General features: G+C 34.2%; 1 protein-coding gene across 1 annotated transcript; it reads left to right on the top strand.

Annotated features, from left to right (window-relative positions):
* Positions 1-24,573: 24,573 nt before the first annotated feature.
* LOC132544169 (uncharacterized) lies at positions 24,574-53,494 on the top strand. The gene is made up of 6 exons (XM_060207742.1): positions 24,574-24,644; positions 31,871-31,991; positions 47,843-47,916; positions 48,039-48,045; positions 52,430-52,504; positions 52,793-53,494. Exons 1-6 carry the CDS (start codon positions 24,618-24,620, stop codon positions 53,209-53,211), a joined length of 723 nt encoding a protein of 240 aa, XP_060063725.1. The 5' UTR covers positions 24,574-24,617; the 3' UTR covers positions 53,212-53,494.
* Positions 53,495-72,089: the final 18,595 nt, after the last annotated feature.

The raw sequence follows: 72,089 nt of genomic DNA, 5'->3' as shown, positions 1-72,089 counted from the left end.
TGGACACATTTTCACCAATCTGTATGATAAGCATGATGATTTCAATTTCAATGAGTTTCCCATTTCTGGTTAGCAACATCCATGCGTCTTCAACCTGGTATTTACAGTCACAGTTGATTCGATAATCAATGGCTTGCTCTCATTATCACGATTTTACATGCAAGAAGTCGTTAACCTACGGACAAACTCATAACACAATGTTTCAATATGTTTCAATAGATGCAAGTTTCTGAAAACTGTGGGGGAGTTTTACGGTCATCATATTAATGATAGTGAGAAGTATTCTATTCAAACGCAGGACTTGATATACCATATGTTTACTTCTCTTACAAACATATTTGTGATAAGAGAAACGACACCGATGGATAAGAATACATAAGATTTGTAATTTCTATCATAAAAACAAAATACTTCATATCGGCGACCATTTCCCTTCATATATACAGAAGACGTTACAAAAGGCATTCATTTGTCAGATGTCAATTCTCTAGAAAATACAGAACGTACAATATTTTCAAACGATTCTTATTTTGGTGGTTACAAAAAGGCCTTCCGGTCAATGTCAAAATGGGAGTTAGCTCGTTCCATCGTTGTTCTCAAACTTTGTGCCAACAACAAAATAGTCGAAAATAGCCTCACGGTAAGTTACAGTTTGTTTAAATAATTGACAAATATTTATTTATCTATGTTTTTCATGCTCGTTGCTTTGGCTGCTGGTCCCGTTGTGGTAAATATTGTTCTCATAATTGAATAAGGAAGTCGGGAGACTGTACTTAATTAGATACAATTCCTTCATACCAGAAACATTCAGAAGACTGTTTATTCACTCATCCTCGATTAGACAGTTTCAAAACTTGTACTGTCAGCTTCTTGGAAGTAGTCAAGACTTAATGGACGTTAATCATAATATATCAAAACTTCCCTTTCAACAGCTGCGCTAAAATGAACGACAGAGACAGGTTAACCAAAAATTTACCATTTAACGTACAGATATGTAAAGAACCTTGTTCATATATAAAGGCAAATGAAAAAAGTATTGACGAATGGAGAGCAGATATTAATTAAACGTGTACCATAGAATAAAACGAAGGAAATGTTAGATTGAAAAGAGAAGGAACAAAGAGATTTCCATCAATTTGGTGTTAAATTAAAAAATAACATTCCAATAGAATATCATATTTGGCAAATATATCATTTGATATTGAAAAAATATAAAACAATAAACCAAAATTTCACGTCATAGAGCGTCAGAAAGAAGATAATTTAATACAAAAAAATATAATTTTCTCATTGTTAGATATGGATTGCTGGCAGCTCAATGGTATATTGCCGCTGTGGGTTTATTTATTTTATAACTGTCTGTAAATGATAAAGACATTTTTCAAATATAGCAGTTTAACACAAATGTCATCTGGAACGTGATGGGATTTCATGTTTGATTACATCCTACTGTTATACTGTTACTGGTACTGTAACTTATACTGGAATACTAGTTAATATCAGTTAACTGTTACCAAGTGACAAGCTGTTAGATTTCTGATGATATTAGTAAATGATTTATCCTTAATTACAAATGTTTTATATATATCTTCACATCTGATAATATACACTAATGAAATTTATCCCTTAATGTTTACGACACATACACTGTCACTTTCCGACATTAAATATAGAATGCAATATGATATTGATGTCTCCAAAGTAACCAAACGACGTTTCTACTTAAGTATAACCAGCAGGTGTCACCTGTCTAACAATCACGGGATTCATAGTATAGTTTGTTATTGTCAATGCAACTTGATATAGCTCTGCAACACAAATTACTGGAATATTTCTCGTTTTCAGAAATAAGTGAAATTTTACAAGTTAATTTGCACATCTGTGTAGAAATTGTCTTACATTCAAAAATTATAAAAAAAAAAAAATATTTTTTCTAAAGGAAATGTATGTCAATAATACTAGAACCAGTGCCAAAATTCATTATATGGTAACAAAAATCAATGTCAACCCTTTTATGCTCTTCTTAACTAGAGATTGTGCAGACTTCATAGCACATCATGATTCAAAGAGGTAAGGCTATTATCCCACAATTATTCTTTTGTCAATGTTGTCGATCAGAATTTCTGAGTTCCTCAATCAATATATGTATAAAAATGTATTAAAACAAGGAAACTTTCCAAAGTGTTCTCGTATAAACATCTAGCCAATTTTATATATGATTACAAAACTGTAGGAAATGATAAGCGTAGCACACATAGAGATATAAATGACACTGTTAATCTACAAATGTGAGTGCTATTTGCGATGTCTGCCGAATTTTCCTGCCTTCCAAAGTCTGAGTTACCTTTTCAAATATTGCTTTGTCGCAAGTTTACGTATCGGTGTCTATTGAGAGAATTCTACGATATTGTCCGAGTACTCACTACAGTTTCGTGCACTGGTTGAAACCTGTCTTGATGTTTTTTAATTACATGCTCACATCAATGTTGAGTATAGTGATCATAAACGTTATCACAAAACTAAATATCTGTTTTACCAATGCAATTATTTGCAATGAAAAGGTGTTGATTACAGTAGTCAAATAAACAAAGTGAACCGAGGTTTTATAGAAACCTATTAAATCGGAATTCTAAAATAATAGTTCGGCAACAAATTTATTCATTTGATGATTTTCATGAACTAATCCTCGATATATTCATAATTTCCTAATAAAGGCGGCCATCTTTCAGGTGACGATAGACATCGACATTGGTGAAACTTGATATAACGACATACTAAATTTTGACATCAAATTTGAAGGGGAGAGTACGGTTATGATAATCTTTGTGACAATATTCCGATTCACTTTTCTATGCTTCCAGTGAGTTTGAAGGTAGGCCTAATGTTTGAAAGTCGATAATGATGATAACTGTTATGATAGGCGACATTCTCAGTCAACTGATCAATTTCATCATAGAGAAAGATACATATGTCCAAAGTTCCTTTTGAAAGAAACGCACTGACAACTTCGGTTGAATTCTGCATGTACTTTAGTGCAAAAAATACCTTCAACGTTCAGAGATAGACATGACAAATCTATGGCATGCACACCAGGAATCAACGTAAACAATTAAGACAGATAAACCACGCTGACAAACACTTAAGCCTTTTGATATGCCTCGACTTAAAGCATGATCCGAAATTATCGTAAACATGCCTTTCTTCTACGTCATCAGTGCTTGATAAAAGTCATTTGATTGGCTGTGACATTCTATGGGACCATTTCGAACAAAATTGCAGAGGTCTTGGTTTTTGTTGCAGTTCCTTAGTATTGGGATAATTACAACATTTTAGACATTATTTTAGAATGGGGATAGTAAGCTTCTTGTTCTTGCATATATTGGAGATCGTGGATTTTGTCGTTTTAACACACAAGTCTCGTGATAATACAAAAACTCATAATAAACATAAACGAACTATTCCGAAAATTCATTACTTAATCCCAAGTATATGCCTTAAACAAGCATAATGTTCCCGAATTAGATAATATGCATCCGTAGTTTCAGCCATAATATGAAAATCAGTTTGTCATTCCATTATGGTTAATCTTGCAGTCATCTGGAAATGTGACATTACGTTCAAAGATTGGTCAAGATTTACATCGCGGTCAACCTTCCTTGGTTTATTTCCCTTGTACGTTCAGAATGGTCTCCATATATATTTCCCTTTGTTCATATGTGTTGTCTCCGTTTCATCGATTCTATGTTTGAATTGTGATTCTGTTGAAATGTCTGTATTTTCTTTGTTCTTTTAATCAATTCATCTCCATTGACCTGTTTTTACTGTTGCCATCGGGGAAATTACATTCTGTCCGGAATTCAAATCACACACTTTTAGCTCACAATACTTTAGATTAGTTCATGAAAACAAAATAAAGATGAAAGAATCAATGGCTCGAAACAATAAACTATGGCACCAAATCCTCTTTCCAACTTGCTCTAGTCCTGCTGTTCGCCTTTGATCTTATCCATAGCATGGAACCAGATGCACCTTTGAAAAGAAATGTTATGAACTAAACATTTGTGATGAGGATGGCATGCTTTTTAATGGAATAACAATTAAAAAAAATTACCATTGTTATTATTGTTTTACTCCTTGCACGTTTCAAATCTGGAGAAACGATAATCTGCACATATAGTATCGCGTAAGTATGAATTGATGGTATATGCATACTTTAAAAGCATCAGAAAGATTCACCATCAGTGGACATAACGTTGTTTTGATTTTGTACTCGAGTCGGCAGTTTTCTTTTTTCATAGACAATAGAAAAGAGATACACTGGATATTGTACAAAAAGCACATGAATACACACAAGGGAAACTGAAACCATTACGCTTATCATGCTTATCCTACAGTGTGAGTGAAAGTCGTCCATGCTGTTGTTCATTGTGCGTTATTTAATCCTTGTATGGGTATATTAACTACTTATTGGTAATGAACATAACCATTATATCATTGAAATACTTTGTGTTTCGTAACAGCCTTTTCTGTACATATTGTCTTTTACGTTATACTCATCTATACAAAAATAGACATGTAGAAAGTTAACGGATTAGGTTATCATGGTATTTAACATAAATATTTTCTCTGCCATGGTTGCCTTTCCTACTTCCTTCTTATTCTCTATATATCCTCACATACCACTTTTCACTTATTCTATCTCCAAGAGTGCGTTTCGGTATCCCAATAACAGCACTATTCTTAAAAAAGGTATTTGTGTCCAATGAGTGTTTAAGACTGCTTGTTCGTTTGCATTTTTACATTCACCTTTCAACTACCGACGTGTTCTGAAGATACAAGGTGATGTACTGTAACTTTTGGTAATTAGACTACAATATTAGTGACACATAACATCTCAAAAGTCCCTAATGGCAAACAAAACAGGATACAGCTGTGTCCTTCGTAGGTGCTTTCGGGGATGCCGCCATAGTTTTGCACGACATGAAACGTTGACCCTGACCGCGAGGTCAGCTATGATTAGTCCGTGAGCCGTTTATAGAGGTGTATCGTGACTGGTAAGGAACACCAACTCTGATAGAGAGTGGTGATACATGGAGTTGTGATATAGGAATAATAATATACTAATATCACACCGTTTATTGTAGGACATTTTCGATAGGCAAACAGTCACGTTTTATACACATGTAAAAAAACAGATTCCTCCGCCGTTTTGTTAAATAACGTACACTTTGCTTATCTATGCAGATTTAAGACTTAAATTAGATAATATTTAAGTTTTATTGGTAAATCTTTTATCCAGTACACAAGGATAGTAGGATCCTTCAGTTTAAAGGTAGGTTATGAGAGAATCAAAAGTTTAGTTAGCCTTACCATGTGAAGTGTTTAGGTTTCGAAGTATGAGATTTTTTCGATTCATCTATTGCTATTGTTGCTGTATGCATATACTGAAATTAACCATGCCTCGAGTTGTGGTGAGCTTTCATATTTCTTTCAGAAAATATCAGAAGTATTAGAAATCAGTTGAATAATATTGAAAATATAACAGGCACATGCGATATTGAATGTCTTACCGAAAGTCACTTGGATGACCAGCTATGCACAGATGACTTGCTTACACTACGATTTCAAGCCCCTTGTAGATTGGATAGAAACTTTGCTTGTGGCGGTATAATTATTCATGTAAATACTTTATTTTAAGTAAACCGCTTAGTAGACCTTGATTATCCACGTGATGAATTAATTTCGGAAACAGGTCACCTTCACACATACTAATTTTATTATTTTTACTATATACCGATCCGAAAATTCAATCTTGCCATTTCGAGAAAATCTGCGAGAATTTACATAAAATCCTATCGACAATACGATATCAGTGTTGGGCATTTAAATACAGACTTGCCTACTGTTATTTCATAAAAATGTTTTCTCGATATCATTTATTTTTAATATTTAAAAATCATACTGAAGCCTACGAGTACAGTTCAAACTATATCCGCTTTACTTGATGCAATCAAATTGAGCGATTCCCTGACCAGTATTGGTTTCTCTGTCATGTATGAAAAAAAATTGCCACTGATTATGAAAGTTGTAATATTAGAGTAAAGACTACCGCGTGCCTTGAAATCTGTGTAAACACGTCAGGTTTGGTAATATACAAGAGCCGATTTTGTTATGCTGAGTGATACTGGATCATAACATGGCTTAAGTTGTTTCTTATTAAATGTTGAATTCTTAGATATTGCGTGTGAGACTTTAATCAATGTTTTATTAATTTACTGGCTACTTAAGAAGTAATAATAAGGCTATATGACTTCTGAATTAGGACAGAACATTAGATTCTGAGATCGATTGCATAAAACATCCTTGTGATATACAATAATTCCAAAGTCAACTCAATAAGGTAAATAATATGAAAAAGTATAGTCGTCTCAATTTCTATGACAATGTCCGTGACATCACTCATAACTGATTTTCTTCTGATCCCAAAGTGTACTGGTGGTTTGTTTAAAGATTGATATTTACTAGTGATGGAGATAAAATCCAAATTGGTGAATGAATATTTCTTTAGTAGAACGAGAGTAATACGCAAATTCCTGATATCGCCCCCGCAAATGAAAAAAAAAACCAATAGAATGTTTTATTCAATAAGAACGAACTTTACTGTCCTATAAATAGTGAAACTCCGCAATGCTCTGGGCCATGACGAAATCAGTCAGATGTCTCTTATCGTAGTTGAAATAGAATGGTTGGCTAATATAATAAAATATTACTTACATCAATGGCAGCGAATAGTTTGCATTAGTGAGTCTATTCTAAAACGAATCTTATTAATGCAGTGTTCCCAAAGGTTCCGTCCTTGGTCCTCTATTATTTTTTAGATAATTGTTTTTTTTAATCTTAAAAAAAAAATTGGACCAAACTTCACTATTGTTTTTAATCTTGTGAACACAGATGTACTTTTCATCGCTAATAGGAATGATAGATTATTTGAAAATTTTATGCAAGTATTCAAGCTTAAAATTTGAGAAAGATGCTAGCAGAAAAAGAAGATAACGTCAGCTCTAGTATATGATGCATAACAACCAACCCCCGGACTATCTTTCTTCCTTACTGTCTTCCATTGTTCAAAATGATGTTCGCAATCATTTAAAAAACACAGGAAGCATTTCAGAAAATGTTAATAGATTCAAACATTGTAGATTATCATCAACCCTGTTTCTTACTGTCAACGCTTCGTTATAGGGATTCTATTGACAATCCAGTAAGGACATCAGCTTTACTGCGTACTTTCAAAGTTCTTGAATCTTAAGACATAAACCTTTCTTCCTTCTTACGTTGGTATTCAAGACCACAATTTTGATATGTTTACACACGAAGCTTAGACATCAGTGGCCCGAAAGGCCAAGAGATCTATAGGGATACCGCAGCGACCGTCGTCTGTCAACATCGTCTGTAAACTTTTAATACATATTGGAACTATTCATGAACAAATGAGTGGGTCTAAATCAAATCTTTTGGGAAAGAGGAACTTATTTTGTGTAACTGATTGGACTGTACCCCCTGCCACCCCTTCCCCACCCGCACCCTCCGGGGCCTGGGACGGGGTCACATAGGGAAAATCAATCAATTACTTTAAAGTATATCTTGTACTTTAGAAATTGCACGATATTGTCCAAATTTAGTCTGAAGCATGCAGGTGTGAAGGTAAATCAGTTTTGTATATATGGTAGAATTAAAGGGGCCGGGCCCAATAGGGAAATATCTCAATTCTTTAAAATCTATCTTGTCTGAGGGAATTGCAGAATATCTCCAAGATTTGGTTTGAAATATGCTTGGGAAAAGGGAAATCAGGAGATAAACACGATTATAACTGACGATTTGTCTAGAGGTCTGGTCTCACCTCAGAACAGACTCTATCTTTGAAGCCATTGAAATTATCATCCCATAGCTTAATACATTGCTGGACATCAAGAGATTAACAACTGATCTCTGTCCACACCCTTGGGTAGTTTGAAGCTGTGTTTGTGGGGTAAGGCTCACCAGAAGAAATATTTTCCTTCTAAAGAAATGTAAAGTTCTGCATTACTGACTTAAATATCCATGTGAGCGATACAGGCCCTCTGGGCACCTCTTGTCTATGAATGTGTTAATTGTCATATTGAAAACTTAACATTCGAATTTATAAGTACCTTGTGGTTGTCATGTGTTTTTATTAGGTTGCTGAGAAATATCCTTTGAAATAACTCCTACTATTTCCTTGGATGAATTTTCATTTCCACCAACTGATTTTGAAAAAAATCCATACCATTTAATGCAAATGTAACTATCGGAATACTAAATCAACAAAATAAAAATGTGTTTATATTTAAAATGTAAAGCATTACAATATTGATCCAGATGTTAAAGAAAAAGGGTATGTGGAAAAGATGAGAACTTCGTTCGATTTCTTTAGTATGAATTTTTCATTTCTAGATAGTAACAACCCTTTTTCGCCAAACAACAGTGTTCCGTTTTCCAAGCGTTCATTCCTGATATCATGGTTTCCGTGGAACATATTGACAGCTTACAGGTAAAGTGCTGTCATGTTGACCTTATTGGGTAATATCATTTTAAACAAGTATGATATGTAAGTGAATATGTCTAAGTAAGCTTCGTGGTTGTCTTGGTGTTAGCCTTGGTCTGATTCGATAACATTATATAACTGTCATGGATAGACCAGGATTTAAATTGCGAGTATCGTCATTGACCTAGAGGACAATTACCATTCTGTAACACCTTCCTTTCCTTGTACCGATCAAGGGTTATCATGTAAATATTTCGGGGTTTTTGTTGACAAAGAAAGAACGCTGTTGGAAACGGAAACAATATAATACAAAAGAGTTACAAATTGGTTCAAAAGAACTGAGTATGATACTCTTGCATTAATGTCAACGCGAACTCAAATCTAATGTATTTTCTTCTCGTGACACAGAGAAACGGAAATGTATGCATTGTTATTGTTCCAATTATGTCATTAATCTGGTAATGAAGCTACAAGGCTATGAACATTAACAATTGCCGCCACATGCTAGTCAAGGCCCTTTGAAGGGTATTAGCATTTTATTCGTAATCAAAATCCAGCTTTTCCCAGCAGGCATTTCTAACTGTCGGTGCTACAAACCACATGTATCTAACAGTAATCATTGTCTCTATAAAGGCTATCAGACTTTGTTCCTTTCGACAATGCGTCTACTTTCTAGACTGTGTAAGGATTAAACAACAGTACTTTACTAGTATACTGTGTTCTTGAAAAAAAAATAAAATTGAATTGAAATTCTACATGTCTGTATCTATAGCAACTTACCGTTGGGCCCTTTTAAACGAAAGAAACACCGTTATTTGTCACTGTTTTCCTCCTTTTCAACCGCAACTAAGCCTTTTTAAGCTTATTTACGGCATCAGAAGTTAGGATGCCGGCACATTTTCCGAACACGTGCAAAATGAGAGAAACAAAACACCAGGGAGTCTGATGATGTACTGTGATTTGACATATGACGTAAAAAGCAGGTTCACGTCTTTTCGAAATAAAATTCCGAAGAGACACAAGAAAAGACACGAGACTAAAACAAACAAATTAAAACACGAAAGCAAAATTAACTTTCACTGATTAGTCTCATTAAAATTGTTCCCGCTAAAATGTGTGAGTTATATCTGGATTAAGCCAATCATGAACATAACATCTTGAGAAGTACAGCTGCATTCTAAGCGCATTCTAAGCGTCTTAATGTGAAAGTTCTTGATCGGTACGCGGGTGGAGGCATAGCATACGTTTATTTGCTCTTACCAAATGCTTAATTTAGACGTTATGTGGAAAAAACTGTTTTTCTGTTTATCATTTAAATCATAATGATTTAAGAGAGTGGAAAAAATATTTCCATCAAGCTTGTGATGTCTATTACAATTTTTGAAAACCATCCTACCAGTGATATATGTCTGTTTTCATATTTTAAACGACATATCGCGTTTCTGTAATTAAATAAATACTGCAAACATTAACGAGTTACAATTTTGTCTAAAAAGTTGTTCAAATTATATCATCAATTGCGGAACACAAAATTTTCAGTTTTGTTAAAGACTGAGATAAGGCTTTTCATTATTAAGATGAAACCTTATGATTCCAAAATGTTGGGTCAAAATGGGTCATATAATAGTTTTGCCCTATTGATGTCGTCTGTGAATATTCCAATACATCATCCTTGTTGTTAACATCACGTTTTTTCTGAATTAGAACTGTAACTTATTTTTCCTCTTGTATCTTCATAAATACATTGGAATCATTAAATTGGTGCCGTGTACACTGTGTACTCACGCTAGGTATGCCAAGCCACAGTCAGTGTTCTACAGTCATAGTTTCTGATATCAATTACTGAACACTCCTCTATTTGTTACACATCTCTAATTATTGAAACAAGATTATGTACATAGAAGAATATAAGTATAAACATTTATTCACAAACTACATGTACGGAGACAGTATATTCGTTAAAGATATGAAGTGTATCATTACAAAAAAAGCTTAATGATTCTTTCGATAATTAACGACCACATTTTGTTTTCGCTTTACTAAATGAAATTGAAAAGTGCGGGGTCTTTTCCCAGATTTTTCTCCATCGAAATTTAATGGAGTTTTACTTTGATGTCGTAAACAGCATTGTGTGACATTTAATTTCTTTTTATCGTCCTGATTCCAAAGAACTGAATGATGTGTATGAGGTTTAATGACTATTTAATGAGTTTTGATTCTAAACCCGACCCTGACCACCAATCGTGAAGATGAGGAAAACAGGACTAGATAACAACCTCTTCTTAAGGAAACAGAGGCTAAATCTTTCTAATATTCTGAATTGTACAACGAGCACTCGGATGAAAAACATCAACTTAAAAAAATCAATAGATAAGATACAGCATAGCCAAATGATCCAGTAGTCATTGAATATATCATAATAAATAAACAACGACAAGGACTAAGATGAAAATGGTTTCAGCTACTTTTACAAAAAGGCTAATTCAATTTCCATACATGATTATAAAATCCTTTAACTAGGTATCTGTGTATAGATATGTGAAATCCTGACTTGGCCTATACCTACATCAAACTTACCGATGCAGGTAAAGGTGAAATTGATCTTTGTGAGTCCAAGCATCAAATCTACTATAAAAGTTTAAAATTGCCTGTCTGCAATACTGCCAAACGAACATGACTACTATCTTGAGCTTGTTCAACATGAAAGGAGATTCTCAATGTTATTTGATTGATAATGGAAACTTAAAATGTTAAAGTGATGAAATCACCAAGCACATTCAACTCCACATCTTATTAAACAACAAACGGCATGCAGATGAGCAATAATAGTATTGTCAAGAAAATCTTATTTCGACCAATATTACTATATTTACCTGAAAACAATTTTTATTTAATGCAACGTAAAATCTTCAATTTCTCTCAATATTTCTATTATATAATCATTATTAATAATACTTATTTGCAAATAAAGAAATTAATTGATGTAAAGCTGGCTTTACCAAACATTTCAAGCGGTGACTCATTTTCAGTAGCTTTACATTCGCAAAATATACAACAAATAAATGAATTTTCGATGACGGGTGAGCACAAAAAAAGTACAAGTTAACTAGTTAAGTTATGATGTCCCGCGTCCTAGAGAATCTTGCTTTCTTTTATGTTAATGCAATATGTTATATTACATTGTAACTATATAGTTGTTCAAAAAAACTCTTGAGATAGCAAATACAGCAGAATTCCGGTATAAAAAGTTGATCTGGTTCCGAAAATATCAGAATAATAAGGACAGACTTATAAATTCATGTGCATACCATGTATAGTTCTATAATACCATCTGTATTCAGCCCTTACCCATCGGGAAAAGTTCGAGTTATTTGAAATGACTTACTGTCCCTGACTGTCTCGAGTTGACAAAAGCTCATAACAAATCTTCTGACCAATTCACCCTAGGAAATCAAAAGTTTTGGATTTTTCTGTAAATACTACTGTACCTCATTACTCTTGTATGAAGTTCTATGTCGCTAGCATAGAATATTAATTGTGCTGTCCAGCTGTCAATATTAGAGATTTCGTTTAGCCATTTAAGGATGACAAATTGTCATTTCGTACTTCCAAATACTCATCAAAATAGATTAACTTGAACGTCACTTCGTTTTTCCGTTAGAGTGCCGATTCAAAAAATTCATAACGCCACTTTTTAAAGAATATAATGTATGAGAGCCGATTGATCTTAAAACGATTATAGCTGCGGCAGACTGAAGCTCGTGAATTCGAATACCAATCATTTACCACGTGTAACACCCAACCAGATGGTAATTCATAGGAATTCGCACTATTCTCAAACACAGCAGTTACAACCCCATGAACTGTCTAGTTCATCAGGCCGACTCTGCGTCCTCTCCCGTTTCTCATTAGGCTGACGACAGCATTTTGCTTTATGAATACTGCTCTTCAGGTCTGCCTGACTGGTGTTTCTTTTTTGCATTCATTCTTGCAGTGCGATTTTCAATTCTTGATCAAGAAATACTTATTTAAAGACCAAATATTTTTCGTTTGTCTTATATACTTGGAAAGCATTGTGTAAATAAGTGATCTTTATCAATTTTGATGAAAACAAGGGCACACATCAATATTGTGATCAACGCAGTATTTTGCTAAACTTATGACCTTTATCGTTTCCATTATTGTTATTTCTTGGTATAAATATGGATATTGCAATTAACACTTGGTGAATGGTGAAATACGTTCAAAGGTATTAGATAAAACCAAATTGCAAACTGAGAAAAAGAAAGGTCAGATATTTAGCAAATAAGATATTGCGTGCAACGCCACATGTACTTTTACATAGTTAACAGCTCTATGTAACAACCAAAATTGAGATAGCATTTACAAGACGTGGCTTCAGATAAAAAGAAGGTCAACACAGATAAACACAGGTTGATACAGATATATAATTTGTTTCGCGGTACTAGCTGTCATAAAACAAAATTTCCCGTTCATGTATATGTATTTGTATTAAACTGTAATGACTTTATAAGATTTATATGTCACTGTTGATTTGATATTCAGCGTATTGGACGATGACGATATTTTCAAATAAATCTACACACAGGGCTCCAGGGATGCAAATTGATGTGGACTATATGTACGTTTTATTTTCACCAACATGATCACGTGATCTTGTTTTACAATATCCACTTTGTAAATTTAGGTCAAAAAAGTCATTTTACGTTTTTAAATGGGAACCATGTTTAAAACAATAGAAACAATCATTATAAGGAGTGTTGAACGCATCTAGCATCAGACAATTTCGGCCCCCAATCAGATAAAGTGAAACAAAGAGATGTAACTCTGGTAGATCACAGTGACGTTAGATCATATAGGTAAACTATTAGTAATCTACCTGTATAGAAAGACTTAATTGATACTGATCAACAAGTAAAATTATGTTCTGGAACAACATCTTCAATTGATTGATAAATAACAACCTGGATTTTTAACTTGACCGATATCACAATAAAAGATGAGGCAGCTGGAACGAATCAATAGACCTATAAGATAGAAGGATAAATGGAAATTTAAGTAAAAATTACTTCCAGACTGGTATTTGCAGTAAATATGTCCTTTGCAACGTATAAATATCATGTCCCGATTATGAAATCTTTTTAAATTCAGGTCACATTGTAGTCCTGAAGTGTCACAATGTGTATGATGAATACGAAATTCAATTAATGATTATGATTTTTTTTTATTCCAGTTCCAGGTTTGTTAATTGAAACAATACTAAAGAGTCAACGGAAATGTAAGAATGATAGAATAACTCTATATCTCTCTAAAAAGAAGGTTGTTACCGGAAATGCTATCTTTACAAACAAAACATATAAGTTGTAACAATAAATTTATATAAAGTTACTTTGTCTTTTCATAATTGGAAATGTCTTTTCATAATGAAAGATGTCTGTGATTTTTCTATGAATCTCTATGTGATAGAAATACGTACAATGTATGTAACAATTCAATACCAACTTGGCGAGTCTGCGGGATCTCATACCAATGTGTTGTACATATGATTAGAAAGCACTTAATGTGCGGATAGATGTCGACCGTATTACACAGGTTAGACAGAATTATGTTCTTCAGTATCATATCTTTTAAATTCAAATGTCAAATGCAGACAAGAGTGACATTAAAGAATGGAATTTATAACAAACTACAGTACATTTATTTCATTCCCGAAAAGCTGTCAAGTCAAAGACTTTGAGCAGATTTTTGTGGCAATATTTTCATATCTTTTTTATGCTCTGTAGATTTATTCATTGTTTGACTATTCTGTATCTTATACCTAAATATGTATCTCATTTGTGTGACTGTGGTCATTGCTTTTAGTTGTGAATGACGTACAGAAAATGACTGTGACTTTAATGTTAGTTTCTGTCTATATATTGAAGACGATCAAAGCAGATGCAATACCACAGCAATTTAATCTAAGAAATGCCTTTTGACAGGGCATTTTCATGGCACATCAAACAGGTTATTGGATGGCAAATTCAATTTTTGATGTTCTGATATTGCCTTTATAAGGAATAACAACATTACTGAAATTCTATCAGAAAGGCCTTCAGTATCAGTTTATGATGCGTTTTTGTGACGATTGATTGCTCAAGAGCAAATATTGCGATTAGATTTTAAACGTCTTTTGTTTGAAGTTGTAACAGTTTTCGATGGTTTAGTACATTGAATTGCAACACATTTTCAGACAATGCTTCGTCTGGCGGTGCAAGGAACGTTTTATGACCGCCATAGTGATCTCATTGAAACATATTCTATTTCTTTGTGTGACACGAAGCCGGTCGTTTTTTATGCTTGCTAGTTTCTCTTAGTGCCTATTGGTTCCGTTGTTGAATACCACATTCTCTTTGGAGAACATGACATTTCTTACCTGAATTAACAAAGATTTACATGGCGGGTGTCTTCGATGAAGCAGAAGACGCTTACTCTTCCGGAAAATCTTGTCTAATTCACAAAGTTCTTTTTCAGGAGTCGCCGTGTAAATCTTTCTTCTGTTTATATTTTGACCTAGTGTCATGAAATTTGTGTTTGAATCATGATAACGCTGCAATGATGACATTTTCTATTTTCTATAAAGAAAGCAGATGAACAAACTTACAATGCATTTTTCGCTGTAAGAAGCGCTCGAAAGTTCAAATACTGCTTTAATATTCGCATTGTAATACTATGCGGATCTGAAACGACAATGGTATTGAATGGCAACGGTTATGTAAATATTCAAGCGACAATTCACTCGAGGCATGCGCAAATCTGCAAACATGTCAAAAAATTTTCCCTCGAGTTATATGTACTTTACGTTAAAAGAAAGATTATGACTCCACCTAAGGCTTAATTTGATTTTAAGTCCCTCCAAAATTTAAAGTCGTCGCATGATGTGTAATGAAACCAATTAAGGATAATTTTATGTCCTTTATCAGATAACGAAATCGTAATAGGGACACGGATTATCAACTCAAGGAAACAACATCATTCACCACTTTTTTAGAAAGGATCAGGGAAATTAAGATAAAAATGATAAAAAATTGAAATAAAAAATAAAAAAAAAAAAAAAAAAAAAAAACGAAAAAAGGTTGTACGAAGAGGTATAATGAAGCCAATAAAGATTACATTTATTGACATGTCACATTAAAAAAACATAATAAATAATAAACAGACCAGGGTTATTCACTTAGAAAAAACAAAGATCACCGTTGAAGTTAAAAGGAAGGAGATCTCACGATGAATTTGACACTGCATATTAATGGATATGTTAAATCTGGCTGAAAAAGGATGAACGGATTGCCATAAACACAGAAAGTACATAGGAGGAATTAAGTATTTTCATTCATTCTAAGGTAGCAGGAAACAGTTAATTTGCATTTTCCCTGAAATTATTAGTCATGTTTAAGATATACAGGTATAGCAGTTTGTTTATGAAAAATACATCATTACATGTGTATACAATTATAAGCTACATAACAATTACATTAATAGCAGAGACAAAATTTGTATAAATCAAAATTTGCTATAGTAACCAATTGAAAAATGCTTAAAATGCAAAAATACTGTAAATTCCAACGTAACACTACAACTTTAAAGAAGAAATTTATTTCTGAACACCTTCTTAAAATCAACAATTCTGTCATGGAACTAACTACTTACATTTCAGCAAATTCCAACTCGGAAATCCTTCATAACATAATTTCCTGTAAAGCTAGTATTTGGTGCGTAGACACAGATTTAAGACAGTCCAAATAGTAATCAGCAACACCAAGCTAAAATATCATTATGGAAAAAAATGAAACCCCACATTCTCCACTACCTAAGGATAAACCAAATATAAAAAAAACTTATTTTAACAAACGTCTGAATGCAGTTACCGCCGATATTTACAGTATTTACATTTTTGCATGTGTAACAGTCCTAGTATATAACAAATATTTATACCCCCTTCAATCAGTAATTGATACATTTATCGCTTCATAGATAAATTAACTGTCTATGTTTGTTAAAAGGGAAGTCGTGTTGACAAGTTTAGCTTTTCGAAGTCACAATTTACCTCAGTGAGGTTCTTAAGAGCTCGGAAAGACTAAAGAACTTTATTGCAAACACGCCACATAAAGTTCCAGAATGTCTCAATAGCTTTCATACACTGATATAATTATCAATAATTACAGGGCTCTTATGATTCAGTAGATAATCATGTCTTCATACAATATTATTCATTTACGTGTGTAAATCAATAGAAAATAAGCTATAACATAAGACAGAACAAGGCGGTACTGCAATAATAAATACTTATCTATTTTAATTTGGTTTACAGTTTACCTCATAGGGATAGAATGACGTAGGTGATATTAAAGAGACTGAAATGATATATACATTTTGGAAGTGATACTAATCATCCTATTGTAGCAAAACATCATGAAGGACGAGTGTTAGGGTCATGTAAAAACAACGTTGGAGACCATTCTTACCATTGGTATTGAGTTATCATGCAAAGATATCGAATATCACGTGATGGTGCCTAAAATAGAAAGCTATCCAAATAGATGATGCATTTTTTAAAAAAAATTACAAAAAAAATAGAAAAATACTTACTCAAAACTAATACTTACAGTTGTCTCCTAGGATTCAATATTTCGGCCCTTGGCATCACTGATGGTTCTATCTACCAGGACAGCTGTTTGATGAGATTTCTAATTCTAAGATTGTATTGGACGATGCTATTCAATTGTGTGTCCTATACGATATCCAGTATAAGAAATGAGAAAACACTGGCGGAATCCCAAAGAAGTGTGCAACTTCTATCTCTTTGTAAGAAGAATGCAATTCCTGATTCTTTGTTAGAAGATACAACTTCTACCTCTTAGTTAGAACAATGCAACACCCTCCACTTTGTTAGCAGAATTCAACTTCTGCCAGTTTGTAAGTAGACATCAACTTTTACCTCTTTGCTAGAAGAATGCAACACCTACCTCTGTGTTAGAAGAATGCAACTTCTACCGCATTGTAAGAAGTTTGCAACTTCTACCTCTTTGTTAAAAGACTGCAACTTCTACATATTTGTTGGAAATATGCAACTTCTACCGCATTGCTAGAAGAATGCAACTTCTACCTCTTTGTTAAAGGACTGCAACTTTTACCTATTCGCTAGAAGCCTGCAACTTCTACCTCTTTGTTAGAAGAATGCAACTTCTACCTCTTAGTTAGAACAATGCAACACCCTCCACTTTGTTAGCAGAATTCAACTTCTGCCAGTTTGTAAGTAGACATCAACTTTTACCTCTTTGCTAGAAGAATGCAACACCTACCTCTGTGTTAGAAGAATGCAACTTCTACCGCATTGTAAGAAGCTTGCAACTTCTACCTCTTTGTTAAAAGACTGCAACTTCTACATATTTGTTGGAAATATGCAACTTCTACCGCATTGCTAGAAGAATGCAACTTCTACCTCTTTGTTAAAGGACTGCAACTTTTACCTATTCGCTAGAAGCCTGCAACTTCTACCTCTTTGTTAGAAGAATGCAACTTCTATCTCTTTGTTAGAAGAATGCAACTTCTATTTTTTTGTCAGAGGATTGGAACTCCTATCTCCTTTTAGAAGACTGCAACACCTACCTCTTTGTCAGTGGACTGCAACTTCTACCTCTTTGACAGAAGAATGCAACTCATGCCTCTTTGACAGAAGAATGGAACTCATGCCTCTTTGTTAGAAGAATGCAACTTCTACATCTTTGTTAAAAGAATTCAACTTCTATCACTTTGTTAAAAGAATTCAACTTCTATCTCTTTGTTAGAAGAATGCAACTTCTACCTTTTTGTCAGAGGATTGGAACTCCTATCTCATTTTACAAGACTGCAACTCCTACCTCTTTGTAAGAAGAATACAACTCCTATCTCTTTGTTAGAAGAATGCAATTTTTACCTCTTTGACAGAAGAATGCAACTCCTGCCTCTTTGTTAGAAGAATGCAACTTCTACATCTTTGTTAAAAGAATTCAACTTCTACATGTTTGTTAGAAGATTTCAACTTCTATCTCTTTGTTAGAAGACTGGAACTCTTACCTCTTTGTTGGGTATACAAACGTCAGATATTTTATATTGAAATAGCTAGGTGAGTGTTGACCCTCTTTTCAAATGACAACACAGGCTTTCAAGAGATGCAGATTGATCAAAATAAAGGGAAGTTTCGTTAAATTATCATGATACCATTTTTACACAACAAAGACAAAGTGTAAAATGTTTCTATTGTGTTTTAACAATTTAGAACTAGAACAGTTAAAATTCTGACCTTGCCTGGTTTTTTGAGTTAAGGAGAAGACAGCATTCTAATCAAGCATACATTTAAATGAAAGACGCATATTTCTTTGTTAAAACTGCTCACGAGGTGTGTCCCGAGTAATCACAAAACAAAAGAATACTTTGACCGTTGACATATGGCATGAATTTTGAGATAAAATATAACTATTTTAAAATCCAATCCGACAAAACAAATAAATAAATAAAATTTTGAACAGATAGCTGTTTGAGTACCTAGTTTGCATGTCTGAGTTACCAACTTTATGTAGCAACTATGTAAGTAAAAATTGAAAGTAGATATTAAGTAAAGCAGTAAACTAAACTGAGTATATGTACAGGAAATATATTAAAGAAAATGTACTTATATTATGAGAGAAAGGAAAAGCCATACAGGTGAATAGCAGTTTTCAATGATAATCTAGAGTAAGGGAGTACACGACAGGTTTATAGAACGATTCCTCGCTGAAACGATTTTGAAGTTAAAGGAGAGTTTGTTTGTTTATTAGTTTGTTTGTTTGAGAAATTTATCGCCCCGTGAACAGTCATTGTCATTTTGAGGCCAGATCTCCTTGTAGCAGCTGGTTACTATCTCACTGAATGAAATACAGAAGGCGCAATGTATGACTTCAAGAGCAATTAAGATAAAGTGCATTAAATAGGGACACAACCATATCAACATAGACCGGCACGTTTCTCAGCTTCTTGAAACAAAAATACAGCTTCGGGGTAAAGATCTTCGAGCCACGCATCTCAGATAGTTATCCAAAGATACGTACATGTAAGCCAACGCTTTAAACTGGGTTTCAAAAACAAACTTGAATGTTATTTCCTACTATAAAGGGCTGATGACCCTAACTTTGAGTCAGTTATGGAAGCTGTTCACAAAGGCCAATGCTTATCTACTGAAATTATCGTTTGTTTGGGCAGAGCACGAAGACACATCACAATAAAACGATTGTAGTTTCATCTATTGATTAGATATATCCATGTCTATATAATCTTTGTTTCTGTGGGTCATTACGTTAACGTTCATGGAAAAATCAAGATGTTTCCAGTCTGGTAACAAAGCACATCATAAACAGGTTTATTTGTAATCAATTATAAAAAGTAGCGCACATATATATTTCTGAACTATTTTTTCTTATAGAATTAATAAGGAAACAGCGCTACTAGATTCCGGTCAGGCGATCAGTCACGTGCCAATGTTTAAGCTGCCAAGAGGACAATCAACAGCACGATATCTCTGGTTTGTTACGACAATATGTTCTCTAATGGATGTGTGTTGAAAGACCTAATAGGTTATATTGATTCTGAAGACAGCATTGTATATCGTTGATGCTGTTTGAACGTATATCAACGAGCGAATTAACGAGCGGGTAATTGTCAGTTCAGTATTATTATCTGAAATGTTTGATGGTAATTATGGTGTATGATTCTTGTTACCAAGCGTAATAAAACTACTTCAGTACTTATATAACATTTCTTGTCTCTGAAATTATTTCTTTCTAATATCACATTATCGTTTCCTAGTGCACGCGACCAGTCCCGCCTTTCAGACATTATTATTTCCGGTTCGCATCGGTGCACGTGATCCTTTCTGCACCAGGAGACCTTTATCAATTATCCGAATGATGAGCGTTAACCAAAATAAAATGGATTTCAGCCCATGCTGAGAAACGGCCTATAGACGTTTTTTTTTTTTTATATAAACACACACGTAGTTGTCGTGCAAGTCGCCTGACCGGAAGTATATGGTGAGACTGTCTTGAATGATTTACAGTAGAACTTCCGTTTTGTCCTCGCTGTTACTTTCATTACTTAATTAACCAAAAATCCTAACATTAGATTCATTATCATGTAGAACATTTTATCGACGGCTTTTCGTGTAAATCATGCTACTGGGTATAAGATACTAATGTCATACTTGTTGTTGGCCTCGGGGATGCGACGTCGTCTTACTCATAACTGAATTAAGTGGAGTTAGCAGATCGTGGAACAATTGAATCACCTATTAGACATATTTCTTTCATCGGTATATTCGGCTTTATCTACATAGTAATTGTCATGTCGATGGTTTTGATATATATCATTTACAATGTATATATGTCGCCTGTTCAACCTTAGACGTATTTGAAACTTTCAAATAGTTTTAAAGTGTACATGTTTCGCAATGTTTTGGATCAATTGTATCAGTAATGTTTAAATATTTAAAAATCTGTATCATGATTTTTCTTTTATGATGGGGATCTTAGATCACTTTCATGCAGTCAATTGCACTTGATATGTAATAAATGACTAGAAACAATAGACCTTTGTTTCTTCCTTTCTATTGTCAAATCCTTGAATAAGAAAGATTTCAACTTAAGATTAGTAAGTACATACAAGTGTATTTTCTTCTTAGTGACAGATGTAGCAACATTTGACCAAGAAATAAATCTAGCAAAAATAGAGTTTATTCTGAGTAAATGTCTACGATGTTCAACTCTATTTTTGTACTTCACTTGTGAAAGTTTCTCCCGTTCTTTTAAATGTTGCTTGTTTTCTAAACAATGGATTCAATTATATAGGAAAACTAAATTACATCTCACACTGGCTGTTTTTGGCGGGGGTCCTATTATACGCGACAAAAAGATAATGAAACGATCTTTATGCACACTTATCAATTCTCGGCATGAAAATATTTCAAAACTCTCTTTCATCGCTCCCCACCATCATATTTCTCTCTCTCTCTCTCTCTCTCTCTCTCTCTCTCTCTCTCTCTCTCTCTCTCTCTCTCTCTCTCTCTCGCTCTCTCTCTCTCTCTCTCTCTCTCTCTCTCTCTCTCTCTCTCTCTCTCTCTCTCTCTCTCTCTCTCTCTCTCTCTCGATGTCTGTGTGTTTCTCTTTCTCTCATGATGGCGTACAAGATTATGTTTGTAGTTAAAATGACACATAGTTTCAGTTAAAATGACACATAGCTGACCCAGTTGAAATGACACAAAGTTGGCATAAGGATAATCAGTGAATGATGACAATCACATTTTTTAAAAGTTTCCCCATCTGCGTGCTCTGTAAATGTATATAAGTAATTATTTGGAATAGACTTTCAAAAGTAACATGACTGTGCCCAATCCCTTTGTGAAAATGAAGAAAAAATGTTTCTAAACAAACTCGCGACATGATGTTAATGATAAGCGTATAGTGCTTGTCTTCTATTAATCCGCCCATCAAGGTCTCTCTTGCTGTTTTTACAGACAAGTGAAGACACTAATTGACGCAATTTTGTAGTGAGAAACGGATGAAGTGGGAAACCACGCATTTCCTCTAGGGGCATCATATCAGGATACCAAAGAAAAATTATATATATTGATTAACCCTGAGGATTTAATACTCTCTCTTCTTATACCGCACAGGCGGGCTATCTTCATGACGAGTTTTTAAATACTGAATATGGACAGGAATGCATGTTTTTCTGTATTCACTAATAATATACATATATTGGAACCATGTTGTGTTTAAAAAGTTACATATCTAGAAAATGTTTCTCCTTTTTTCCCTTGAAATATTTCCTTAGCCTTCCGTTTTAGTCCTCGGCTTTGATAATACTTTCAGTTTCAGGCTATCGTGAATCTATCCAAATAACACAAACCACGGATGTAAGGTAAAAAGTCATTGAGAGAAAGTCGGTGCTTGTTCTGCAGCCTCTGAAAATACTTGATTTCAATTTGAGGAGGGCCTTGGAATTCAAATGGTGGAATCCATACAACGTACAAATGCAGATTTACCTTATATAATGACGGAAACCCAAAATACACTAAAACGAACTCATAATTATTCTATATCAGTAAGAAATGCCGTGGATTAAGAGAACACTACGTTAATAAATTAATAGAGTCGAGGACATTTTGCAATGGTCTTTTCTATGAACGACGTCCACTGATAATTGAATCCACCTGTAATAGTTTTCGTCTTATCACACACCATAACTAATTACTGGAAGTTTGTATGTGTATATCATATTAGTCAAAATTACAGATTTAAATACATTTAAAAAAAATTATTATTTCCCATAAATAAATTTTGATAGTGAGTTACCATGATCTGAGTGATGAACTGCACTATTAAATTGAAAACATCACATAGGAAATGGAATTACGAAGTAAATAAGCCATTTTGCAGAAAAAAAAAACATATCATTGAAGTTAAATCGTACAGTATTACCACAAGATAACAAGCTGAGGAAAACGTAGCTAACCCAAAACATGTATCACAATATATCGACAGACAACTGCAGAGCCACCAAATCTGATCAAATAATCACCAGTATATGTCCAGTCTTTTGGCCACAGCATATATGGTTGTCCTTGACAGTCATTCTGTCATAATTTGGTTTTCTGCATTCTTTGTCGGATCGAGGCCTTGAACTGAAACTCCTGATTCTTATATGCTCCATTTCTCTTGATCTGGTTAGTTATTTTTCAAAAGTCACAAAACAAATTCTCGTTAAAACTCATGTTTTTTTTTTTTTTTAACTTCGGAAAAATAACTGATTCATTTGAAAAAACATTCCAGATACAACAACCACTCGTTATTTGACCTCGGTGGGTTTTTTTTTTCAAATTTCTATTAAAATCTATTTATACTATTACAAAACATCGAAAAGTGAACTTCATTTTTTATTTGTTTACATCGGAGATTTGTGTTTTTTAAAGAATGAAAAATTGAATACAAAACATTAAATTGTAATGAATCCATTCAGAGTGTGAGATTTTCAAAAAATGTATTAATCGATTTTAAAGAAATTTAGAATTGTTGTTGAGATGTAAATCGTTAGCCATAACATGTACTGTATACATGGATCAAGGCCGTGTTCGGGTGTGGTGTACAACTTATCGGTAGCCGACATATAGTAAACAGAGTGGTTCTTGTTAAGAAAGTGAGCACCTTGATTGAATTTCTACATCATGTGAGGCTCAAAACCATTGAGTGACATCGCCACAAGCGTATATTTCGGCATTGTCGCTGAAGTACCAATTAGAGACGAGAGAACGTTTCAACCGAACGATGCATATTTCCGAATTCGTCAGGTATCACTTGGTCATTATCAGTCTTGTTTATCAAACGATAAAACATTTTTTTAAAGGTAACGTATGTGTAAACAACCTTCAGCATAAAAATCCACATAATTTAGCAAAAGAAAAAATACATATAGATGAACATATATCCTAACTCTTCTGGAGTTAAAAACTCATTATAATACATATGGACCATGGGTAGGGAATTCATGTCAAGTTCTTGTGACTGTCCGTATAGGAAGAGCTACCTTTAGCTCATGAGTGCCCCCTCAAAAGTGAAACGATGACAGCGCCAACCACAAATGTTGAAATCAACAAGACAGTGGCAATCAAACGTAATTATTTAATGGTATAAGAAGGGTCTTAGTGACACTGTACATTTTCCCTAACGAAGACAAATGTAGTTCAAACATTAAAGAGAATTTATTGGCATGAGATCCTAGCTATTGTCCTATTCTTATGGTGATCGCAGATTATCAACAAGATGCGATCATAACGTAAATACAGCAACGTAGCAAAGATAACCAGGATATAAAATACTGTCAACACCGATAATTCAAAGATTAAATATAACATCTAAATATAACGCACGGTTAGTGTCATGTGAGTGCTATTTATAGAACAGCTTCCCTGTCTGATGGAAGACATAATATAATGGGGTGTTGCTTTTCCTCGCAGCAGGTAAGTTGGTGTTTGACCAATCAATTTAATTACAATCAAATCGATTTAAGCAGATTTTAATCAGTAACTTTGCTGACTCGTGTACGGTCATCGTCTAATATCTCAGGTAAACATAGTTCAATATATATACCGTGCCGAACAACATTTGATATACAGAAAGATGATACCTCTTGTATGAGTTCCCCAACTGAGAGTAGTAAAGACAGTTACGAAACACAGCTTTATACATGTGTATACGCATGTATACATGACACGCCCATGCACTATTATATAGGGTATAGGTTTATGATATTATATATGTATCTTCAGTATACAAAGGTAAGTAAGGATGTACTTTGTAATATATATTATCTACTTCAGTTTGTTGATGACGTTGCGGCACACCGAAACACACATCTAAGCAACATGAAATCAGCATTAACTCGATCAGTGACAGGGGTGTCCTTCATTTTAAACTGTAAGCAAATGGCAAAAGTATTTGCAACTTTATTAGTTGAATATAATATATAGAAAGTACTTCATGTATACCTACAAATAAACATATATGCGTACATGTATATCTATACACGGCGGGTATATACATGTATGCGTAGACACTACCTATCTTATCAACACATTTCTTTTCGTTGTTTCAGTAGATATTACGGAAGAGAATAAGTGATGTATATAAATACAATTCACGTTTAGTGTAAAACATCTTCTTCCTGTTTGGGATCAACACGGATTTAACATGAGTGCACACTAGCGCTACATGTTATATGCATGTGACCTGCTTAAGTGCGCTTTTTACAAAGTAGTAGGCCTACAGCTGAATTTACACGGGGTTAACCTTCTATCAGATTTAGGATGGTTATGTGTCTCTGTGATATTCATCCATCTAAACAACAAACACTTATCTTTATCAGACTTCAGATGATCGAGTTTAATGACGTAGTAGCACTCTTGCATTGCGTCTCAGGTCAACTCAATTACCCAGCATAGTAAACAAGTGACAAAAATAATAATAAAAAACTCAAGGAAATGACTTTCCTCTTAAAGAAATTATCAGCTTGTGGAGGCGTATTCTTGTGTAATATATGTTTATTATGAAGGCTGAAGATGTGACATTGCTTTAGGGTAGTTTCACCGTCGTAAACCGTGTTGGAATTATACGTTAACGCCGTATTTGTCAGACGAAGGCAAGTCTATAACCCGAAGGAATATCACGATCACCATTTTCCATAATTTACATCCCTAATTCTTTATCTCTTATCTAGAAGGTTATTGTCAACTTTTAACCTGTGGCACACTTTTAATGACATCATTTAACTTTAGAATTGATTTAAGATAAACTATATATCTGCTATGCACTTTCTAATACTTGTTATCCTATGTATGGTATTTCAAATGTACGTTCATTAAGATTAGTGCAAGCTTCGTTCAATTTAAAAAAAAAATGTTTTTTTTTTTTCTGAACGGGAATCGATTCATTGAAAAGAAACATGAATACAAATATCCATATGGGAACGCAGGTCATCTATCGGGTACCAAACAGACTACATAATCATGATTTTTTTTTCAAATATTCACGCAAATAGCTTGTGGGGTAATTATTCAATAAAAGTTGTTTTTATACCAATAATAACGTAGAATTATATATTATAAGATCAGCGGTACTTTAAGCAGTTTCTGAGGCAGCGTAACACGTGAAAGATGCTTTCAATGTTATAATACATGTTTCTAAGGCAGCCCCGGAAGAACATTTTCAATAACCACTTATTGGTCTTCCTCTCCCATGTAGAAATAGTTACAATTTCTATATTACTGTACACCAGAATGACATCTGAAAGAATACATGAATGCCTGAACTCCATCGCTTTCCGTTATACTGTCGCGTTATTCCCTCATCGCATAGTTAACCTGCTTGTCGTCATTTGCGATTCACACGTACATTTCTACCATTTTCTTCAAAACGTGAGAATAGGAAATCGCCTACAAGGCAGTCTTTTACATTTGTCACTTATCTCGATCTTTTCTTACAACGAAACTAGCACAGACAGCTTTTCTTATAGGGGTTTTAATGATCTCATTGAGAATATTTCATTTCTTTCTGCATATGAAGCTGGCCTTGTTTCATGCTGGTTAGTTTGTCTGTTGATTCCGTTGTTGTATACAATGTATCTTGCTATCATATACGTGACATTACTTACTCTTAACCTTCCGGAACAGCTGGTCTTATTATCCTTGCACTTTTTCAGGAGTCTCCGTGTAAATCTGTCTTTTGTTAATATCTTTCCCAAGCTTTATCTTATTTGTGTTAAGATTATGGTTATGTTGATATATTGATATTTTCTTGTTGTGTTTTGTCGATTGGTTGGTATAGTTATTATCGAGCAGGTGGACATCACACATTTAATTAAATTTAGGTCAATAACAAGTTCAGTTATCTCCGTGTCGATGAAGTGTGTTAAAACACAATTGTCTCAGAGAAGTTATAAATAGACTTCTAGCTTTCCGGAACATCTCGAACTTTACACACCACTACCAACCCATAGCAAAAGTAATTTGATTACAAAGGCAGGATTTCAAAAAAGGTCTGAACCGGTGATTGATATTCAACTCAATGTTTCTTTTAGATAAAAAGCATGGCCATGGCTTGAATCCTCCCAAATTTTAAGATTAAGAATTCTCAGATTTTGATATACCCCCATATTAACTTCTCGTTACGATACCCAAGTCAATGTACACGAGACGTTCAAACTTGTGTGTTTAAATACCCTTATAATCACTTCAAGTGGCGTTTGAAATGAATATTGAATCGAGGAAGAATTAGAACTCTTCAGTGTTCTCCCGATGTGTTGCGGATGTCTTGATTGCTTTCTGCTTATGATAAAACAGCACTGTAATTGTTATCTGACCCTTTCAAATAGCGTTGATAAAAGAGAAATACATGTATATATATATATATATATATATATATATATATATATGTGTGTGTGTGTGTGTGTGTGTGTGTGTGTGTGTGTGTGTGTGTGTGTGTGTGTGTGTGTGTGTGTATGTGGCTCGACAGCTTAGCTGTTCTCTATTCATGTTATACTGGTGACAGCTCCACAGACAGAAACTGAGCTAAAACGCCAATATGCCCGTGACGTCCAATGTCCAATACCTTTCATGAACCACGTCTTTTCTTCAAGGCTACACACATTACTAAGCAGTCCTCCCTGTTATCAGTATGTATTTTGATTATTTCCATTACACCTGCCTCCCTACTGTAATACATACATATGTGATAATAATCAAAATATTTCATTCAAGTGTCATACATGTATATTGATCTACATAAAATACTTTTTAAAATCACACAAAGAATGTGATGAATATCTAGACAAAGATAATTTGACTTAAGAGTATCGATAAGAAAGTGTTTTATCTTCAACCTTCCTTCAGTCATACTGAGAAGATTGAATTGGCGTTCTGGCGTATCTACGATAGTAATGTCTTCATTTAAGTATTCAAACTTTCGTGGGGATGCGTTTATGGAGAGGTGAATTCTTTGTATATATTGCATAATGCATAATGTATTGCTAAACAACAACTCTATATCATTATTCCCAATTGTCATTTACCTCGTTCTCATTTAAAAACGTGACGTAAACACACTTCAATTATTCATTTACAAGTTTGTCGTGAAACTTTTCCCACAGAATTTAGAGAACACATTTTCCTTATACATTGAAGGTTTAATATCCGTGTCACACCTTAAAGCATTCACTTTCTGTCGGAAATTTTCCTAAAGTATGTGAAGATTCAGCCCATTAATCCAATCGAATGTTATCAATTAATATTTTTCAGTTATTGGTATAAAACTCGCTTCCGGTTCTGTATGATCTATTGGTCAAACGATGTCCTATATACCAGGTATCTCCTGATTTTAGGTCTAGATGTAGTCACCTGTTGAAAGTTACATCATTTACTACAAAAGGAAAACACATTTTATTGTTTTGTTATCGTATTTGCATCAATGACACTGGATTATCTGCAATTTACGCCAACACATACAAAACAAACGATTTGTTGTTGCATGTCGGAGTTATTAGTTTTACACAGACATACAATGTCTACTTGTCATACATACTAAAGTTTGCATGAACGTAATACATTGTTTAGTTAAGTGAATTTCGATTTTTAGGGCAGACATATAAGATATAATTAAATAAAAGTCGTCATGGCCTGAGCGATTGAGCTAACGTAAGTGCTAATATGTCCACTGTTTATGATATAGCGCATGCTCGCTTGATGTTTTAATGGAAAGGGTGGTCATGGCGGTGCCTGGCTGATTGTAATTATACACCTGACATGTGATAATGAGACACGTCTGGACATTGATGGAAGTAGAGTCTCCCTTAATCTCCCAGCCGACGCGTCAAGGATGACATGCCGAGAGATTGTGTGTGTTTTTAGTAGGGATGGCCATTGTTGTAGGGGGAGGAGGAGGGGATGGGGGGTGGGGGGCGGGGGTGAGTGGGTGGGGGGGGGGGGGGGGGTGGGTGTGGGGGGTGGGGGTGGGGGTAGGGAGGGTGGGGGGAGTTGATGAGGGATGGTGGAATGACATCAGTAATCAGTAGTACAATGTTTGGGCCGTAAAATGAATTCTTGAAGAAAAAAAGTAGATGTAACTAAAATTTAGAACAATCATTCAGTAACCCAAATGGAGCATTTTTTGTTTCTCTGTACATAAATACATATATCTTGAATAATTATATTCCATAATACAATGGTATCGATTTCCAAATCAAATTATCTTTTTCTAACTGTTTTTAAAATTATTTTTAATTTTATTTCTGGCATAAAATAGGTTTCATTTAATTTGATTTTCCTATACGACACCAATTCAGAAAGGGAAACAAATGTTTGATGCAATTTAATTAATTTTTTTGCTATATCTAATTTTTAAATGTAAACGTAAAGATGGGAAGATAACTCCTGTAGAAAGGTTGACGATGGTATACGTTTTGAGCGTATTGTTCGTTGAGGTATGCTTATGGCTGGCCTCCACGAAAAGCGAAGCATGGTTTGAAAGAAGGTAACACAAAAATGCGAATATATTAATCCCAATTTCGTGACTTATATTATCCTGTTATTTGTAAATTAACATGAATATGTACCTTTTTACTTTGTTAAATGCTGCATTTATCATACAGATTATCATCAATTTAAGCGGTTGACATTTATAATGTACTTATACTGACATTCATACTCTCCCTGCCGCCAACTACTATAGGAAGGTACGTCCGCAGAGGGACTCGAATGTCTCGTAATGTCTAGCGTGCGGTTTGATCAAGTTATAAACTGAGATATTAGCCTGGGAAACAGCTTTTGGGTGTGACATGAGAAGATAAAATGTGTCCTGCACAAAGAATAACATTAACCAGTGTTAATTACGTTAGCGTGGATGAAGATTTCAGAACTATCCTGGACATCGAGTCCTCACCACCAATCCTCTTTATCGATGTTGTCTTTGAATATCTGGATAACTTAAAAAGAGTTATTAGTCCAATGTTTATTTTCACCCCCAACATATTTTCCGATTACGTGATTACGTCGTTTGTCAGGTTTATGAAGTTTGTAACTTTTAGGAATGGCTATTTTGATGAATTTCTAATAGGCAACCTTACATTTGTTTGTACTTTGCTGCGATATATGGTAATTCGAGCATAATCTGAGGATTTCTTCCCACTCAGAGACAGTGAGACGAATTGAATTCCACTTAATATACAAAATTATTAGAAAATGTAAGTGATCTACTTATTCAACACCGGATTTGACCTTTTTAACACTATTCACCGAAATTGAATTATTTTGATTACAGCTAAAAAACAAGAATAAAAAAGCAATATGTCAACAAAATTATTATTCGATCTAAAATTCAATAAAACAAGAGCAAAATATAAACATATGAAAGATTTACGCGAAGACTCCTGAAACAGTACATAAGACTAGGTATTTCGGAAGGGTAAGCGTCTTCTGTTTTATCGACGACATCGACCATGTAAAAATTGGTTAATCAAAGTAAGTAATGCCACGTTCTCAAGTGAGAACAAGATGTCCGAACCAGTAGCAATCTAATGAATATCATACACGCCCAGCTTCATACAAAAAATAGAACATTTCTCAATGAGATTGATCTTCACGAATGGATATTCACTCTGAATGTTATTGGGATTTACGTTGAATAAAAGTTGCTATCTTTATGACCTTTTATCACTGACCTTGAAATTAATTACTTACATGCATCAATCTAATGATAGGCCGGACAGCAGAAAAATGATAATCATCAATTTTGAGAGTTTTGAAGCATTCACATTGCACTGTAAAAAGGGTATTCATAGAGTAAAAAAATTGTGTGTATATGGGATATGTAATTCTATCCGATGGTGCGAAATCTGTCTGAACCGAATCATTACCGAAGGTCTTAACTCTAATTATATACCAGAGAATAGTCCATTATCTTCTTCCGAAAATTTTTGTTTATGAAAAACTAGATTTAGTAGTTTTGTAGAGCAATACTGAAGAATATTGATTTTTGGGTGTTTAAATATCTTTCTTTTTCTTTTAATGACCCTCTTCCGATTACAATGTCTTTTATTGACAGGAATGTCATAAAGAAGAACGCAGTTTATAGTCCGCTATGTTGTGTACGCGATATTGCTGACCAATCTATTACCTTAAGTTGTGATGCATTTCCATGTTGGAAACGAGGAATAAAGTTTGATTTCAAAGTTACTATAAATGAAAGAAAAGTGGAATAAAACATGCATTCGATGAAATACACTGATAGCGTTTATGTTCGAATTCTACATTTAAGGTATAGTTCATTGGTACAAACTACACACTAAAAATGCCATACTACTACCATTGCGGATGGTAGGGATTGAGATATCGTCTTCGCGTGTTTTATGGATGAGTTAATTGGTCGTAAGGTTGAACATTTTGTTAATGAAATATACATACACACAATCAAACACACCAGTATGTACAGACGTGATTGAGAACGCCTAAAGGCTTGTATCAGATCAATTTGATCTCTGAGGGAAACTTCCTGTTGTTTTACTTTATAGATGTGGTATAGCATTACGTTTGATCAAATTATAACTTTTAACGAATTTATATTGAAATTTGGCATTAATAGTGAAAAAATTTGATTACGCATAGTGTGTCTCTGTTTATCTGTTTTTCCATATTCGCAGGACGGTCCAACTTCGAAAACGAGGCTTCTTCAGGACCAGTCAGATCATCATGCTGACAGTGGCCCGCCATCGTCAGCTAGACAGAAATATGGTGGCCAAACTTCACAGACAGTAGAGTTCAGTACGTACTAAAAATTATCATAGCTCTCTTTCAAATTAGATTATTCAATTGAATGAAATATATAAAGAAAAAGACACATTTTAGTGCCATAGCGCTGCTCCACCTTACCAACCTACTCACCTCAGGACCCAATCCTTAAGAAGATATACAAAATGTGGTATTTCGATTAATGGTACGTTATGTGATTTCATTTGATTATAGGGCTTGTGTATGTGGTGATCAAAGGTAATTTAGGAACAATCTTATTAAAATCTTGACAAAGGGAGTTGATAAACGTAAATAACAGAAAAAACCTCTATCGTCAAGAAACCATGCTGGTGACTATACAAAAGATCTTTGGATACTTTGATTGATTAGGAGTTTTTTGTTACTCTATTCAATCATGAGTGGTTAAATATTAGGTCGTATGGAAAACAGTTTGACTAAACGTGAGTTTGGTTGCACACGGAACTTGTATGGGTACAAAACTGTAAGCATAAGTTATATCATCAATACGGTTCTGAAATTAGTTGAATAAAATGGCAACCAGTATAAAACAAAATTCACCTTGATCTAAAGTACCTCGTAATTAAAATATCCGAACATATGAATCTAGGAAACATGTCCACACCAGCTGCTGATGTTCAATATCATTATGGCCATTCTGTTTATTATCTCACGTAAACGTCAAATAATAACGATATCGTTGTTGTTTAAGAGTCCAAGTCAGATTAGCTGACTCCACTTGGTGATGTCAGAAGCCAAAGTGTCACTGAAATGGCCAAGGTGATGGCAAAGTGTCACTAAAATTGCATTTGTCATGACAAAGTGGCACTGAAATGACTTTTGTGATGACAAAGTGTCACTAAAATGGCATTTGACATGACAAAGAGTAACTGAAATGGCCAACGTGATGTCAAAGTGTCTCTGAAATGACCTTTGTGATGATCAAAATTCATTGAAATAGCCTTTCTGATGACAAAGAGTCACTGAAATGACCTTTGTCAGGACAAAGTGTCACTGAAATGACTTTTGTAGTGACAACGTGTCACTGAAATGGACTTTTGTAGTGACAAAGTGTCACTGAAATGGACTTTGTGATGACCAAAATTCATTGAAATAGCCTTTGTGATGACAAAGTGGCACTGAAATGACTTTTGTGATGACAAAGTGTCACTAAAATGGCATTTGTCATGACAAAGAATAACTGAAATGGCCACTGAAATGGACTTTTGTAGTGACAAAGTGTGATGTTTGTGATGAAAAGTGTGTTTGTCATGACAAAGAATAACTGAAATGGCCAATGTGATGTCAAAGTGTCTCTGAAATGACCTTTGTGACGACCAAAATTAATTGAAATAGCCTTTGTGATGACAAAGAGTCACTGAAATGACCTTTGTCAGAACAGAGTGTCACTGAAATGACTTTGATAGTGACAAAGTGTCACTGAAATGGACTTTGTGATGACCAAAATTCATTGAAATAGCCTTTGTGATGACAAAGTGTCACTGAAATGACTTTTGTGATGACAGAAGGTAACAGAAATGGCCTTTGTCATGACAGAAGGTGTATTTAGGTACGTTGTGGTAGTCCTGCAGATTGCCATAACTGGAATAAGCGAAATAAAGGAAAGACGGAAACCTGCCAAAGCGAAATGACGAAAAGACGCCAAAACCGAGATAAGAAAAAAGATACCAAAGCTTAAAGTTGAAATAGCGTCTTTTGTTTTTACCTTTTTTCGTTTCTTCGCATTGGAGGGCTTTTGTCCTTTCGATTTTTCGCTCGACTGATTAAACTGATTAATCAGTTAGTCACCAAGACATGCTCGAATCACAGTCATATTATACACGATTCACGTTCAAGTAGAGACACATTCCTGTTCTTGGAATCATGTATCTCGTCCTGTCACGTATCCTTTGCGGGACACAGAATTTACAATGATCACTGTGTCACTGGTAGCATTATAAAGACGATTGTAAATTATGTAATGTTTGTTTTGGTGCTAGAAACTTAAACTTGGTGTGAAGTTTGATATCGATCATAACCTAAACATTCCGCTTGTTGTATCGCTCTTGATGACAAATTGCGTCACGTGTCAGCAGAAGACACCTGATCTAATATCGAATGCGTCAACATCGACATTTTGTTTTAATGGATTAATACAATGATCGCAATCCTATCGAGTGTATTTGGAATCAAATAAAAGAAAGGAAGAAAACTGTAGCCAGCTGCTTTAAACAAAGGACCAGCTGAGACGGCTTTAAGTAAAAATAAAACGATGTCTATGAACTAACCTATGTTGACGTCAGATTAAATGGTCGACGCTGTAGTTTCCGTATTTTTCTGTGATCTTGTTTTTGAATTCGTTTGAAAGCAACATGTTTGATGACATTCAATAAAAGTAAGTCGAATCATTGATGAAGTAGAAATTGATACTAACAAATGTTGACTGACAGTATTCAAAAACTAAAAAACTATTACAAACTCAATACTTGTTTTTGAGACAGTGTACAGATATAGATTTCGAATTGAACTTTACAAAATCCTATTGAACAGAGCCAGCACACGTAGGGGTAAGGGTTAGTCAAATGAACCTTATACAAGAATTACAACATCATTATATCAAATTTGGAATGCGCTGATCCCCACTAGAGCGAAAGTGGTTTAAAAAACCCAAACAAAATTTCTATTCCTTTTATTCGCTATTGGGTATGAAATATATATGCCATCAATTATCCTCCCTCACCATTTAGATTTTGACTTTTCTTCGATTGCTTTAGATTCCTTAGGCGCCTCTTTGGTTTCAAAAATTAGGCCCTCGGAATCATTGGGGAATCGTAGAAGGATGAAAGAGCTGTATGATGCAGTTTAGTTCAATATTTTGATTTAATTTATCTAATTTTAAATCTGATTTGAAACAAGTTAATCTCCTGTGTATCTTTTGTGCAGTCGTTGAAAAAGAAAGCTTTAAATATAAGAATAGATAATGTGCTCATACTTATCAAAATATCAAATGTTCGCAAACTATGGCGAAGGACGGTCTAAAATACACCTTACTGAGTACATTTGTAACTATATATATCTATCCTTGCTATCCCGTCAGCAGATTAAACAAGACAAGGACAGAACGCGAATTATATTGGCCTATATAAGATATGATACTATCTTATAAAACTAATCAAGTAGAAGGGTTCAAATAACACTTTTCCTCTCTGTTAACCGCAGGTGAAAGTACCATCATGACCCCAGACGTACTGTAAAATTCAACATTTTTGCCGTTAAAGTTCCACCTAAACACCCACATTGAACTTTTTTATGTAATTTTATCAATCCATAGTACCTTTTATGTAAAAATAACACTGACACTTCAGGATCTGGTGTCCGTACTATATAGTGTAACGTGGATATTGAAAAGGGATGAGACCAAGAAAAAATCAGTTTCTATTCTAAACATGATTAAAGTATGACCTATCCTATGTATAGGATACTTATGACACACAAGTGTACGCACTTGTCAAAATGTCTGTTTGCCTGTTTACCAACGTAGCGAATATATTTATCTGAAAAAATGTTAGAATGTTTTTTGGTGAATGATTATAAAAAAGTAAAAATTATAAAATGACGTTATCGTAATAAGGGAAACTGGCAATAGCTTGCAAGGGGTCAAAAGATGGGGTTGATAAAATATTGGGAAATTTTATGGTGGCCTTACTGATCTCATTGAAAAATATTCTATTTCTTTGTGTGACATGACACTGGACGTATTTGCTGCTCGATAGTTTGCCTGTTTGATTGGCCATGGTTTACTTGGCGGTTGTCGTCGATGAAGCTTACTCTTTCGGAACACCAGGTTCGGAACACCAGGTCTTATTCTCCATGTGCTTTTTCAGTAGTCTCCGTGTAAATCTTTCTTTTGTTCATATGATGCCCTATGGAGTTTGACTTTGTATTATGATTATGTTGACATGTAGATATTTTCCTGATGTATTTTGCGATGCAAAATTGATCAGGCTATGTGAACACCATTTTATATATCGACATATTAATAATAAGATAATCTTAATTTAATCGCATATTCGATAGAACTAGTACAAAACAAGAAGAAATGAAAGATTGGCACAGAGACTCATGAAAAGTACAAGGAGAATAGGGCCAGGCTATGGAACCACAATACATTCAAACGAGCATCAAACAGTTTCATTTCGCACAGCGAAATAAAATATTTCTCATTATGGCCATTGTAAATGCGTCTAGCGTGAAAGACTTATTTCAAATTTCCTTTTGCAATTAACCTTTAAGGTTTACCATAATTCGATCCAAAGCAAATTAACATTTTTCTCCTTGAAACGACGACGTCACCACATTTTGGCAATGATCAACATGCCCGGATGTCCAAGAGAGTTACATAGCCTGGTATCGGGTATTTTATTAAAATATTAGGATATGACGGTAACATTGTAATCAATGACCAGGAGAACAAAGAGCTAAATATGTACTCAAACTGAATAAAACGATTGTTTGTAATTCATTACTATAAAGGGAAATCCGATACGATTGGTTTGTGGAGAAACAAGGAGGCTTTAATAGATCAAGACTACTAAAGAGACACAAACCCTGCTTTAAATGTTAAAAAGCAATAGGGGTCAATGCGTGAACAAGATGAAAAACGTCTACAGTAATGTTGATTACTTTTGGTATAGTGGATAGAATTCTCTTAACTATGGTAGCTTGGGAAAATATTGTCCAGAACACTATAAAGGATCAGTATTCGTTGTTTACAATGAGAAGATATTGGATTTAAGCTTCTCATAATTTTAAGAATACGACTCGAAACGGTTAAAAGCATAGCTGAACTCTAACATTAACGGCGGTAAAATATTCCACTGGGATGAAACCTACATATTTGATGTAAGATGTACTTTTCCTTCCTCGCTCCTTGTTACAAAAACTTCAAGTGAATTATACTGATATTGCTCCTGGTGACCTGTTGAATCTATCTTAGAGCTCTCATAAGATTATTAATGCCGTGACACAAACATTGCCTTTTAAAGCTGTCCCTGTGGATATCCAGGAGTCTCAAGCAAGTCGCCAGTTTATGAATGTCGAGTTTGTTGTTAAGGGAGATGATATTTATAACACCAGAATTATTTAACTACAAAAGTGTGCTCAAGCTAACATCCAATTATAATTTACAAGTTACTCGAAGCTTATTTTATCCAAACTTTTTAACGCTGCGGCAACAGAATGTAGATGATGTAGATAAAAACGCGTCCGCATTGTATTCCTGTACTATCTCTGCGTAAAACAAGGATCAAAGTAGACACAAAGTAACGGTTGATTTAAGAATTATTCAAAACAATAAGCTGCGAGAGCTGTTCATGATGGCTCTTAACGATTGTGAAGCTCAGTCCATTGAAGGATTTAGCCACAATTTTAGTTTTCGTTAAACTTGGATGCTGCAATATCGCCGGTATGTCGCCGCTAAAATATGTCCCGATACCTGTATCTAAACGAACGAAAGTACCCGCATGGGTATTTGGTCACGTGGTACATTTGACGTCAAAGTGTTATTTCGACTGACTGTGTCCAATATGTAAAGGTTCGGAGGAATGAAATTGTTTGGAGATCGGAGTATTTACACACGTACACTCAGTTCCAGATGTGTACGTGTGTCAGCAATCGTACTGTTAGCAAGAGAATTGTACGGATATCCTGGACTGTTTAATGAAACATCTGAATCCGAGCGACGAATCAGAAGTAAAAACATATAGATTAAATGACTTGAAGGATTTTAAACGTTAGAATTTCTGTGGTTTTTTTTATCATTTTAATACGACATCTACGTCACGTATGTGTTCTGATTGATGGCACAGAAAGCTTACAATAGTATTTGTATATACATGTTCAGATTGTGATACTTATGTTAACATGAACTTTTCAGAATACAGGAAAGTTATCTCAGAGACAGGATTACATAGCTGATTTATATATATATATCTACAATATTTATGGCAGATACTAGGTGTCGATGTTTGTGTGTGTGTGTGTGTGTGTGTGTAACATGCTACTTAATCACGATGATTAATTTATCAGCGAATTGTAATGAACATGGAAATTTCAATCTCGATATAGTCATCACACTTGTGTTGCAATCCTTGTACCCCGTCGTCTCTTTGAAATGACAATTTAATAGAGATCGACAGACAAATAGACAGGCAAGCTGACAAGCAGAGCGTAAGTGAGAGACAGACAGAGAGGTCTCCATGTTTACCAAACGTTTTGGAACAAGTTGGAAGGAGACTATATTCAAAGATAACGCTGTGTTGCTCTTTCTGTGTAAGGATCAAATCTGTTTGATACCCTCTCATGATGTTAAATGGGAAGCCATGAAATTTCCTTTGTGTGCCACACGAGACTCGATTCTGTCACATTTTATGACAGAATAATGTTAGAAAACATTAACCATTGCCATTCGCGAAATGATTATTTGCGAAACGGTACAGCCCGTCTACACAACAAGTTACATCCAAGGGAAACCACGTGATGATAACTTGTAATCACTAGTCGTCTCAAATCAAAGGACAGACATCTGGGTAATGTCTGAGTGGAAAAAGTCTGGAGTTGACAAACAAGTGTACCATTGATGGATAGCGTTTCTATAGACATGACAGCTAACCATATATCAGATCACCCATAGGATTAGACCATCCACGTCATAGTTAATATGGATATGCTGTACAATTTGTGAACCATCGGGATCAAATTTTCATTTGAGCTTTACCATTTATCTGGCTACTGTAGAATTACACAACCGCAATCTCTAATCATTTGCATGCGATGAATTTATCAATATGTTGAAGATGAACGGTATTTGACATTTTCGTATCACCAATCTACCAACTACATATCAATATTCCATAAAATACAAGTATTGGGATGATTTGAACGCAACCAAACAGCTGATATCTCTAAGTTTAAAACCTAATGTCTCGACATGCTAAATTGGTTTACGTCTTGAAGAACTATAAGAGTCTTCCTAAATGTCAAATGTGATTAGGCATAAGTACCCTACACAGACCAAAAGTAGATTTCAGCATCAATCCATAAAATGGTTTGACCATTTTTTGTCAGACCAAAAGAGATTTCAACATCGATTCATGAACATTGGTTTGCTATTACTCTTACCAAAATTGGAATTTAACATCAACTCTAGAAATTGTTTGATTATTTTTCTCTCGGTTAACGATACTTTGAAAACAAATTCTGGTGCCGATGTAGGATAAAATGATGATGTTGATATTGATTGGTTTTTCCCAAATGCACTCTTTGAACTCTTTACAGCGAGTGTCGTCGATGAAACCGAAGACGCTTACTTTTTCGATGCATTCAAACTTTTATTCTGTTTTTACTTTTCCATGGGTCTCTTCTTCCCTTGACTTGTTGTTTTTGGGTTTTGATTATCTTGTCATGGTATTTACCACATTTGTAATAAACAGCATGAGTATATCTCATGGACCCCATAATACATTAATACTTCAATAGATCAGATGTTTCTTCTTCTGCTCATATATATATATATATCTATTAGAAATAGTTTATCCCATGTAATCAATAAAGAATATGTGATTTATGTTAATGATTTAATTAACTCAATTATAACTTCCATTCATGCCCTTAGCAGCACTGACTTGTACTAGAAGGACGGACCGGCTGTATAATTGAGTTTAATTAAACACTGGCACTGATTCATTCGGTTACTTCTACTTTGGACGGTAAAGGTCATTTTTGGAATCCTCTCCATTTTTTTCACAGTAAAATATACATTCTTATTCGTGTACATTTGTGAAACAATACCCATAACATTTGCTGTAGAACCCTTTAGACCATGCATGGTTTTACGTCGTGGTAAACGTCACTGCATGCATTTTGACGTCATATATACTTACCATATGAAGCATTTGTTCTTACAAATAAACTGATCATGTTCATGTTCACAAAGTGTATTTTACCACTGGGATATGCTATACAATGTACAAGGTGCATTTAACTACTGGGATATGTTATACAATGTACAAAGTGTATTTTACCACTGGGATATGTTATACAATGTACAAGGTGTATTTAACCACTGGGATATGTTATACAATGTACAAGGTGCATTTAACCACTGGGATATGTTATACAATGTACAAGGTGTATTTAACCACTGAGATATGTTATACAATGTACAAGGTGTATTTAACCACTGGGATATGTTATACACTATTTAACCACTGGGATATGTTATACAATGTACAAGGTGTATTTAACCACTGGGATATGTTATACAATGTACAAGGTGTATTTAACCACTGGGATATGTTATACACTATACAAGGTGTATTTTACCACTGGGATATGTTATACAATGTACAAGGTGTATTTAACCACTGGGATATGTTATACACTATACAAGGTGTATTTTACCACTGGGATATGTTATACAATGTACAAGGTGTATTTAACCGCTGGGATATGTGATACAATGTACAAGGTGCATTTAACCACTGGGATATGTTATACACTATACAAGGTGTATTTTACCACTAGGATATGTTATACAATGTACAAGGTGTATTTTATCACTGGGATATGTTATGCAGTGTACAAGGTATATTGTACCACTGGTTTTAGCATGCCTTCTGTGTACATATTGCAAGGATTAAAAAGAAGGTCAAACGGTTTTAGAATGCTTCACGTTCCAATATTCCAATAAATTAGCTTTTATCACAGATTAAAAACCCATCAACAACAACGTCAATGTGTGAAGGTAATCATAAATATGTCAGACAGATTGTGCTGATGTGTCCATCCCAATCTACAAACATGTTTGTTCATATGAAAAAAAATGTAAATCACGTGGAAAATGTGGGCGAATGATTACAACTAGGCCAAGGCAATTGCGATGAAAGGAAACTTAACCTTCTGATCATTCGTTATCATAACACTGAGAAGGTATTACCCGTGGATATTTTTACCTAATTCTTTTCTTTTAGTTAATACTGAAATGCGACATTCAGTTTTGTTGGCATTCAATAAATGAACTTTTTTTTCCATCTAACTTTTTAGTAGCATCAATGTTTTGACTTGTATTGTTCATATGCAAACACACACTTAACATGACCATGCATATCAGCAATTGGCCCATGACGCCAGGAATAGGACCAGTCAGTTCACCTCGAAATGTATATTTTCCATGCAAATATACAGTACAGCTGTTTTTATTTAAAACGCTAGATGTAATAATCTCACAAATAAGGATTTGGTTTTTATTGCTTAACGTCCTACCAACAGCTAAGGTAATACAAGGACGGCATCACACAGCATACAACGTGAGTGTGTTATGAGAACTTATTATTTGGCTGTATGTTCGTGTAAGCCGCCTTGTGATTGTGTGGAACTGAATTCGACTTTAGAGAGTAAGGACCTTAAGCAAACTGCTGAAGGCCAATTATGAACAATACAATAATAAATCTCTATGATAAATCGAAACTAAAAACCAGACATTACATCCAGCATATCTACGTTAAAACACGAAAATTCTCTTTATATCCATGCATGAATTATTTCATTTTTATTGAATCTGGTTGAATTAGACATTAATTCAAAGAACAAATTAGACAAGAGATTTTTGATTTTTTTCTTATAATGTAAGATTTAAAGTCATATCCAGCAAAAGGTGTTTGTGCCACACCCGGCCCCTGTGATGATCAATGCTATTTTGAAACATATGTCAAACTCGTGGAGGGAAGCAAAGAAATAAAATAGGTGAACATTGTATCTAGAAATAATATATCATAACGTTACTATGCAGTAAACTAGTGTTTCTAGAAGAAAGGAATCCAAACGTTTCCCATCCAAACTATACATGCATGTAATTGTAGATACCTAAGGCATACGTTCGAGACAATTATCTGAGGCATTAGCCCCAGACAATAATCTGAGGCAACAGTTCCAGACAATGATCTGAGTGATAAGTTCCAGACACTAATCTGAGGCATAAATTCCACACACTAATCTGAGGCATATTTCCAGACAATAATCCGAGGCATCATTTCTAGACAATAATCTGAGGCATCTTGTCCAGACACTAATCTGAGGCATCAGTTCCAGACACTAATCTGAGGCATCATTTCCAGACAATAATCTGAGGCATCAGTTCCATGCACTAATCTGAGGCATCAGTCTCAGACAATAATCTGAGGCATCAGGTCCAGACACTAATCTGAGGCATCAGTCTCAGACAATAATCTGAGGCATCAGGTCCAGAGACTTATCGGAGGCATCATTTCCATGCACTAATCTGAGGCATCAGTCTCAGACAATAATCTGAGGCATCAGGTCCAGAGACTAATAGGAGGCATCATTTCCATGCACTAATCTGAGGCATCAGTCTCAGACACTAATCTGAGGCATCAGTCCCAGATACTTATCTGGGTGGTCTTGTGGCACAGTGGTAACGCATTCGCCTTTCACCTAGCTGTCCTGGATTCGATTCCCGCAATGGATGCGAAAAGGTATGGGGTCACGTGCCCGACCACGTGGGTTTTCACCAGGTACTCCGATTTCCTCCCACACCAAGACCCCTCGTGCGCTTCCATCCGAGCAAACAAGAGAGATTTATATAAGTTGGAAAAACTTGCTTTGCAATTGTTGTAAAATAAATAAAGTTGATTATTACACTAACCTGAGGCATAAGTTCCAGACACTGATCCTGGGCATTGCTTCCTCACAATATTCTGAAGCATTAGTTCTAGACAAAAATCGGAATCCTAAGTCCAAGACAATATTATGAGGCATTGATCACAGACAGTAATTTGAGGTACAATTCCTGGACCCTTCTGTAATTTTTAGTACTTAACAACTGTTGAAAACAGTGAATAATGTTGGCATAGACCAAAAAAGAGATAAAAAGCGAGATAAACGATTTTCGTTATGCTGCTGGTAAACGTAATAGAATTAAGACATCGATCATTTATGTAATATATATGAAACTTTTCCACACTCCCAAATAAACTATATTTCTCCGAATATTTCCGAGGAGAGCTGCTTTTAGAAAGCAGTACAGAATACACTACTTTATGTCTGTCCGTGTCCTGTGTACTGTTGACTTGACAATGTAAGATTTGAAAAAAAGAAACTAAAGGAAATCAACAAAACGTTGGCATGAGACACTTGAGTACACAACGCTGGGCAGGTTTTATTTTTATTTTACTGCATTCAACCTAACACAAAATGACTCGATGCGAATGTAATGGATTGTAGACGAAACGACAACACCGACTTTCCATGCAATTCGATGTTACCTTATTTCATTTCGGTGAGGAGATCACTTCATACATTAAAATGTCGGCTAATGATATTTTACCTTCCAAATACTTGACAGATAATTACTTATTGTACATAATTGAACAAATGCCGGAAATGGTCTACAGTGTCTATGCACGACCGGACGTCGTCTGTCGCGACAGGTCTTGTTCGAATGTGCCTCTCTATCATCAAAGATAAAGTTAATTTCATTGTATCATTTCCCACAATGCATCTGTCCCCTCACTTAGTAAAACCATTTCCCACAATATATTTGCCCCCTCTCTTCCTTTATATCATTTCCCAAAGTGCATCTGCCCCTTCTTTTAGTTTGAATCATTTCCCACAATACACCTTTCCTCTCACATAATGTGTATAATTTTTCATAATACATTTGTCCTCTCTCTTAGTCTGTATTGTTCCCACAACACATCTGTCCCCTCTCTTCCTTTGTATCATTTCCCACTTTACTTTTTTCCTCTCTCGTTTAATTTGTATTGTTGCCCACAGTACATCTATTATCTCTCTTAGTTTGTATCATTTCCCACAATACATCTTTCGTCTCACTTAATATGTATCATTTCGCACAATACATATGTTCTCTCCCCTAGTCTGTATCATTTCCAAATGCATCTGTCCCTTCTCTTACTTTGTATCATTTCCCACAATGCATCTGTCCCCTCTCTTAGTATGTATCATTTCCCACAATACATCTGTCCACTCTCTTAGTTTGCATCATTTCCCACAATGCATCTGTCCCCTCTCTTAGTTGGTATAATTTCCCACAATACATCTGTCACCTCTCTTAGTTTGTATTGTTTCCCATAATGCATCAATGCCAAGAAGTAAAATGAATAGAATGTTTTCAAAACGAATAACATATCAAACTTTGTAAAAGTAATGAAATGACCACATGATGAAAGGTTCTAAAATTAAGTTATAACAAATATAGAATTATAATTAAAAAGAGTCGTTTTCTCTAAAGAGAGTATTAGTGAATTAAAGCCATGAATGATAAAAGAAGTGATGCTAGCTTGATCAAAGGTCAGTGCTCATTGGAATACGGGATGACACCATGGCGTAAATGAAATCAATTTTCATGTGTTCTGGTAATGTTTGATGTCGAATTTAATCAATAGTTGTGTCGTGTCCTTCACGCCAGTGATAATATCATTGTTATGCTTCAAGGTCATTTGACACAGAGTTATAGGTTGAATTAGCTAGAGATAATAATTCATTGTCAGGGTGATGTAGTCCCAGCAGAAAGAGTGATCGGGTCAGAAATATTAGCTGGAAATAAAGAGAAAACTATTAGTTTTGAATTACATCTTTTAACAGCTATATCTTGGAGAATATTATATTCTGATTTTGTTTTCAGAGAACGTCGAAACAACTGTATGTTGCTGTTTATTTTTTTGTTAGACTCTACTGTATCTAGCTCTAAATTTGTATCTAAATATGTTGTTTACTTCCTTGTCTTTTTTGTACTATCTTCGAGGTAGCAGTTTCTTAAGGCCGCTTTGGATTTTCCTCAGTCGCCTCCTTTGCTTCAAACTTGAAGGACGAAGCAACTGTATAATGTGGTTTAAGCATTTATTTAGCTCCACTGTAATGTCTATTTGAAGGCGTTATTATTCACTTGTGCGTCTTCTGTATTACCTGTTATACAGTGTTATATAATAAAAGAAGAAAAGAAAAAAATCTTTATTGTCAATGAAGTAGATTATATCCACACGTAGGAATTTTCCAGATTTTCTTACTTATTGTAAAACACAGTTAAAGGTAAATAACTAGAGAACGTTGCTCTAGCGTGGTATGTTACCATCGGACATGCTGATTCATTCCGGTACAAAGGAGCATGCTTAAATTCAGGATGATTATGAGCTCATTGAGAAATATGTTCAATTTTGCCTGTTAATTCCGTTGTTGCATATATTGTTCTCATTTGAGGATTTGGCAGTACTCTATGCGAATGACTAAGATTTACATGGCGGGTGACATCAATAAAGAAGAATTTGCTTAATCTTCCTGAACACCTGGTCTATATCTCTGCACTTTTTCAAGGTTCCTCGTGTAAATCATTCTTTAAATTTTACTTAAGTTTTACTGCATTTGAGTTTGGATTATGATTTTTTGACATATTGATATCTTATTTTATATAATGTTTTTGTTTATTTTGTCACGGACAAGTCTTACGAATTTGACGTTACTAGGTCTGTTTTGATTTCGATTTCCGATCCCCGTCATTATGTAAACTCTGTTGGTATTTTGATGATATGACATAATGGGGCTTGTTGTCATGACGATTCCAAGCTTACATATTTACAAACACGCATACATATACCAGATTAGCATTATCGATGTATAATGTCACCAACATTGCAAATTTATTTTATTTACAGTTCTAACTGTAAGTAATGAAATGTAGTTTCAGTCATTAGTCTCAAGTAAATTAGTCATCTTTACTTTAACCCGATTTTCAAATCTGCAGTATCATATAGAAAAAAACGTATGAAGCATGCCCAAACACGAAACATTCTTTATACACAAATGGAATTTACTATGAATAAAAAGCATCAATACATCATGCCGTACGAGAGAATGTTTTTGCTCTTGATGAGTAGAATTTGGCATGTACTGATATTTTATCCTATCATAACCTAATGCTTTACTCAGCAGTGCCATCGCTTTACAAAGACAAATATAACATTTTCGATTTTACTCTAACGCATAATGTACACGTAAATGGCGTACTTGCTCAAAAATGAATTAATTTGACTTTTTCAAATTTTACTGTTAATTCTTTAGATTTTTTCTAATCATTTTGAATGTCCTGTTTCTGTTAAATTCAATTAGTTGCTGGTTTCGTTGAAGATTAAAAAAAAGACACGAGACTGGTATGACCTTGTTTCGCCGTACTAAACAGAAAGGTAAAATTCCGAGAAAGAACAAATTAATTTAGGTTTAGGACAGAGAAGCCATTATGCTATGCGTTATAGCCGTCGCACGGCGAGTTCGACGATATTTCCGTTTTATGCACAAACAACATGACTATGAAACGCAACACTGATTTACTGATATCAGTCCTACTCGTGGTAGCATGATGCAGGTCTGGTTATTCTGTAATTTCGCTAGAAAGAGCAAATTACTAATACGAATTTAATACCAAATAAGATAAAAAATGTTTAATTACAAAAATTGATTGTTAAGGAAAATGCAAAATCAATGAAAAACATAAAGGCTGACTATGCTATATTATCGGAAATTCATCGATATCTAGCTCTGGCAACGTGCATTCGTTCATCCCACGGTGGAAAAAGTTCTACATATGTACAGTGTTGATTTGTAAGACATTTTGAGTTGTCCTTTCTCTGTTGCTGATAGGTAGGGAGGATCTGGTGCCTGAAAAATCGAAAGTAGGAAATTGCCTTTCAAACAATGTAACAGATCTCAAATTAGATTCTCATCAAGAGTTCACATACTTAAGGAGTAATTATTTGTCACTTTGAACATTAATGATTTTCGTCATGTTAGAACACATAATCTTAAGTAAATCCTTTAACTGTAATTCTTTCGTGAAATGAAAATGCCTTGATGGGACGGTCATCTTCCAGGCGCCCTGTGCTCTTTTTTTCCTATAAGTGACTGTTCGCAATATTCAAGTGGCACAGAGTGAAGTTATAGGTGCAGTATCCTTAATTGGTGAATAAGTTTGTTTATATGAATAACCTTGAGTCACCTTTAAAGTGAAAGAGGTCACATATGACATACGTTTTAAACAAATATGTCAAGGTACGAGATACATCTGTATTTAGCCAATTACATATGAATGACATTGATTTATTTGCAATATCTCTGAAGTAAATGTTGTTGAAATCCTAAATCACCTCTTGGTACACTTGAGTAACAGTCATGATATTTTTCCAGTAGCATGCTTCGATGGAAGATTTTCATTTTCTTGAAATTAATGGCATTAACCAGCTTTTATGAATATACTGGTTAAATTTGCCAACATCTTCAATCAGCTACCATATAATGCCTAAAGGAACCATTGTCATATCTGATTTTCATATTAGTTTTAAATGACACTGAGAATAGCATTGCTAAATAGTTTGAAATCAAAGACGAAAAGATGGGAAAAGAATATATGTGCAGCAATGGCGTGAAAATAGACATGGACGAAGAAAAAAAACCTGATGAGAACCTCAGGCATTGATATGAAGAAAGCAGTATTTTGTCAATCTAAATAAACTATTTTGAAATATACCTCACTAGAAACAAAGCATAATAAGTTCACAAACCTTATATTTTGACAATACAATGTTACATTCATTGCTTACAGATTCCATATTGAGACAGTAAAATTCAATGACATTTAAGATATACGACTTTCACATTTTCCCTTTTAAGCTGCTTTTAATGGTGATTTGTTCAGATAGACTTAAGTATTTGTGAATACATGAATATTGTTTGAAAGGTTTTAGGCATTTTTGAAAAATGCATGAAACTGTATTTATCTATTTCAGTGTCCTCTGTCGACGTATTAAGGCCTGCTGATATGAAGACTGTTGCACTGTCGAAGTTAGACAAAACATTCCAGGTAAATTTCACATATTATCTCAACAAAATTCATGTAACGTTATTGCTATCATTTTTTCTTCTTGAAAATCCTCATTATATACACGAATATCTTTGCAATTGATTTTTTTTCATGCTTGTTAGGAAATACGTAAGTCTACAGCACACATAAATATGTCTTTCCCAACTGGTAATTTGCCAAAATATTATACCTTATATAATTTCCTGAAACCTAGTTAAAATTTACGTCTATCATGTGGCTACTGTCGTGATGATTTTAGTTTTTATTTAAATTGAAATTTCTTGATTGCAACTCCCTTCGGTATTGGGAAGCCTGTTCCTATTATCACGATATCCATGCAACTGACAGATAAACACACTACAAAGGCTTTCCAGAGATGTAGGTGAAGGAAATTGAGTTTAACGTCATCTCGTTGTAAAGATTTTTTCGTGGGCAATATATGTTACAAAGGTATGATTCTTAATGTTATGCTTAATAGTATTCTTGCTGGTTACATGGGTGTTGGTCAATTGGATTTTCGTCGATAAAGCAGCAAACAAGTACCTTTCGTTCAAATTCTTCCCTAATTTCATCGACATTGAGTTTGAGCTGTGATAATGTTGACTTGTACTTATTTTCAATTGCATTCGAAATATCAAAAAAAAAAAAAAAAAAAAAAGAAAAGAAAAAAGAAAAGAAAAAAAAAAAAAAAAAAAAAAAAAAAAAAAAAAAAAAAAAAAAAAAAGAAAAAAAAAAAAAAAAAAAGAAAAAAAAAAAGAAAAAAAAAAAGAAAAAAAAAAAAAAAAAAAAAGAAAAAAAAAAAAAAAAAAAAAAAAAAAAAAAAAAAAAAAAAAAATAAAAAAGAAAAGAGAAAAAAAAAATAATCATAATAAAATACTTATCAAAATACACATTTTTTATGTGTGCGTAACTTTTGAATAAAATTTGTGAATTGTATTTATTGGTTGATACAAAGGAGGAGTGCCAATTTGGGCCTTCTGGCGGCCATGACCGATATTTTTTATTTCTTGTGTAGGAATTCCTTGGGGTTAGGCGGTCATGATATGACATAAAATTAAGGTCAGATCTGAGCCATTCATTAGTTATGGGGGTAAAGTGGGGGGTAAAATTCATAAACAGCTCCATTATGACAAACCTACATTATATTTTTGGATTTTTTCTTCTTAATTTTCATGTAATAATCCATATCAAAACATTCATTAGTAAAATTGATTGAAAAAAATATTCCATTGTTGAAAAGTAGGTCATGGTAATTAAGCTCATTAATTGCGAATTATATTAAAGATGAACTTAATTTTCTGCCTTAATGTACATAAAAACAATACCTTTATCATGTACCATGTTTTAATAAGAAATATTTTTGCATACTTTAAAGAAAACAAAGAAGAGGCGGTGCTTTGAATTTTAGTTCGACAACTTTGACCATATGTCTGTATCTAGTGGTTTTACCGAAGTATTAACACAGAAATGGCTAATGAAAGATATCAATCTTAACCTCTAGTGTTGCATTTCACTCCACTATACATACAATGGTCGTACACATAGTTAGTTACTCATTGTCACTGTCAGACTCAGACCAGTCCTCAATCATCATTGCGTCATCAGCACAGCTGAGGTAGCTTGATGAGGCAGTTGGGTGTGCTATCCTAGGCTGGTGTCGCTCATAAGAAAGGTACCAGAGAACAGATGCAATATGGGCACAGCAGCCCACTACCCTGGCACCAACCTTACACTGGCAATACCAACCAGATATAGGAGTCAAACCAGGGGAATACTCAATCCACAGGTTGTACAGTTTCGAAGCAACATGTCTGGAACGAATCTGAACTTTAATTAAGCCAGGCTTTTCCCTGCATGCCATTAATTCATACTGGCCATCTTCAGACAAGTGCTCCATGGTATATGACTTTGCCTGCTTCAACTGATATACTCCCATGGTAAGATCTCTCAACTCCGGTTCTGTCAGCTGAGGAAAGTCAGGCAAACTGGCCTCATCAAGCTTGACCCATATGGCTCTTTTCCTAGCCAAACCTTCTTTTTCAACTTGAATTTGCAATTTATTGGGACATTTTGACAGAGCCAACATTCGCTCAGCAATGATGAGGTCATTGGGAGAATCAGAGGCAAGTGGGGGGCGAAAAGCATTACAAATTGCACACACAATTCTCACAAAATCACCTACAACTGGAATGAGAGTGTTGGGCAAAACATGTCCCAAGGTCTTCCACTGCTTAATCCGCCCATTTGCCGACTCCACAACCCACCTTACCTTTGTTACAAGACGAGATTCGTTTGCCTCAGTATGTGTGTGTTGTTTCTGCCCCTTTGGCAAGAAAAATGGCATTTCTGTTTTGATGCCAGCATCATTCAACAGTTCTGTCACATCTCTGAAGCCTCTGTCAACGACAAGAACATCATCATCTTGAAACCAATCCTTGATGTTCTCAGTGTTAGTTTTCAACATGTGTTTTGTAATGTTGGCGTCATTATTTCGACCGTCTGCTAAATATGGGCCTAGGACAGACAGTATATAGCCATCTGAGGCCACAAGAAGCATTGGTTTCAGGAGAGGGCGTCCTTTGTGCATCGAAAAAGAGCGTCGTTGGAAAGTATAGTTGCTGGACTTTTCAACATAAATATATGTGCCATCAGCAACAGCTATAGCGACATCTTCACCAGAGGCAAACATCTTCCTTGCAAATACCGTTGTATGGTTTTGAATTACTTGTTCTCTAGTGATGTGTTGCAGGCCAAGGTGTGAAGGAACGAAGTGGGTCATCAATGCTTGGCGAGCTGAATGAATACATTTTCCACATATTCTCTTTGTCATGTTGAACAGAGAAGCTAATATTGATAAAGACATGCCAGTCCTCAACTTTACAAGCAGGATGGCTAATGCAGTCCTTGCGCTTCTGTTCAGTGTAGAGTAAAGAGAGGGATTAACTGATCGTAAAAGGTCAGAAAATTGATTTTTATACAGACCTGTGAGACGGTAGTAATCTTGATCAGTTAATCCATCTGAGGAATCAAAGTCTAAACAACTTTTCTTTGAAGCAGCTGCCCTAAGTGTCAAAAGGATCTCTGATATTTCAGAAGAATCCAGTTCAGTGTCTTTGCTGGAATATGCGAGTGAAGATAGACTATCAGATGGGAAATCACCATTCACTATGTGGGAAGAACAACATCTGCAGGTGTTTGGGACAAGGATACCTGTCTTAATAAAAATCTTTACTCGCATTTCTGTTGAGAGCATTACCATTTTACTTTTACATTCCTCTCTTAACATTTTACAAATGAAACATCGAGATTCACCTAATGTAGCCCGTGGAATGTCAAGTTTGATTTTTTTGTTTTCAGGTGACTCAAGCTGGTGCTCTACATCGCTACTAGGATGTTCAGTAGATGAATGGTGATTGTAGTATCTTCCCCTGCATTTTTTACATACGGGGTCACCAAACCTTAAGGCATCATTAATATTTGCTTTCAAGTAAGACAGAATGTCTGTTTTATTCAGACAACAGAGCCTTACTTTATATTGTGCTTTACAACAAGCGCACTGCCTGTGCACTGGCATATTGATAAAAGAAAAGAAAACAGGGCATAAACTTAGAAAACACTCCTTATTAAAACCTTAATTTGGATGAACAAAATTATGAACAACAGTTGAATTACAATTATATGTCTAAATTATATGTACAATATCAGTGACAGTCAAACCAAGAAAGTATACTAAAATCGCTGAGGTTGTGAAGTGTAGTTGCCACGTATTAATTGTATATATAAGGGTATATGAACTGTCTGAGACAAGGTGCACATGTATACTCACCGGTAGACACAAAGATCCTTAACAAGGTATATGTCAGGGGATGGCATTATATCCCGCCATTTTAGCTTAAAGCTCAACCAGCCGTACCAAACTGGTTTAAATATCTCTACATTTATCAAGCAATTTATTTTAAACAGTTCTTAATGCAGTACAATTTAACATTTATTTATTAGATATTTATTATCTAATATAATTACATAAGACAACTCTGATATCAACCAAAAGTTGTCAAAAGTGTGAACCCGCCCCCTCCCATTAATTAATTCTCCATTTTCTATAAAGTATTCAAAAATAAATCTTACTAAAGCATGACACATGATAAAGGTATTGTTTTTATGTGCATTAAGGCAGAAAATTAAGTTCATCTTTAATATAATTAGCAATTAATGAGCTTAATTACCATGACCTACTTTTCAACAATGGAATATTTTTTTCAATCAATTTTACTAATGAATGTTTTGATATGGATTATTACATGAAAATTAAGAAGAAAAAATCCAAAAATATAATGTAGGTTTGTCATAATGGAGCTGTTTATGAATTTTACCCCCCACTTTACCCCCCCCCCCCCCCGCCCCATAACTAATGAATGGCTCAGATCTGACCTTAATTTTATGTCATATCATGACCGCCTAACCCCAAGGAATTCCTACACAAGAAATAAAAAATATCGGTCATGGCCGCCAGAAGGCCCAAATTGGCACTCCTCCGAAGGGATTTCTGAACTTGATAAATGTATTGTGATCCTAGTAGAAAGATGTGGTAAGTTGATGGTATATGATAGAAATAGAAAATAAAGTAAATAAGTATATGAATTATTTCCTGTGAGCCAGACAATGAAGTGCAAGTTCAAAGAGATATCATATTATTTAGATTACAACAATAGTGCACAATTGTAATGAACAGAAGCTTGAATCATATAAAGACGGCGTTTAAGGAAAGTAAATGTTACTATTTCGATGTTTTCAACCTTGTTCGTTGTTCACAAATATGGCATAAACAATATGACTTCGAAACATTAACCCTTGTTATTCTTGCGATGCATTTTAGGTGAAGCGGAATTGGTTGTAGATAGGAAGTTGAAAAACTGTATTCAAATTGATTATAAATCTGAGGAGATTTTACGCACTTGCACCGTGGATTACCAACAAGTAATTCCGGTATTGGACCTTTTTAATGAAATAAATAAGCTAATAAAGAAAATACTAGATCGCGCCCCACAGGTAAGGTCAACGATTGAGTGCCTTCTAAGCGACGCACACGAAATGAAGAAGGATATTATGAAGTCAGACCTAGATTCAGCGGATGGGCCTGCAGCCATGAAGGCATGTATAGCTAATATTAGCAAGCTAGATGTCCTCAGGAAAGATGTGGATACCATCACCAAACATACAGAGAGGATGTTCAAAGATGTTTTGCAATCATCTCAAGGATTTTTCAAGGAAGTGGGGGAAGATAAGGACGAATAACGAAGTGGTGGTAAAAATGATTGCCATTTATTATATTGCTATGTTGGTATATCCGTATGTTATACTTCAGGACATAGTCGGAACTTTAAAATCACAAAACACAAGCTTGCATGACGTGGCTTTAGTATTATGTTGAAATCCTGCAAAGAAATATGATGAGTAACTGAGTAACGGATGAAAACAATTGCAATATACATGTATCACAGTGTACATTTTATTACATTATATAATAATCTTTTTTTTAAATGAAGGTTTTAAAAATAAATTTCCATTTAGTTAATTATGCGCGGTTTGTGTTCTAAATGTAGTGAATTAAAATATTTCCTTCTTATTTCATTTAAAACTGATTAAATCCAGGAAAAACGTCCACACCTACATCGTTCACGTGAGCGGAACCGGTAATATGGGCTGCCATTAAAACGACGTTGATTCCGAGAGTCCATCACTATTAGCATTAGTTATATGTCGTTTAACTGGCTTTTTATTGGCAGGGGTCCTTTAACGCTGCTATAACAGATTGAAAACGGCATTGGGTTTCACTCGTGGCAATATGTCATCACAAACGTATTACCAGTGTATCGTAAATATCAATTGTTAAGTTTCTGAGAAGATCGTTTAATCAATTTAACTGTTTATGGTATATCCATCTTTACTTTCATGAGTGAAACACATTACAATATATAATGTTCATAATTGATATTAAAAAATCCTAAAATCATAACTGCACTCTGACAATTTTCGTGACATCGTTGATTCATGGCTTTCTTGGTCAGTATAACCCACGTGGTCACATGTTGGAGCACGTGAGTCATCACAAATACTCTCATCGATGACTGAAGAAGACGGAATGCGTTGACATCGTTAAGCCATAGAACGACTACATGAAGCACTGTAAGTGTTTCTATTTTTATTCAGCAACGAAGAACGCAACGAAAAAAACATTCTTCATTATAGCATCACTGTGTGCTATTTAGTTTTCAATAAACAATGCATTATTACGATTCTATAAACAACATAAACCACGTACAAAAGGCTAAAAGGAATAGAGTTTGCAAACAAACAACTAATTAACTTTTGAAAAGTAAAAGTAGGTTGACGTAATGTTTTCCAGAACCATAATTGCTCTCTCGTGGCAAGCCAAGTTGTCATTCATGGAACAATGTTGATCAAATACTTAACTAAATTATAAAAAGATATTTCCTTTGTTCAATTAGATACCTAACTTACATTTTATTATTTGATTAAATTCATACTTTAAATATGATATCTTTATTTACTAAATTAGATATTTATGTACATTTATCGATCTTATCTAATGAATTTCATATATCATGTCGTTATCAAGGTATCTAATTCTATAAATTAGGTTTGTTATTTATCAGTTAATTTATCTTAGAAAAATTAAAGTAGATGATCTGTTGTTAAAACAAGATATTTTATTTCCGAAATTGAATTAGATATTCTTTTCAATTCATTGACTTTACTGAATTTTTGAATTCGAGACTGTATTGTATGAACCTATCATTAGCTTTCGGAAGTCGATGCTCCATACGATGGATGGCAGAGAGTTAAATGCAACTACAAAATCACTAATGACTATGGTAGTTTTACACCATAGACTCAGGTATCTGGTGAATGCAGTATACATAAGATGTTTTAGAGTTAAATGAAACAACAGAGTCAATAATACATGTACTATACAATTGCAGTAAGATGTCAGCATTAGTAAAATAATAGTTTTGCACTATCATATTGTTACCAGTGTAGTACAATTTCAATACTTACGGAAATGAAATAATAGAAATTTAACTTTATTTATTTTACAAACAATGGCGAAACAAGCTATTCGAACATAAAATCATCACTCTTGTTGGCCCGAATAGAAACCCATAAGGGCCTTATTGTAGTAGAAAACTTAAGAACCCGTAGAAAACCTACATGGTCTGGTAGGCGATCCCGTACCGTTTCACGTTCCTTTGGGAAATCCAACCCTGGACGTCTAGGTGAATGGTGAGTTTAATATCATTGCATCAGCTGGTCACCTCTTCTTAAATATTACATAATGATGGGTTGGCTTACTTTTAACAATTGATGACTTTGACAGTATAACGCATATCAGTGCTGAAACCGATACCACTTTATTAATAAAATCTTGATTCTAGATTCAAATTTAAAAAAAAGACAATGAAACGAACGCTCGATAAGACAAAATTAAAGATATACATATGGAGACCCTTGAAAAAGTACATAAATGATATGACTGAATATTCTGGAAGTGAAAGCGTCCTCTGTTTCATCGACTACACATGTCATGTAACGACAATGCTCTGTTTTCACCTACATTATCAAGATTAAAATGATTCTTCCCGTTTCAACAACATGAAACGGATTCAAATGTAGTGCTGCTTCAGTGCTCTGCCAAGACCTAACAAATTACATTGTTATAGTATGTTAACAGCTGTATTTCAGTGCAAAAATGATATAATAAATGTAATTTGTTATTGTTTTTATAAAGCATTTTAAAACATTGCCTTTGTACAATAGATTGATAGCTTTATCTTTGCTAATGATAAAAAATCGAGTATAATATCTAGAGATAGGGTATATGAAATGTAAATGGTAACAAAAATATTTTCGACTCAAACAGTTCCAGAAAACATGTGCTTTCGCTTATGTTTATAAATTATAAATTTTCCATAGTGTAACACTAACGGAAATCATCAACAGCGTTCAATTATGTTTGATGATGTTTATTAATTTGCAAAAAAGAAAAATCATGAACACTTTCAGTATCGTTGAACTCATAATATGGACAGTAGAAATTTTGACGCTCCAGATATCAGAATTGTACCGTCTCTGGTAACACAACAGGACTTCATAGTTTTGTTTCCTTGGCCTTAGTACTGAATTTTTATGGCCTTGATTGCTACTGTATGAAGGATGCGCTGGTAAACCAAGGACAACTCTACTGAACTGATGAAAATGCTATCCCGGTGGGTTATTTCCATTTCTTTGTGTTCTTAACTTATATTGACACTATTTAGGGTTATAGGTAGGGTTAGGGAATGTCAACGGCGCTATTATCACTGTCAACGAATGAATGGTGACTTTCCTTGGGATTCTATAATCACTTATCTGTAGAGCGCTGGGAATGTACACAACATTAAGGTAGCTATTTATGGTAACTGTCTACATATTTTTGCAATATGCAACCCTTGAATAATATAAATGTATGTAAGAATGATTAAAAAGTTGAATTGCTTATTAATATCGTAAAGTTTACCTGAACAACATCTAGGCATAAATAGACCAAATTAACACTCCTATGAAAACTAGCTATGTGATTGATTTCTGCCTGCTTTCGTCCCACTGTATTCTCATTTGGATAAATGTCATCTTAATTTGAAATAATGTAATTTCCGTCAGTGGTGTTGTTTACTGTGTTTTTTTCTTTTATGTAATACGTCAGGTTTGCTGTTACATATAGCTGAAAACACCATGTAATGACACAAAAAGTGGTTAACGAACTTCTGATGTCACACTGAGCTCCCAATAAAACAGGTTAACGACGTCTTCTTTCCTCCAGACATTCGTGTTTTAGTTGAAGTTATGCTGACTACGTGTCGTTTTATGAGGAGACATCTTATAACATCTAACAATAAACTTCGTCACCGATATTTAATGTATTTTAATATATGTATATATATATATATATATATACTTTTATCAGAAGAACGTATACCTCCTAGTTTTATTATCTTACAAAATTGTTTTATCTTCTTCAATAACCATTCACGCTGAAAAGTGAATATGTCCATGTGACACGAGAAAACTACCTGACTTTACAGATTTGGATCCCTTAGAAACTTTATCAGGACCATAACGACCTTTGGATAAGATATGTGGAAAAACACTATCACGGAACAAAGTTGGCTCTTGGGGATTCATTGACATCATTCTTCTTTATGGCCATATCTTCTTTTGCAGGAAGAGTAGAACGCATGCTCTACGGCTAGATGTCCGTTTCGCTAATCATTTTGCATGGCATCGGACTGACTTTCCTTTCTCAGCCTCTACGGTGAATATTGTTGAATATTCCTTAACTAATAATTAAATAAGCATTTATATTATGATACTTACTGATCAGAGGGAGTACATAATGTCTTAATTGGATAGTCTAACCACACGGGGACATTGTATACAGATTACTTGCCGAAATATATGCTGTACGTATTCCAGTCCAAGCTACCTGGAGTTATCTATCTTTAACAAACCTAAGTAAACGTTTAATTCATATTGAATTATATATAATTACAGATGATGATTTGAGTTTGATAAAAGAAATCAAATTAAAGAAAACAAATTACCAGTGCATACTATTTATCACTTTAAATGGATATTCACATTCATTTCGTTTATGTATATTATAATTGTTTCCTTGGTCATTGTTTAAATGGTACAAGTATGCCAATATACTGATACCCTCAGGCCTGAAAAAGCGTCTTCGGCTCTCATAAATATGGACTTTGTAATCTGTATGTCAGGAGACTTATCATGATGACTGTGTACTTATATCCACTCTATTAGTTGCAAAATATATTGATAATTTGCAAAAACAATCATCGGCGAAAACGCAGCTGACAGGAAAACATTATATATATTTCCGAAATCGTTTATCAAGACACAGGGAGTTAGAATAAAATAAGATGATGAATATAAATATTAAAACCGGTTAGCTTGTAAAGAAAAAAAAAAAAAAACCGAAAGGTTACCGACATCTCATCATACCATTGAACTTTAGATATCAGATTGCCAATCTGTATTTCATCTGTCTTCATCTCTCTTTATGATATCCTTGTGATTTTTATCCTGCCATTGTGAGGTCTACTTCTTTTCTATCTATCGATTCTAAAAATGTCAATTGCTTTTGATAGAGGTCGTAAATTATAACATTTTAAAATTGCACCAGAGACACAATGATATTTTTTGTTTTTCAAATCATTATTGAAAAACGACACCATTGCATATCAAGAATGCAGTCGACCAATAAGAATTTAGTTTTTATTGCCGAGCTCGGTCATTACATCAATACTGTAATTACACTTTTTATGTTATTTTGCTGACGATTCAGAACATGCAAAATAAAAAAAATTGTTTAAAAATACATTTCACTTCAAATATCAAGCTGACTAGGAAGAATGATGGGATCTCCATTTTGTTCTATTCAGGTCACGTGTTGACAGCGTATTATAGATATCATATACGTTACCCACATAAAAAGGAGACAGTATTAATTAATTTCTGATATAAAGAAAGCATATAAACTTTCAATATCATACAGACAGTGGAGACAATCATAAAGTACACTGTCTCCACTTCAAAATGGGATCTCCACGATGGTCACGTGACAGATTTTGTAGTACATTATTTGTAATCACGTTTTCCGACACTGACACGTGTTGTAAACTGAATTCCCCGTGCGGACACGTCTAATTGCTTTGACACTCTTCGACTATTGTTGTAAGGCCGCCGTGTCTTATTTCTTGTTTATTTTTGATTGATCTGACATTTCGTATTTGTGATATTTGAAATGTATATTTTTTTCGTTATACATCATGTTTGTCTGGGAATGGGTTTTAACTCTGCCGTTGTGTGGGTAATGGAATCTCTGTCACATTTTTGACAGCATAAGTAGAAATATGACACTTTTCGAAATGTGTTGTCATTTCATATTAATTTTCGTTATCGCAGGAGTTATTAAACATTGATTGAAATTGTATTTTACGATAGCAGATAAATCTGATATAATTTAATCTAACTTGTGTGAAACCTATTACCAAATGTTGAGAACCGTTTTTATCGTTAAACCTTTGAGTACTTAAAGTAGTATTACACTTTACCTAAAGACATTCCGTATTCCCGCTGAATCAATTAACAAGACAAATGCATTGTAAATGAACAAATTTAAACGACGTGTTTCATATCGCACAGATATCGAATATTTCCCTACAGGATAAAAAGTATGACAAAGCCCGCATAAAACAACTCTACGTGTATAATCTTAACCCTTACGTTACATATTTCATTCATTTATCGTAAAAATCGTAATTATGTTGGTGGCTTGTGAGCATTACATTATTCTCATTGTACTACCATGTCAAGCAATAAACCTCCGATAAAAAGTTTATGTTGCCAATTAAATCTTGAAATAAAGTCACGTTTAGGAAAATAGCCAACATATCATACATGACAAGTTAGAGTATAACGGTGACCATTGGATTTCATAAGATAAGGATAAGATCTGCATCACTTGAAACCATTTGTTGGTGATACTTCTAGTGCTTTCCCTCAGTTTTCAATTACTGTTTATGATAAGTAAAATACCATCGGTAAAAATGTATGTTTTACTTAAAGTGTTGCGTATTCATGACGCATATTATGATATGGACTTAAAAATGAAATCGGTTTTTATTTACTTCTAAGTAAACGACGTCGACATCACTCAGAGACCAGTATTTTTACGGGTGACAAAACAAACAGTATAATCAACAAATATAGTAATGTCAATCCAATTAAAACAAAAGCTTGAGTGATCAAAAATTCTATTTATCTAGTTGTCCCGCACCCGGAGACCAATAATTTAAGAGTTGAAGCTGCCAACCATGTCAATTTAAATGGATAATAGAAATTTGCCTTGAAAAAGTTTGATGTCCGTATGACATTTTCATTGTAATCTTAATGTCGTTGCCATGGAGTTGGGGTTCCACAAAGCTTGTTGTGTTCAGGTTCAGAAGGAAGACCTATAGACATACAATACATGTTAAAGCAACCATTAGCAAAGGATTCAATAGAAGGGAGGTAGTGGCGTTTTGTACAAGCAAGACAGCTGTACTGTCTATCTCTCCCAGAGTGCATTCTTTTTAAGAACGTTTTTGTGTCAAATAATAACATATTTCATTATTTTTATTTGTTATTTGTATTATTATCTTGAAAATAAATGTTTTTGTTAATCTGCAAATAAATATTGTATTGATTTTACAGCATTTAAAAAGGCATATCAACGTTAGTTCAATACCCTTATATACTTTGATAATCACAAATATTCAATATATCTATATATATAAATGAATTGACAATTTGTAGGTAATTTTCTTAATTCGTGATGGCATTAAGTCTTAATAGATTGTACCGGAAGTAGATAGCATCTTTAAAATGCTTGAACGCTTAGGCCCATGCGGCACCTACGAAAATTTTGAATTGTAAAGAGGCAAGCGATTGACTTATATACGTCCCCTATATTGCTTAGGATTAAGAAAAAAAATATAAATCAAGGTAATATTCATTTCTGTTACAGCCTGTCTGAGAGTGAAGATCCGTTAAAGTTAACAACTCACATGAGGCGAAACGCAAAGTGTTTTGATATCAAACGTGTATATAGATCCAAATAATAACACATACAAATGTTTATTAGACATATTTATGTAAATACGAATTTATGTGTAGATAATAACGCACTAGGAATGACCTATTTAATTCAATATTACCGAGAATAATATCCTGGCAGCTCAGATTGCAATGATATTTATGATAGGGATAGGAACTTTTACTACTGTGCGATATCAACAGAATGATTAGAAAAATAGCACGGATTTGAAGGGCTAAAAAAACAAAACATTTCCAATGCTCACAACGTCCTTAATAATGTGGCGTGAAAATGTCAAATGCTATGAAGTAAGGTACCATTTACATAGATTTATTATTCAGCTAAACGGATACACATTTGCCTAATTTAAAATTCAAGTACATAATGATGTAAATTTGGCTTGCTCGGTTATTATAATATAACAAACGTAGATCCAAACATCAACACAAGTTTGACACGTGACTCCATCTACATAGTGCATATTTTCTTTGCTGTTTCGCTCGTTATAGACTACGCCACAAATCGCTTGATTAGTAGATGGACAAAGAAATATTTGTTTACGGAAACACGTCAATTTAAAAGTCCTCATTTGCCCGTGTTTGCATTTTCTGTACGCAGATGTTATCGATAATCAAGTATCTAAAAGTACATTGATGTTGACGTTTCCGGTATCTGATTGGATACTCCAGCCGTAATAGCTGTATTCTGTTAACAGAGATTCATGATTTGCTATGCTATCTAAAAATGGCGAACACATTTCTTCGGTATAATCAGTAAAACCTTAACAAAATGTCCTCAAGTAATTACGACCAGGAGAGAACTGATTCCAGCCATAATTATCCATTACAGCCTGTGTATAGTGTAATGGTAACGTTATGCTCAAGAATTTTTAATTCTTACCCTTGGGATTGGACACTTTATGATACATTTGCTGTTTGTAAATGATCAACGGGCTGTTCAGAGCTATGGATATATCACAATTTGGATGTTCTCTTTCCTACTTATGTATTAAGATTGAGTTGCCGTTTGCCATATTACTGCTCTTAAAATGAATACATTTGTAGACATGAAGTACTTCGTCGGTTTCGTTGATTATGAAGGTGCTTATCATTCCTTAACGCCTGGTCTGATTCTCGTGTATCTTTCAGAAAATTTATATATTTTAAAGTTCTTTGATATATCACAGCTTATTTCAACACAATTTAATACCACACGGTAAAAATTATCATTTGGTAACGACAGTCTCGTAGTTTCTGTTTGTCACATTGTGTATACCATTGAGATGCAATTTGATATCCTTCACACATGATCAACAGTCGTACTGCGATAAGTGACCACACAGAGCACACCTTCACTTTATTGTAAAGAGTGACTGTGACGTTCGTAAATCTCATACGAACACATCAAGTCACGTGAAGCTTACAAGCAAACGACAGCTCCCTGTTCCCACCGCAATTAAAATCTAGTTACTTACAAAAAAGTCCTAGATCATTATTGAAAGTGTGCAGTATAAACGGAATAGCATCAAAAGACGTCCTGAGATCTTTGAGGCGGTAAGAAAAAAGAGATAGAGGCAGCACTTATTCCTTTTAACCAGCACAAGTAAACTGGTGGGTATCACACGCATTATGCATGGTTTATCTATATAGTAACGGCAAACATTATGACTAGAAATCCTCCATGAGAACGTGGGAGTATTGTTTTTTTTTAAGAATTGCACTTAAGACAATTACAGATGATCAGGATTTTAAGCATGTATTATAGTACTGCAATTTTGAAAAAGGAAAAAAAAATTGATACAAAATGGCAAGGGTTTTCGAGACTGCTGCTTCTTGAACATGCTAGCAATATGTTCAGTGCTTTAAGGATCCTAGAACCAACCAACACATGTACATGTAGTAATTATTAATTTAGTGCATTATTTAACGATGGTAACACAAATGTATATGTTTGGGTGATTGATAACTGTACAATATGTCGGCATTAACACTAGCAGACGGTGAATATCCAAATAACATGAACGACAGTCATATACCGACTTGTCAGCTTGCAATATACACGTATTTGATGATCGAAATTCGAGATTGTGCTAGCGCTGGTTATATTAACATGAAACAACGAAATAACTAAAATGGAACGCAAAACATGGACCCAGCAGTACAGATACGTCATGGCTACATTCAACATGAGAATCCGTATGCCTGTCAGACTGAGTTATTAAAGAGTAATAATCCAAGATACAGACATTGATACGACTTTGGCACGCTTCTCTATCGACATGGCGGGTTTCCTTTTATACACATTGTTTATAACACACTCTGGAAATTTTTGATGTTCGAAAACATATATTTAGCGAAAAAGACCAATTTGTGAAACACGCATTGGCATTTATCAATTTTTATTTCATACAAATGGTGATAGTTATGTGTCAAACATATATTGGAATCAATAACCTTATTAACAGTAGGCTATATGGTAAAGGCCACAAATGCTTTTGTTTTGCTGATTGTTTAACGGTATAAATTGACTACAACACCCGTGCTGTAGGAACAAGGTCATTAGCACTAAGCAACTGTAGTCATTACTCTTCATGTACACCCGGTTTTTATCTATTTTTGTATTTAGATTAATGGCCCGTATTTATCTTTCCTCTTTCCATATTCAACACTTTTTTCTTTGATATTTAGTTGAAAATACGATTTAGCTTACATGTTAGTATTATCTACTTATTCCATGTGTGTTAGGAAATCTAATGCAGAATATTAAAGAATATCACTAGATTACACATTTGGTTTTCGATTAAATTCATTGCTATTGATGCCTTAATTGATACAAATGACTACGTTATACCATGTAAATAAATACATCAGAGAATAAATTATGTGCAAAGATCTAACAAAGACTGTCAAGGGAGTCTATACATTGCAGCTGACGATGTTGATATCTTTAAAGGCCTCGAGTTTGCATCCGCTTAATGTTTGTCGGAACACATTAGGCATTATAAATTTCCTGGAAAGAAAACAATGACACTGGATAACGTTCAGCAATAACCTGGGAATTAATATGATTCCGAAAATATCTTTTGTCCAGAATAGAAAAAAAAATAGTGCCATTTTTGTTTTGAAGTCTTGGTTAAATCATCGTTGGTTGAGGCAAGACGATACTTTGAGGGTTGGATAACTGCACTTCAAATATTGAATGATTTAACAAGTTGAAAACAGACTGGTAGATGAAGGCATATTTGGTAATAGTAGCTTCAAAATAAGGATAGAATGTCTTGACCACCATGGGAAAAGAAGTAAAAGATTAAAAGATAAATTAACACATTCAAGAGATGTGGGAGGTATGTAAGAAAATATAAATTCAGAAAACACAATTGTTTGCTTACAGTACAGAAACGAAAACAACGGTCAGCATTTCCGCATTCGCAATTCATAAAAGCACAACAACGTTTTCACACGTGCTCAATAAAGAACGACACGTGATGCTATCTCCTACACAATTTAATCGACAGATATAGATGATATTGGGAAAGCGTACGATTGCTAGATTAGGGTAATTCTTATTAGACATCTGGTAATCTTAAACAGTCAATATCACAATTCTTCCACAATCGCAATGGACTTAAATATATATGTCCGCAGAAAGATTGGGAATCCGTAACAAATCTTCGAAGCCCTTCTCAGGCATATTCCCATAGTTCTGGAACTAATTTCCAACCCAGAAAGGTGACTATGGTAGGATCTGCCTGGAATCGTAACCATGGTGTCAATAATTATTGTTGGGATCAATATATCCTCCATTCCAAAAACTGCTATAAATATCGGCTTACGTGAACCTGCTCAAAACATAAAATGATCATGAAGAACAACCTGGAAACAATTATTCAATTGTATGTAATTCAGGTTCAACGTTTGTGTTTTTTATTTACATTTCTTTTCTTCATTGTTTTTATGAGCTAAAACGAATGATGCGCGCTAAGTCTGAGAGATGCCAAGATCGCAATTTATTGCGATATTTCGCTGAGCGCTTATTTTAACATTTTGTGGAAGTTTTACTTTTGAACTACATTTTGCGACGTTATGACTAGGTTGATAGCGTCAACTATTTCCATGTTGTTTTAAGTCCGTAAAAGTCCGTAAGAAGCACACATCGTCCGTAAACTAAATCCTGAAAATTATTCCCCGAAAGCATACAATCAAATCATTGTGTTAAAGGGTTTTATTTTCTAAACATTAACATTTTTAGGATTTTAACTATTTTTTTTTTATTTCTCTTTTAATTAATACCATAAATGCCGAAAAATCAAATAAAAATATCATTTTTACGCCTTTTTTTCTTTTTGTTTTCCCATTCCATCATCATTCTACTGCAACTGAGTGAAACAAGAAATATGCGAGAAAATATCACCTCGAAAATAATAATACAATGTCTGCAACTCACGAGTAAATCACTAGTTAAAGTATGTAATTCGTTACATATTTAATGTAATTTAAACGTACGTGTTTTATTACTCCCCGTGCTGAAAGTAGTGCGCCAAAATGATATTGTGTTATTTGCCGTTTTCGTAGTAATGTAGTGTAGTAATTATAATCGTATTGTGAATGTGCAAATCTATCATTGTGCTGTTTTGCCAAAATCAGAAAATGCGTTTATACTTAATTGAGCCAAATGAAGTAAGTTTACAATATTCTAGGCCCGGAGCAGAAAAAAGTGAGGAAACATTTTTTGTTTGGTTTTTGTTTGTCTTTTTTTGTTTTTTTTTTTTTTGTTTTTAAATTTCACTCCCTTAAAACACCTTTAAACATTATCACTAGAACGAAAGTTTAATTCGAGAAGCTTTGGTCATCTGACCTTCACACATCCTTGAATAACGAAGTTTGTCGAAACAGCTATCATAACTCATCAGGATTATACACTTCATATCATACACACAGTGGTATGTTCTACAAATACAGGATCTCACATGTTTTTCATTTTGAGATTCTGATTGAAGTCACAATGCATATGAAGCCATTGAGTTTTGATCCCCAATAGATACAACTCGAACGTTCGCAAGGTCATATCTGATACAGAAATGTATATAGGACAGCAAACAAAAATATAATGACACTAACAGTTCATTTATGAGACAAAGTTATGCCGTCCCTAGGAGCCATCCATTACTAGTTTCCTTACGTGACTAACTATGGTAGATGTTTGATTAAAAATTCCCTTCAAATTACAAAGTGAATGCTATTGATATTTTTTATGACGATTTTTTGTTTTAAATTTTAGCATATCCAGTTCGTGTAGTTTACTGCAGTTTTGTACGCATTCGCATGCCTTAATGAATACGTTAACTATACAGTCGGTGAATAGTTTTTGGGCTTTGTTTAAATCCTAGGAGAACAATTCCAAATTGTATATAAAGAGTCTGATTTTAAAGGCAATCAAATTACTCAGTTTGTCTGTGATGTTCAGACTATCAGATGGCATGTCAAGGACACGACTAACTTATAAGTCTATCAGGAATTGCCAGAATACAAATGAGCGCATTCCTCTTGTCTATGCGATAGACTCTGTAGTGATGGAACTTAAAATGTATCTTCTCTTTTTTGTTGCTTTCCCCCCATGAAATTGAGAAAAATGTCTTGATTGGTTCACTTTTCGTATCTCGTCAGATCTTTCTTTTTCCTGTAACCTTATGATGTACTATATCTTATTCTGTCCCATAAACCATTGAACCTTGTGATGGAAGATATCTTATTTTATTTTGTAAAATATCGAACAATGTAATGTACTATATTTCATTTTGTCCTGTAATATATTGATCCATGTGATGGAAGATATTTTATTTAGTCCTGTAAGATATTAAACGTGTTATATACTATATTTTATTTTGCCTTGTAAAATATTGACAGTAGAAAGGAATTTGTATATATCAAAGTTTACGAAGGGAAATTAGAAATGCTGAATGTGATATACGTGTTCGAATTTCATTTTCTAATTGGTTCCATAGTCAGATTGTAGAGGGAAAGAAGGACGATGTTATGACTCGTAAAGGATAATTAGGTATAGAATAATTGTTGACATTTCGAAGGTTCTATCGTGAATTTTCTTTGTTAGGTAATCAGGTGATAAACTGTTGCTAATTTTACAAAATAAAGCTGCAATTTTCTTCTATATCGTCTACGTGACTGTGGTTCTAATCCCCTTTCCGAATATAAAGAAACTCTGCTCATGCAAGACGGTAGTCCCGTGATCTCTCCGTGATTTCTCTGATTTGTATGCATCACCGAAAGTGCATCTATCCCATACCTCACAACAATATACTAACAATGGAACACTATCAAATTTGGATATTCTAAATAATGTATTTCATCTTACGCATCACACCAATCTGCTTTGACACTTTTTGTTTTACAAATATCTTCAATATGATTTGACCATCTACAACATTCGTCTAAAAGAGCTCCGAAGTGCCTCTGATAATTTGCAAAATTTACACTTACATTATTGACTTGAATATCTATCACATAGTCCAATGCAGAGTTATGAATAGGTAGTGCCTCTGTTTTAAAAGGATTAAATTTTACAAGCCATTTCCCTCCCAACTTTGCATCTTTTCAAAGTCTTTGTTAATAATTGATTGTTTGTTTATACTAAAGTAATGGATCAGAATATAGTAGAGACTGCAAATAATTTTGAGAGGCACTAGAGATTATCAGATATGTCCATTGATATGCATGACAAATAATAAAGGACCTAGTACAGAACCTTGTAAAACACCATCATTAACAGTTTTAATAGAATCGCCCATCAAAACTTGCTGCTTTATTTCAATTATAATCAACAAGCTAATTCAAAAGTTTCCTTCATAGACCATAATTTGTGCCACACAATCAAAAGCTTTCGAAATGTCACAGAAAACTAGACATGATAGATACATTTTCTCTAAACTCTCACATAAAGCGTGGTCAATTTCAATAAGTTGATGAACTGTCGATTGACCTGGCTGAACACCAGACTAGTATTTGTATGTTAATGAATTTTCAATTATTCTTTTCAGCCAATTTTCCCAAAAACGTTCCTAACAGTACTAAGTAACAACAGTGGTATGTAATTTGCAAAATTATATTATTCCCCTTTTTTGAAAAGTGGCATTAATAAAGCATTTCTTCAAAGATTTCTTCAAAAATATGAGACAACGGCAAAGCTAGTGATGTGACTGTATTTTGTAATATATGATGACCAATTTTGGCAACACCAACAGATGTGTCAAGGATGTCCTCCAAGTCAAACTTTATATCCGAAATAGTGGAGTTTATCCTAAGTTCTACTGTTGGTATTTCAATGTTATTATCATCAATAGTAGATACAAAAGCAAAGCAATAATTCAGGATGTTAACTTTACCTTCATCTGTCATTTCAATATTGCCACGGACGTTAATAATTGAGGGTATAACGTTAGAATAATCGGTTGTTTTAATCAATGTACGGTCCATTTTCCGTAAAAATTCGAGGATTCAAATCTTTGTTCTTTTCTTAAGATTATTCACATGATTACGTTGTTTCCGGAAGTTTGTGCCATTAAGGAGTTTGTACATTTAAATCTAAATAATTCCAGTTATCTGTTTCTTTGTCTAATTTCTCGTCGTAAGTTAGAAATAAACCAGGGTTTGTCATTTAGTGGAATCATAACAGTCTGATCAGTATATATTCTTTAGCTATGGTGAGATTGCGTGAAGTAAAATACAAATATCCTCGGGGAATTAGTAGTCGCGAATAAGTATATCCCATCCGTATCGTCTCATTGATAATTAAGCATGTTGTAGTTTGGGTTATTGTAACATCTTAATTTCCTTTCAAATGTCCTTCCCAGCTCTGTTCCAATAGTCAACTCAACCGTTGTCGTCTTGTAATAAGATATGTCTACGTCAGTGATGTTCCACAGAACTAAAATTGCAGATGTCAGAAAGTAAAATCGGGCCAAGTAGTGTAGAGCTCATACGTCCTACACGTGTCGGTCTATTAATGATGTTAGATAGATAAAGAGTCGAGAAATCAACAAATACATGTTTATTGTCTACATTTGTGAAGCCGACATTTTTTATAACACCAGCAACTAAGATATGTGAAATTTCGTTAATAGCACTCTCTAAGGAGAGTCGATAGTAATTCTAAAATGGGCGTGCACGATTCGGAAGTATATATACGCTACAGAGAAAAAAAATTCTTGTTTGAAAACTGGAGTTCGATCCAGATGATCTCGTCCCTACGGAATTCCAAATTAGCAATTCGTCTGGTGCACAAAAGGTTGGAAGTGTAAACAACTATACTCCCCCCGGTTTCTCCAAGGTCTTTCCTGTGTATAGATGATTATGTCAGCGTCTACGATCAAAATATCAAAGTGAGTTTCGGTGACACAGACAATATACTCTGACGCAGAATGATCTAAAAATAATAGTTTGTTTTTCAGACTACAGATATTCAACTGGAAGATAGATATGTCGTTTTTATGATAAGGGCCAGGGTTACGATGTACATTGTTACAGGAAAGAACGAGAAGTTGTTATATATGTAGAAAACATAGGCTGTTAGTAATACTAGACAGTGTGACACGTACGGCAAATAATAAAGTATTTATGACACGCATCAACTTAGACCAGCATATATTAAATAGTTTACTAAACGAAATGAAACTAGCCAAATGTTGAGTAGTAAGTATACCATGTGTACGTTGTTAGAGGTAAACGATAGCCGCTTGATACTGAGTTTACTGAGTTAAATCCGCCGATTTCCCCCTTGTCGTGAAATATTTCATAAAGAGAGAAACAGCCGTTAGTTACATTTACCAAAGCTTACAATTTTCGGGACTGGAACCAAAACATCCAGTGTTACAAGCAACGTAGAAAAGGCAAGGACAGATGAGGTTTAAATGAGAAAAAAACTGACGATGTGGTAAAAGAACCTCAGAAGGATGATCGAAGAATAGGATAGTAGTCGCATAAGTAAAAGGCGAGAACTTCACCACGCCACAACCGTGCGACATTAACATCTAACCTGACGTTCAAGAGTATTCATCATTTCCAACACGAATTCGTGTCAATGTATGACAAAATTATTATTAGTAAAGCATGGCATGGATACATCAAGCGATGCAATGTGTAAGATATTACAAAAAACACAAGTGAATATCACCTTTTCATAATTTAGAGCAAAGATACAGAAGAACCGAACAATGAGTTAAACTGCATCATACAGCTATTTCATTCTTCTAGGACTCGTAAGTGATGCGGGTTTAAATTCTGAAGCCTAGGAGCTAGTTAAGGAAAATCCAATGTGATCAAAAGATAAGTCGACATCTAGACTGAGGGATGCAGCAGTCCCATAATTTCGTATTTTTCAGACAACAGATAATTTTAGAAAAACATCATGTACACGTGTTTTTTTCTTAACCGTGCCAATATTACATATTTTCGAAAGTCATTTTCAAGGTCTGAGATAGGCCATCCGTTAATATTGAGTCTAGAGAATCAGTGTCTGGACAGAAATGTACATTCTTCGAGAATCAGAAAAAACTTTTATATTTGGAATGAGAATTATTGATTATGAGTCTGCAGAGTGAGAAATAGATCTACCTTTAATACAACTTAAATTACCATTTCTTTCTATCAATAGTCACCGCAATATCTTTTTGCAAATTTGTCACAATTTTTTTTAAGCATCAAAGTAATTAGATAATACAGCATGCTATGGAAGTCAATAAAATTGCATTAAGGTTTAGTCTATGATTTCCCTGATGATCAACACTGAAACACAAGTGCTCCTGCAAAAAGCAAGCTACACGCCAAAACTACATGGAGACGAACATGCAAAATTAATTCTACTATGAAGTGGTACTTTTGTTATGAGAACTCCTGCACATAAGGTAAAGCCAAAGTTTCGACATTTAAAGAATAAATAATATAAATAAGCTTAAAATGTACATTTAGTATGGAAGTGATCTGATATATTATCTAGTCATCCTGAATCATTGAAATATCTCACATACACTTTTAATTAAAAAAAAGCTCTAATTCTAAATTAACATTACTCAGCAAACAATCTGCAGGTGCAAAAATGAAATCATGCTAAACCTGAAGTTGTATATTGGAAACGTGAGAGACGTGATATCATTTGATATCATTTGAAGAATGTATGTGATCACCTGTGCTCATTTAAATAAGTTTTAAATGCAAAATGTTTTCATTGCGATTGTCTTTGTACAATGTATACTGTAGATTACAAATCGGTCAAAATAAAAACAGAAATCAGTATTTGGCTGAATTTTCACGTAAATTCATCTGTTCCATGTTCAATTGTGCAATAAGGATGTGAGACATGCATAATTGCTAATGGTGGACATACACAGTATTGGATCTAAGAAGCAGGACTTGCACTTGTCTTTACGGCTGCAATGAATATCAACTGGGATCGAATGATTGTCCGATTTACACTGTTATTATAAAGAAAATGCATTGCAATTAGAGACTATAAAGGATATGGTAGAGATACCGAGTATGGTTTTCCTGCTGGTATCAGGCTGTTGACATTTGTCACACTCTAATGTCATCCTATTCAATTATCCCGACTTTACGTACGGAATAGGCAATTTCCCTTCATTGTTGGTGTAAATTTTGTTACTGCATCGTGTTTGATGACCGAGTAGATTAAGACTGCAGAAGAATTTTTATTGTCTACTTAATTGACACCTGAACTCCGCCACTCTCCTCTCTGGAATACTATCGATAAAAAACCTTTATATCTAAAGTACAACAAGTAACAATTCCGTGCAATTTATACGATGACAAATTGTTGCAGTGGAATAAAACAACACCATCAACACACGCCGAATACATATAGCTTTGATTTGATGATTCCCTTCGGCTGAGATTCAAGTTCCTTTGAAACGAAAAAGTTCCTGAATGAAAGGCACTTACAAATAGAAGACATTTTTGTTTTGAATAGTCAATGTAATACATAGTTCATTGTAATTGTTGTACAACGACAGAACAGTTTGTATGGACATTTGATGCTGATATTTCTAAAGATATAGTTTTATAGAGATCATTAAATGTTGTCAATTTCTGATATTCCATTAAACACCATTTTTCATATATTTATGAATAAAGTTATTCATGTGGATATGTAGATATATATATCACTTGTCATATATATATATGTTATCAATCTTCTCCTTGTTTTAACATAAATGTAGAATATATCACATTAAGGGATACGCATACAATAGTATGCCGATGCACGCAAATACTTGTTTGATAAAAAATGTGCGATAAATGCATTCCAAGTACACTACGGGTATAAAAGCAACAATAGTTTGATAATAATAGTCCTTCGTAACTGTTTTAAACACTGTCGACATACTCATTTTTTCTTATTTTGTTACAATTTTCACGCGGATGATTTGAAT

Source organism: Ylistrum balloti, unplaced genomic scaffold (assembly GCF_031769215.1).
Source record: "Ylistrum balloti isolate Yb309-2 unplaced genomic scaffold, AGI_CSIRO_Ybal_v1 Utg369782, whole genome shotgun sequence".
In the NCBI taxonomy this organism is placed as follows: Eukaryota; Metazoa; Mollusca; class Bivalvia; order Pectinida; family Pectinidae; genus Ylistrum; species Ylistrum balloti.
The sequence above is the reverse complement of the archived record's forward strand: the minus strand, read 5'-3'. Positions and strand labels throughout refer to the sequence as shown.

What these genes read in the sequence shown, in the direction of transcription:
- LOC132544169 (XM_060207742.1), top strand. Translation starts at nt 24,618, where the DNA reads ATGGGGTGTTGCTTTTCCTCGCAGCAG. An exon ending in GTTGCTTTTCCTCGCAGCAG is followed by an intron (nt 24,645 to 31,870) that starts GTAAGTTGGTGT and finishes CCATATTCGCAG; the next exon opens with GACGGTCCAACTTCGAAAAC. An exon ending in GATCCTAGTAGAAAGATGTG is followed by an intron (nt 52,505 to 52,792) that starts GTAAGTTGATGG and finishes GATGCATTTTAG; the next exon opens with GTGAAGCGGAATTGGTTGTA.